The sequence below is a fragment of the Strongylocentrotus purpuratus genome, unplaced genomic scaffold, assembly GCF_000002235.5.
Source record: "Strongylocentrotus purpuratus isolate Spur 01 unplaced genomic scaffold, Spur_5.0 spur5_scaffold_6, whole genome shotgun sequence".
Classification (NCBI taxonomy): Eukaryota; Metazoa; Echinodermata; class Echinoidea; order Camarodonta; family Strongylocentrotidae; genus Strongylocentrotus; species Strongylocentrotus purpuratus.
In genome coordinates, this window is record NW_022145612.1 from 21,357,154 (window position 1) to 21,429,242 (window position 72,089).

The window sequence follows — 72,089 nt, forward strand, 5'->3', positions numbered from 1 at the left end:
TTCGGGGGAAGAGCCCCCGTGGACAAAAAATTAATTTGAGCCCTGAAACACATACAAACGTATAATTTACTAAAAAGTGAGGAAAAATTTCGGAAATTATGTCATTTCAGCATTATTTGTAATCCACCGTTGTGGAATTAGAAATAAACCACGTTTGAATTTGACTTCTCCCAAGCCCCCCCCCCTATCAGTACGCCAGTATCTCCTCTTTTCCTTTTTTTTTCTTTCCCTTTCCTTCCTTCTCTCTTATTTGTTTTGATTGGGGGGGGGGTGTTAACAGCCTGGGAGGCAAGGCCCTTTCGGCCCCCCCCCCCCCGATCTCCTTCTTCCCCCTTTTCTTTTCTTCTTCCTCTTCTTTCTTTCCCTTTTTCTCCTTTTCCCTTTCCCTTCTTTTCCTTTCTTCTCTCTTTTTTTTTTTTTTTTGCGGGGGGGGGGGGGGGGCCAAGGCACGCTCGGCCCCCCCCCTGGATCCGCGCCTGAATTCACACTAGCGTATAGCACTCGCAAGCTGTTGTTGTTGTTGTTTTAGTTTTAAGGGCGTGTGTCATTCAATTGTGGAATTTATGTTCGTTATCGAACGCATACCTTCGCGAACAGCTGCATTATGTAATCTTTTGTTATATGCATTCTCGTTATTCGAGATTCGAGCTTACACGCTCATTCTCGGTTATGCAGTCAGAGCTCTCGGTTCTTATACTTATAGGCCTTACAAGTACTTCAAGCTAACTGCCACACCCATAACGATATGGACGAAATTCCCGCCGCCTCGAACGAAGAAATCCTGTCGGCCATCCACGTCTTACAGCGCCGGGTTGACACCTGCACATCGACGGTTCAACAACCCAAACCCATCCCAACATTCAAGAGCGAAGGGAACAAACAACAGTTTGAACACTCTAAAAAGGTCGAAAGATTGATTGAGAGAGGCATCGCCCTAAACGAGCAGGGGGATTTTGACGGTTCCATGACACATGCTCCGCCGACGATTGCTCCGCCGACATTTACTCCGCAAAACGCGACAATTGCTCCGCGACATTTGCTCCGCGACATTTGCTCCGACGTCAAATGCTCCGCCGACAGGTGCTCCGCCGACAGTTGCTCCGCCGACAATTGTTCCGCCGACAGATGCTCCGCCGACAATTGCTCCTCCGACAATTGCTCCGCCGACAATTGCTCCGCCGTCAATTGCTCCGCAAAACGCGACAATTGCTCCGCCGACATTTGCTCCGCCGACATTTGCTCCGCCTGAAGCGACACTTGCTCCGCCGACATTTGCTCCGCCGACAATTGCTCCGCCGACAATTGCTCCGCCGTCAATTGCTCCGCCGACAATTGCTCCGCCTGAAGCGACAATTGCTCCGGTGACATATGCTCCTCCGACAATTGCTCCGACGACATTTGCTCCGCCGACAATTGCTCCGCCGACAATTGCTCCGTCGACAATTGCTCCGCCGACAATTGCTCCGCCTGAAGCGACAATTGCTCCGGTGACATTTGCTCCGGCGACATTTGCTCCGCCCAAAAAGTGTCCCATTAAATACAAATGCTACTAGTACTACGACAAATGCTTCGCCGACAATATTTTTTTTTCACGGGTTGTTTTTGTTTCTTTCTTTTTTTCTTCATTTTTTGAATGCATTTCATGACATTATGTAAATGAAATGAAATGAATGAATGTTGATAATGTGGGAGGAAAAAGCAGTTGCCTAAAAGTCATTTCGAATATACTGAAATAACTTTCCATCTATCACTGTACGTCCCACATAATGTACACTAAACACTCATTACATGTCATGGGAAGTTTTTTTTTTTTAAAGTAGAGCAGCAAGCCACATTCCCAAATACGCGCATACCTCCTAGTTAATTTCAAACAGCTCATCAATATGTAATACCTGAAATTACCTCAATGAAAGAAGACTAATAACATGAGAGGAAAGAAAAGAGCAAAAAAGACAACCGTTTTTTGCTATTCCCCATAATGTTTGATTTAAAAAATAAAAAATAAAACTATAGCTCCTTACGCAAGTTCTCCGGCGGAAGATAATTACTCCGCTCAAAATCTGTTTCATGTATTACTCATTAGCTGATCCAAAGCTCAAGGCTATCTCTCTCTCTCTCTCTCTCTTTCTCTCTCTCCCATGCTCCTCCTTTTCCTGTTTACACCGTTTTCTTGTCTTCTTTGCTCTTTTCTTTCCTCTCATGCTATTAGTCTTCTTTCATTTCCATCACTTCTTCTCTGCTCCCCCTCTCGAGTTCTATTTCTCTCGTGAAATTGAAACGTAAAGTAATACAATCATGTAGTACATTCTTGTTTAGAATAATATTTTCAATAATATCCAGTCCATTTTCTAAAGGTTTCTTTCCTTTAGTTAAGTGTATATGTAGCTTTAATATATATATGTTAGTGTGCAAAACACTCCGTTTCATTCGAGTACTTTGTTTTCACTAAATAATTTAAGGGACTCACGAAGCCACCGGAAGAAGAGCAATTGGCTTATCATGAAGAACTAACATCAAACTGCAACAAAATGATTTGTATAAATGTGAATAAGCAGAAAGGCTGCCATCTCATTTTCCCGTCTGAATGGGTTCTCTTCCTAACGTATATAAGTGCCCTTATTTTCTAAACTTTTTTTTAAATATTTGTGTGTTTATTAATTTTCAATCATATAAAAATTACATATTTACAAGTCATTGGTAATAATTAGACAAACAAAAAAACCAATATGTATAAGAACAACTAACAATAATGAAAGGACAAGAAAGTTATAAAAAAAAAACATTATAGTATAGGTTTTCCCGGCCAATTTCGTCAAAGCAGCGATCAATTTCACTAACGTGCATTCATGTTCGAGCAAATTTTCTCCACTCGTTGCTACCCTGTTTCATTTTTAAACTTTTTGCATTCAATTTCGTTTCGAGTCACCGAATTTTCGAAACAAGCACATTCAAATTAACGTTTGGTTCAGTCAATTTGGAAATGCGTTAGCGTCATTCAATTTCGCCAAAGTTGAGTGGGAGGACAATTCTTTGTCGAATTGCGGTTTCATTTTCGTCTATGGGCAACCTCTTTCGCAATCGGGTCATTCAAATTAAAACTAGACCTCATAATTATTGTATGAGGCTCGATGTTTATTCGGATATTCACTTTTTCATGTTCATTTGTTTATTCTTTTTCTCTACGATCTTTTCTGACATGATTTCACATTATACAATCTTCTTATTTGTCTGATATATTTATATTGCATTCAATATTTTCTCTTTCTGTCGATCTTTATTTTTGATGAAACATTTCTTTATACAGTCATGTCTTCATATCTTTCATTATAAATGAGGTTATTTTTTAAATGTTTTTTTTTTATCAATCTGGATTGAGTGGGTAATCTTTCTTTCTTTTCATTTCACACATTTTTCTTTATTCATCATTGTATTTTGTTTCCATCCTGGCCATGTCTAAAGCTCAACACTACCGCTGTCCAGGATCTGTGTATAATTATATAGCTTGTTCTTACAAGAAGAAGAGAAGTTACAAATTGTGCGCCTTCTCTGGGGACATTTACCTGTGTAATGACAGATATCTGATAACGAATACGCATAATCATTCCTACAAGTAAACTTAACATTAAATTATTCAAACAGAAGTATATTAAGTGACAAATTAACATCAAATGAAAAGCAATGCACAAATGTCACATATGAATGCCTAATCACGAAATTGAATGCTCGAATACATACCACCCTCTGTCCGGCACGAATTTGAATGCTCTTTGCATGCTTTTCTAAATTTAATGCTCGTTTTGCACGTCTCCGTGACTAGAGTATGAAATCGCATGCTACTAAATCAAATTGAACGACGCAATTAGCTTTTTGAATGTTGATCTACATAGTCATTCAATTTCGCACGAACTTGAATGAACGTAACGTTAATTCGGATGCTAAGTTTACGAAGTTGGGCGGGAAAACCTATAAAAAAAAAAATACACTGTACACATATAAATCATAGTTTGAACTCCAGTGCATAAAGGGGAGTGAGGGGGCACAGGAATAAAAGTTAAATCAACATGAGTATCATAAGTCAAATCGCCATTTCTTAAAATGCGAAACAAGCTTGTTCCTTTTTTTCGCTGAGAAATATTCAATATCTTTTTGTTTCTTTATAAAACTCTTAAAAAGATCAACACTTGATAAATCCCCCTTACTTATTTTCTAAACTTCCATGATGACCTATTACATTGTATAATGCTTTACCTAGTAAGATGCATTGATCGAGGTAATTTCAGGTATTACATATTGATGAGCTACTTGAAATTAACTAGGAGGTATGCGCGTATTGGGGAATGTGGCTTGCTGCTCTACTTTTTTTTTAAAACTTCCCACGACATGTAATGAGTGTTTAGTATACATTATATGGGACGTACAGTGATAGATGGAAAGTTATTTCAGTATATTCGAAATGACTTTTAGGTAACTCCTTTTTCCTCCCACTTCATCAACATTCATTCATTTCATTTCATCTACATTATTTCAAGAAATACATTCAGAAAATGAAGAAGAAAAAAAGAAACGAAAAAAATAGGTGTAAAGAAAATATTGTCGGCGAAGCATTTGTCGTAGTACTAGAAGCATTTGTAGTTTATGGGACACTTTTTGGGCGGAGCAAATGTCGGCGGAGCAATTGTCGCTTCAGGCGGAGCAATTGTCGGCGGAGCAAATGTCGGTGGAGCAAATGTCGGCGGAGCAAATGTCGGCGGAGCAATTGTCGCTTCAGGCGGAGCAATTGTCGGCGGAGCAATTGTCGGCGGAGCAAATGTCGGCGGAGCAATTGTCGCTTCAGGCGGAGCAAATGTCGGCGGAGCAATTGTCGCTTCAGGCGGAGCAATTGTCGGCGGAGCAATTGTCGGCGGAGCAAATGTCGGCGGAGCAAGTGTCGCTTCAGGCGGAGCAAATGTCGGCGGAGCAAATGTCGGCGGAGCAATTGTCGCGTTTTGCGGAGCAATTGACAGCGGAGCAATTGTCGGCGGAGCAATTGTCGGCGGAGCAATTGTCGGCGGAGCATCTGTCGGCGGAGCAATTGTCGGCGGAGCAACTGTCGGCGGAGCAACTGTCGGCGGAGCAACTGTCGGCGGAGCATTTGACGTCGGAGCAAATGTCGCGGAGCAAATGTCGCGGAGCAATTGTCGCGTTTTGCGGAGTAAATGTCGGCGGAGCAATCGTCGGCGGAGCATGTGTCGGGTTACCATTTTGACACGACAGCGCTAACCCTGAAGGAAGCACTCCGAGAACTTAATGACAGGCAAAAGCTGATAAGAATCGCTGACCGGTCGCCACTCGGATGGTCAACTGTAAACGAATATGTCGCCGATGAACTTGCCGACGACTCGGGCGATGAGAAGCGTCTTCGAAAGGTAATACGTAATTTTTCCATTAAATTGTCCTCGAATTCACTTACATAATTTGTTCACAATGAAATGAATGAACGATTAGAAATAACGGTTATATCATTTAATTATAACCGATTGTATATTATGCAGAAAGCAGTCTCTTATTTGCACACAGTATTAGATATCGATTATATATTATGTATCACAAAATATCCGAGCGTATTTATTAATTCATACCACCTTTCTTTGTCTAGGCGGAGAAAGCCGCTTCTGCAAAAAGAGCGGAATCTTCGGCCAAAAGGTCGACCCGGGGAAGGCCCCGCCCATATCCTCGCCCTGCTCAACGCCCTGTTGGTTCTTTTCGCCGCTTCCCGGCCACCTTCACACCAAATTTTCAGCGCCGCTACGATAACCGTGTCTGCTTCCAGTGCGGCATCGCCGGTCACGTCCGTACCAGTTGTCCAGCTATCAGAGCCAGTCGGCAGCCATTACGCCAGCAACCAGGGCCCCCAGGCGTCACCCAAGGAACCCTTTAGAGTGAAGCTACCACCAGGAGTCAAAGGTAGACTTAAACGATCTTATAATTTTTGGAAGTCTGAGCTTAAAGCCACACCATTTATTCTTGATATTATCAATGAAGGCTATAAGTTACCTTTTGACATATTTCCCCCTCAGTTTTATGCAAAGAATAACAGATCGAGTTTGAATCATTCTGAGTTTGTTGAGACGGCCATTGCCGATTTGTTGAAAAGACAGTGCGTCGTCGAAGTAAAATCACGTCCCACATGCTGCAATCCATTAACAGTCGCTGAAGGCAAAAAGTTACGATTGGTTCTGGACCTACGCCACCCAAATAAATATGTTAAGAAGTTTAAATTCAAGTATGAAGATTTACCCCACATTTCACAAGTACTCGGTCCAAACCAATTTTATTTCTCTTTCGATCTAGAATCCGGATATCATCACGTCGATATCTTCCCCCCACACCAGCAATACTTAGGCTTCTCCTGGGTTCATAATGATTCAATCGTTAGATATTACATATTCACGGTTCTACCTTTTGGCCTCAACAGCGCATGTTACTTGTTTACCAAGCTAACTAGACCATTAGTCTATTACTGGCGCGCCCGCGGCTCTATCGAGCATGACCTTAGTGCGCGACACCCTTACCCGCAGCGGGTTTGTCTCCAGCAAGACAAAATGCAAATGGGAACCCACCAATCAAATCCAATATCTAGGTCTCGTTCTAGATTCAATATTCAATTTCTTTGACACAGTCAGCACGACCAGTACCTATAAAGAATTTGGCTTCATTCGCGGGACAAATCATCTCAATGTCTCTCGCACTCGGTCCTATATGTAGGCTCAAGACACGCGCCTCGTATCGCGCAATCGAATCACGTGCGCTTTGGTCAGATTCCATAATGCTACCCGATCCCGTAATCAAAGAACTGCATTTTTGGACGAAGAATATTACAGAGTTTAATGGTTTTCCTTTTAAATTTTGTTTAGCCCCATCTGCGCTAGTTTTTTCAGACGCTAGCGATACCGGTTACGGAGGCTACGTACAGGACAACACTCACACGCGTTTCCACGGAAAGTGGACTCGCGCAGAGTCGCTCAAAAGTTCTACTTGGAGCGAACTGGCCGCCGTACTTCGAATAATTTCTGAAGGCCATTCTCTTTTCCAAAATCAAAAGCTCAAGTGGATGACAGACAATGCAAATGTCCCACGCATTATCAAGAACGGGAGATAGATAAGGAGGAAGGGGTGCATACGTGAACTGCAAGCGTATTGGGGATGATCATACTATCATTTTAGGGTGTGCAATCTGGGTCGGAATCCAGCATAATATATTCATAAAAAGAGGTTCACATAAAAGCACTCATGATAAAGCCGCGCCTGGCCCCTACAATATCATTTTGGATTGTTAGATGATGGGGCGGGTGGCAGGGGTAGGGGACAAATTTCCCCCACTTTTTCAAGTACCCCAAAGGGCCACTTTTACTTTGTAAGAAGTGCCCCTTCCCCTTTTTAGAGTTACCCCTGTTTAACTCGGAGAAGCGCATATTTTATCAACACATGTGCCCCCTTTCCTATCTAATAAGGGCTATTTAGAAAAATGAGGCCCTTCATAAATAAAAAGTGTCCCTTTTCGTTCTCATAAGTACCCCTTTTCACCTCTGGTAAATGACCTTTTTCATATACGAGAAGTTAATTCTTTTCACTTCAGTGCGCTCTTTACCTCCGATAATTGCCCCTATTCAAATCTGAGAGATGCTCGTTTTACTTTGAAAAGTACCCCCTCCCCTCCTAATAAGTACTCTTTTCATCTATGATGGGTGCCCATTTTCACCTCTGCTAACTGCCCTTTCATTTTGAATCGTGCCCCTTTTCCTTTCTAATAAGGGACCTATCCCCTTTTCATAAATGCCCCTTTTCACCTCTGATAAATCAATTTCTGATGGATGCCCCTTTTCCGTCGACAAATGCCCATTTCCCATACTCGTAAGTGCCCTCATTCGTAAGTGCATCTCATTTCTGGTGAGTGGCTCCTTTCAGGTGCAAGAAGTGCCCCGTTTGGACCTTTTCTAATATGTGTCTTTATCCCTTTCGATAAGTGTCCCCTTTACCTCTCATCATTAGTCTCGCACCTAATTTAAAGCGACTAAGAGTAATTTCCCCTAAAGTTCGCTCGCTCGCAGTTATAGATGATACTTGTCACTTAAAGGCACACTGCCATACTTGTAGCTACTTGCTCCCTCTATATAGAAAACTTCCCTAATCGGTGCCTGTTGGTCCCCCATGATCCTCTTTTTCTTATGTTAAATGAGAGCTGAGTTAATGAGATAGCCACCTGTCACAGTGACCTCGATGGCTCTCTGTGTGGTCTAATCCCTTCTGGCCCAGTAGTGCTGACGATCTTTAACAAAGGTCTTTTCAGTCTTCCGTTATGAGAATGTGCTTGTAACCCCATCATGATTTGTTTTTCCTCTTTATAAGATGTAATTTTTCACTCTGCGACCTCACAGATCTTACATTTTTTTCTCGCTCGCTTTGCTCGTTCGCAAATGAATATTCAGACAATCACACACAGCCGAAAGTGTGATGCTTAAGCAATATCTTGTATAATATATAAAGAAAAACAAATATTGAAATCGTCCCTGATAATGAAATCACAAGGAAGGGGTATATACCAATGTCTAAAAAAAATGTATATTTTCGCTTTGAGATTTCGCTTTGTAGGTGCCCTTTCTTGGTGCTTTCCACTTTGAAAATAGCTCCGCCGCCCCTGCTTACGCATTAGCGCCAGGACGCGCTTGCGCGCACAGGGGGTGTCTGCAGGGGGGGGGGGGGGGCGATGTCCTCTCTAGCTCTGAAGCTGAATTTTTTAAACTGGATTCGTCCGATTCGGTTAATACTTTTAGAGGGAGTCTGAGGGGAGATGTGCCCCCCTCTGAAGCTGACATTTTTTGGATTTTTGAAACTGGATTCGTGCGTTTTGGTTAATAATTTTTTTGGGAGTCTGATTTCATTTCAAAACACCTGCAGTTAATGCGGGATGGGGTTACAGCCTCTCTTTCCCCGAAAATTTAAAAATTACCAATATGCCTTTTTTTAATCTTATCTCGTATATAGTTTGGTGACAAATAACACTTTCACAACATACATATGCTCAAATTTTCGCTCGCTCGCCAAATTATGAAACCAGGAAATAGATATTGGGGCAAGAGGCTTCAGCCCCCACTGATGGAAATGTCAAAAAAATTGCGCGCGAGCATAACTTGAAAACGAGGAATGTTGATATCGGACAAGAGACGTAACGTGAGCATGTCCCCCTTTCCAAAATTGTGCCCGCTTGTAGGCAGTGGCGGATCCAGGGGGGGGGGGGGGCCTTGAGAAAAAAAAATCATGTCAAAACACGTGATTTTTACCTTTTTGGGGGGTTGCCCCCCCCCCTGGCGCTCAAGGGGGGGGGGGGGGGTTGCAATTTGTTTAATTTTTGAGGACCAAAAAAAAAAAAATGTGGTCACTACCCCCCCCCCCCCCCCCCCCCCGCAACTTTTTCCGCAACCAAGACTCAAGCAATACGCACTTAAAGGTAAAGACCAGTTATGGTCATGCGATTGCATTGTGAAAGAAACGTTGTGGAATCGATCAGAAAAGGTTGATCATCTAGCATCTAGCATCTGCAAGGTTCTGGAATCATCAAAATGATGAGAACTTTGGCCCATTCTTCGTAAAGTTACAAGCACTATACACAGAAAGATGTATATGGGACTACCCTATATCTCTCACAGACCATGAGAGAAACAAATTTACCAAATATATGAAATAGTAGGCGGTTTCCCGGCAAATTCGTTATCATCGTGTATTAGTCAAAACATATTCTTTCACATGATTGGTAATGAAAGCTTCCATTTCATTTTTTGAAATTGGGGCGTTTCCAATACTGGTCTTTACCTTTAACAAGCACAATGCGCACCCCCTCATCCTCCTCGCTTGGTTCCTCACGGAACGTTGAGGAGTATCCCAGAAGAAGAAGAAGAATAATGATCTGATAACAGTTGGTAATATTTTTTTATTTAGGTCTTAATCATCTGCTCGATTAATTTGATATATATTTGGTCTTATGATCTTACCTTCCGAGAATCACCAATATAACTACCTCTTCTTCGGTCATGATTCGTCCTGCTTCTTCCTTCTTTCTTCTTCCCCTTTCCCTTCTTCCTGTATCTATTTTCCTTCTCCTTGTCGTTTCGTTGTTGTATGTTGTTTTGTAATATTGTCTTGTATTTCCCAAATCTTCGTAGGCACAATTTTAAACAATTTTTTTTTCTTCTGGGGGATCCACAAACTACAAGCACTGCTTTTTACTAGATCCCCCCATTTCCTCAGAAATTGAGAATTTCTTGTAACAATTTTATTATGTGTAAAGTTTATTTGTATAGTTACCAAGAAATAACGAATTATACATTTTTTTTCATACTCTTAAGAAATCATGTAGCTCATCGAGTTTGTCCAATGAGGTATTTGAAGTGCTTTATTTCTATCTTGGAATGACACATAGACTGACATACTCTGTTTAACTTGTAGGGACTATGTGTAAAGCAGTCATTACCTATCATGAAACAAACTTCAATATGAAAGTGAATAGAATTTTACGGGCAGTACCTAAATTTGAAAAACATGTTTCCTATTGAATATAAAATTAAATACAAGTAGCTTTATACTGTTCTGTGTTCATCATGCATGCTGAATGTACATTTAACATCTGTATTATTACGTTGAAATGCATCTGAGATTGAAAGCACAGTGGATGTAATGATAAGGTACATAAATTATAGCGTTTATTTGTCTCACGTGTGATATATTAAAATATCCACAACATGCACACAATATAATTATCAACGATGCCAAATGGCAAAACAGGGATAATTTTCTACCAAATAACTACATGTATTTGGAACATGAGCGGATAAAGGAGGAGGCACAGCCGGTCCGTGCCCCCCCCCCCTCTTTTTTGGGCTGCTAAAAAATGATATTTTAAAAAAATTAAGAAAAGAGAGAAAAGGGGGGAAAATAGTTATGGGTTTGAGCAGGGCTTCTCAAAGTCAGGACCACAGGGCATGTCAATCAGGACCACCTGGGACAGAGTCTCCAATTGCCTTATTTTAAGGAAATTACAGAATTTTGATAGTGTCAAGGAAATTAAAAGGAAATTCAAAGAAGAAAAAAATCCAAAGGTATGTGAGAAATCCTAAAAAGTGAAAAATGTCACTATTTTATCATTTTATTTGTTACTTTAGAAACAGTGGCGGATCAAGGTGAGGGCCGAATCAGTAGCAGTCCCCTTTTTAGTGTGGTTTAAAATATTAAAAAAAGAAAGAGAAGAAGAAACTGAAGGGTAAAATAGAAGAAGAGGGGAAGAGGAAAAAGAGAGAAGGGGAAAAAAGAATAAATATACATATACACCTCTCTTCTCTTAATTTCTTACCACTCTCTATCCCTCCTCCCTTTTATCCCACGTTTCTTTTGTTTCCTTTTTCTCTTTTATATTCTTCTTTTTTTTCCTTTTCTCCTTTTCTAATTTCTTTTCCTTTCTTTCCTCTCCTTCATCCTTTCTTCTTTTTTTCTTTTCCGTTCCCTCTCATTTCTCCCCTCCCCCTTTTCTCATTTTCCCCAACAGCAGCGCAATTTTACCGACAATATCCTGACAGGTGGGGGTTGTCGCACCCCCCCCCCCCCCCCCCCCCACACACACACACACCATTTAGCGACGCCCCTGGTTATGCGTTCTGTCAAAGAGTACCGTACGTACCGTACCCGTTCGTAACTTGAAAGCGCGCACGTAGTATACGTTTATGGCACGCCGTTCGACCAATAATTCAGATAAACACTGTTTATCGCCGATAATTTGTTTATCGCCGAAAAACACTGTTTATCAAGAGAAACTATGTTTATCGAGTGATAACTAGTACTCTTAAAACTCAGCAAATACCTGTGCTTTCCATAGCATGTTGATAATTTGATTAATCATATGGATTTCATTTTAAAATATTCAAATTTCCAAATTTATTAAAGAGAGGCAGCCACCCCCCCCCCCCATTCATGTGTTAGTTTCCTTGTCTCGATTTAATATAATGTTATGTTGCATTTAAAAAGATCATTGTAGACAAAAATATGTTGATAAATGAGTCCATCAATGTTGATAAAAAGATTTAGTGCTGCTAAATTCGTTTCTTTTCATTTTCTTATTTTGTGAAAGATATGTGATGATGGTGGCGATTGTGATGGCACTCTGTAATCATAATGCTGTTATGACTGAGGTGTGATGGTGCTGGTGCAGTCTTATGTATGATTGAGTAATTGGTGTCCGACCTTGTCAATTTTTTAGATTTGGCAGCAGCGAGATAGATTTGATCATCTTTCCTAATGAGGGAGAAGGAAATATATTAAGAGAGTAAGCAGGGCAAAAGTTTATGCAAAAATGTTCTACAATAGAGAGGAGGGGGTGCAAAGTTTAATGAAAAATAAGTTGGTGCCAAAATGACAAGGTACACATCGCTATTCAGAATTTGAGAAAAGGGATATTATCTATAGGCCCATGGGTCATTTTTAACATGACATTATTATTTTTTTTTCCAGAAATACTTGTAAGCTAATTATCCCACCTTAAATTAAAAAAATATAAATGTTAGCTTTGAATGGATTCCCTCCCACTGTGGAATAACGGGAAATGAATGTGCGGATTTTCATGCTAATGCAGTCCTCAACAAACACATTGAAATAACAAACAGCCTTAATATCTCAGAAGTGAACAGCATTTTAGAGAGGCATTTTACCGAGCTGTGACAATTAAGATGGCAGGTTTCTCCAAATACACACTACAAAACAATCCAAAAATCGGTTTCACAAACCTTCATTTGCAAACTAGACCGAGCAAAAGAAAAGATAATACGTCGTTTACGACTTGGACACATCTTGGACACGCGGATCTAGGTCGAATGGGAATACATCCAACTGGACACTGTAACTCGTGTCGAGAAGTAGAAACCACTGAACACTTTATAGCAAAGTGCCCGAAATATTTAATTGAAAGATCCATGCTATACTCGCTGAAACAGATTGTATAAATCCAGACGATATTTTAAGGCTCTTAAATTCATCAGAAGCTAACATTCAAAACGCTTATACCGTTTCGTTGTAAGAACGAAACGTTTCAATTAACCCAAAATAATCGAGCATATTTTTTTTTTTTTTTTTTTTTTGCACCACCACTCACAAAATCCCACATTTTGTTTGTTTCCCCTAAAAAGTTTAATTATCCAATGCAATATGTATTATAAACACCACTCTATCACAAAATTGTTTTTCTTTTAATCGAAGGTTCATTAAAGTCTGCGAAGTCGCTCAAAGCAAATTTCCCCGGAAAAGTACCCTCTTGATTTTAAAATTGTTGATCAATTCATTTCTTCTTTCGAGTTTCCAGATTATTAATGTATCCCAAAGGGAGCCCCCTGTCTACACCCGAGAGACAGGACGGTGTCTGGACGGTGTCTTAGAACGGACAGGACTACGCGGTAACCTACAGGATACAAAAATCTACATTTTTTTTTTTCTTCATCTATTTTCTCTTTCATTTCATTTTAAGGGGGAAAAAAAGAAAAAGAAAAAAAAAAGAGAGAAGCCTATATTTAAATTTTATTTTTGATACTCTTATTTTAAAAAAAGAGAAAGAAAGAAATTAATATTAAAAAGAAAGGCGTTGGTGATAATAGTCGGGTCTTGACTGATTGCCATTACAAAAAAAAACAACAACAACAAGTTAAAGATGAAATTGAGTTCTGGTCATGCGATTGCATTGTGAAAGAAACGGTGTGGAATCGACCAGAAAACGTTGATCATGTAGCATATAAGAATTTGTGTGTTTTGCAAGGTTCTGGAATCATTAAAATGATAAAAAATTTGGCCAAGTCTTGGTAAAGTTACAAACACTGTACACAGAAAGATGTATATGGGACACGAACACGATGTTACATGACATATTTAGAATATGAAGGCATTTGAAGAGCCATGCTTTTCAGGGAACATGTCTTATCTGATGTTCTTCCACACTTGCATAATAAGAATGATAACGCTCACAAATTATTTTTCACCTCTTCCCAGAACTCAACCTTCTCTTTAAAGTAGATATTCATTGATTTTAAAAACTAACTTAAATTTTCATTATTGCAAAGTTGAAACTTTGATTCGACAAGGTTATCAAAATTCAATGCTTGGAAACATTCGAAGTAATGATTATTATAAATTACAAAACGCTTAAATACAGACCCGGCATAGCACCTGAAGAGCTCTCCGAACGCTGCTGAGATGTGTGAGATCACAGTATGGACATGATTTGCTCAAGCAGACGATGTCCTGTGACATCTCACACATTTTCAGTGCCTGTGTTTTCATCTTTTCTTGAGTTCTTTCTCTACTTCACTACCGTGAGGCTAAAATGTATAATACATTGCCTCACTCTATACTGCGCATGGTTTTATTTTGATGACAAATGCAGCGATACAAAAATAAAGGAATATGTCGCTTGTAAACAAAATAAGACGCCACTGTATATTCAGCTGCACACACCGCGGTATGTTCGGCATTTCAAGAGGGATCAAATGTCGTCCTTAAAGATAATACAAAGTTTTGGTATGGGGTCATGAATTTGGTTCAAATAAACATATTGGAAGCATATGCCATCCTACAATATTTAGTGATCATTGTCGCGGTTGAAATCGAGTCTGAAGTTATGAAATTGTAAATAATAAACTCTTTATGTTGTATAGCTCCCTCTCAAGGTCAAGCTATCAATTAAACCATAAAACAACGTAATTCAAATTGACCCCCAGGTCGAAAATCCCATAGAGACGAATAGAGATCATTAGAAAAATTCTATTGGTCTCTAATGGTTTCTGTTGGAGTCTATTGGTTTCTGTTGGACCCATAGAATTGAATCCAATAGAGACCATTCAAACCATCAGAAACCAATAGAAACCAATAGCACCCATAGAAACCAATATAAATAGAAACCAATAGGACCAATAGAAACCAATAGGACCAATAGAAACCCAATAGGACCAATAGGACCAATAGAAACCAATAGGACCAATAGAAACCAATAAGACCAATAGAAACCAATAGAACCGATATGACCAATATGACCAATAGGACCGATAGGACCAATAGAAAACCAATGAGACCAATAGAACCCAATGGGACCAATAGAAACCAATAGGTCCAATAGAAACCAATAGAAACCAACAGCTAAATCTATCTCATGCATATTCATGATTACTTTATACATGTTCACAGAAAATTACATTTATCATAATTTGTTAAGCAACTTATGACAATGTACATCAATTTTGTGATTTTTATTTTCTTTCGGCAACTTATGACCAATAGATTATTTTTGTAATCATGTTACAATTTCATTCACGTTTTATCAATAGATATATTGATTATAATGATTACTAACCAAGAAACAATTCATGTATGTTTATTATATAGAATAGTACAAGCCTTCTGTTAAAATAAAGGATATTCTTAAACTCACTTCAAGTGATCTATGTGATGAAGTTAATGCAATTGAGATTAGAATATACTTTTTTTGGTGGACAGTTGCTAAAATCGATTTGATTTACCATTATTGATTTACCAATAGAAGCCATTGAACTATTGGTTGCAATAGGGAATTCAGAATATAGGACCATTAGAAACCCTTAGAAAGATCTCTAATGGACCAACAGGAACCCATAGAAAATATCTAATGGACCAACAGAAACCCATCATAGAAGAAAATATCTAATGGACCAACAGAAACTAATAGAAGACATGGGTGGATGCTAGTCCAATAGAAGCTTCCTGTTGGTCCATCAGCATTTCTTTCTGTGGGTTTGTGTTGGTCCAATAGATATTTTCTAATGGTTTCTGTGGGTCCATCATTTCACTTTCCCTATTGAAACCATTAAACACCAATAGCTCTAATGGTTTCTGATGGTCCAATAGGATCGGATCCTAATGGAATTTCGACCTGGGGCCAATCGGCTATTCCCGTTTAGAAATGATCATATCACAACTACATATTCTGAGATTTTCATGGTCACAGCTACCATTGTATGGCCGCAAGCGCTATTTGAAATTTATCAACATTTACCGGGAGCACCGGTAAATTTTTATATTCAATTTTTCTCAAAAAATTTCAGGGGCTAAATTTTTAGTGGTTATAATACATCCACAGGGGCATCCAAATATATCAAAATTGTAAAGAATTAGTATCCTGCGGTGCCTATTTTCAAAATTTCCCAAAACTTTGTATTACCTTTAATATCATTCTGGGGGTTTTTCAATTTGAAATCATGGTTTCTTATAATTCCTGTGTATTTACAAGCAAAAGATTTTAGTTATCAGAATCGGGTCATATCCCCTTTTGAATGGTTTGACATGCCATTACATTTATATACACTAAACTCGTTATAATTTGAGAAATAATAGCTTTGCAATTATGTTCATTCTCTATGGGATGTCGTCTGCTTGGGCAGTGTTGGTCCATAGTGACGTCATTAAAACATCGTTATTTTTCTGGCGAATCTCTCCTATATCCCAGCTGCTATGGAGGTGGTTGTATTTGTATTTTTATAAATCATCCGATATGTATACGATATGTACCTAAAACGTGTACGATGGCCATCTGTTAGCTTACCAGTTTCTAGTGATACATTAGTTGACATATTTGTGATTTTCTTTGAATTTCACCTTTATAAGTATTGGTCAAACGGCGCGCCATATACGTGAGCTCAACATTATGAACGAAACTTGTGAACTTGAAGCTCATATCATCGATGCATGCAGTCGACAAGCATGGCTAATCTTATTCGGAAAGCGATTGGGGTCTTTATTCTGATTCCATTTGCCATCTACAGTGTTTGCAAGGGAATTTCGCTTTTGGTGTTATCTTTAATTTTCAGAGGAAGGGCATGGATGTTCCAGAAAAAGGAGCGAACTGCTCGACCATCTTGCATGAACGACCCCAATCTCGGCACTCACAAAACTGTTCGAGTGAAGGTAGGTCGTAGGGCGTACGGTATAGATTCTAGGCCCTTACCTTTTTTACCTTTAAATTTACCTTTAGTTTTTTACCCGAGATTCAGGAAGAATGATGCTGCATTCTCAGCATTCTCAGTCGGGCTTCCAGTTCAATTTCGTGTTTCTTCCTTCTCTTACTCTGCTCAGTAACCCCCCGGCCCCGCATTAGTCATATCCCTGTAGGGTATGTCTATAGCCTAGGTCTACTCCAGGAAGCTACGACGCCTTCGGCGTCGGCATCGCTCCTGTTATGTACCGGTATACTGCAGACGTAGCCTACAGGAGCTTAAAAAGGGATCCGGGCTAACTCGGACCAGGGGACAACTCGGCCCAGCTTCAAAGACGGTCATTGTTTGTCATTTTACCCTAACTCTAACCCTGGCCTAACCTAGACCGAAAGCTTCAGTCTCTATACCGTCGGTTGTTCCACTGAGACTACGTCTGGCTCCACTAGATAACCGGAGGTCTAGTGGAGCCAGACGTAGTCTCAGTGGAACAACCGACGGTATAGAGACTGAAGCTTTCGGTCTAGGCCTAACCCTAACCCTAAACCTAACCCTAAACTAAACATGCAAAAAATGACCGTTTTTGCATCCGGGCCGAGTTGTTCCCTTGAAAAGGTACATGTAGGGTCTAGGCTACAAATAATACACGCTGCCGCCCCATATCTGCTGGAGCTAGAGGCGATCGCGCAAGGACCGAAACGTGGAGAAGTTTTTCGTTGTGAAAATCGTGTGGTTCTGAAATCTCGATCTAGTGGTTCCAAAAGACCAGCAAATAATGAACCTCGACCAGTAAATCAACCGAAAGCTATAATTGGTCTAGAGATCTAGTAAAAGGAAACCTGTTGGCATTTGGCAAGGAGGCGAATATATGGCCTATGGGCTTGGACCAGAAATTTTGTATAGACCATTAGCTGCATGTTCTAACTTGTAAAGTTGCAGGGAAGTAATGCCGACTTTTAATGATAATGATGAAATAGCAAAGAATTTAGGAGTATCATGGGTACCAATTCAATGGAAATTTGTATTAAAAAAGAGCCCCCGTCAGTACTAAAAGAGCCCCTGTTAGAAGGCTCGATCACGGGGGCTCTTTTTTTATTGGAAGAGCCCCGTGGACAAAAAATTAATTTGAGCCCTGCATCCAAACAATTTACAACAAATTCAACAATCATTACAATCTCTCTAGAGTACAGCTTTGCTTTACTGAAATAAACAATTCAAACAGACGACATTTATAATTGACTGTGTACAGTATCTTTCATCTTGAAATAGTAAAAATAAAATGTGTGTCTTTATAATAGTTATATATATCACTTCGAAGTACAAAGCATTTTTACACCTATTATATTCTAAGCAAAATAAAGGAATCAAGGTTAATTCTTCCTTATTCAACATGCAAGATAAAACAAAAACAAATATCCATTATCTCATTATACACAGAAAATTGCTTTCTCTTTATGAAATGTATGAAAAAACCTTGCTTCCAGATCATTACAAATTGGGTAACAAATTAAAAAGGAATATTTCTATAACTTACAGTTGAGGGTGAGGGTTGATGAGGCTTTTATTACAGCCTGGTCCTGTAGGGAAAGTCTGCTGTTATAGCCTGTAACATTCACCTTCGTGGCCAACACCCCTCATCACTCCAAAATCAGACCAAGATCAGATAGGTCTGATCCTCTTGACTTGAGATCTCCAAAGCAACTAAACTGTACTAAATCTTCAACCCACTTTGGTTCTCTCATACCGCTTTCAAACTGGCCTGATTTTCATTGGATGCATCCGGACACATCCAATGAAACGGCCACTATGAATGGTACAGAGGAGAAAGAGCCGATAGAATAGCTGATGGAAAGAAGAGAAATAGGCGATTAAATTCTCCTGCTTAATTAAGAGCAGGAGAAATTCTCTTTCTTTCGACACACCGATGAAACAACCACTGTGAATGCGTGAAATTGTCTACTGGTATACCAAACTGTTCTATAACGATTCTCCTCATTCTTTACACACACACATACAAAGATAAACACTAGAGAACTCCAGTTAGGTGACCTAGCTAGGCCTAAGTAGTGCCTAAATTGCAGCCAAACACATCCATTCAATTAGCACATGTCTATTACATTCTATGCCTATACAACTCAACAGGGTCATGAGGGGTCATAATGAAAGAAATTCCTGTCACATTGTGACAGATGCAGAATAACAAGTCCAAGGTCAACATTAAAGGTCAATGGGTCGATGTTAAGGCATGTTTTCAGGACAACGCAATCCCTTTTCTAAACGTGTGTAAAAACGGCGGCCAAGAAGTGGAGGTCACGGCTACCTAGCCGCGTAGGCTGCCAGCGAAAAAGGATTGCATTTTGTCCTGAAGAAATGCCTAAAATCCAACCAAATGTTGACCTTGGACTAGTTATTCTGCATCAAAAAGGTATATTTGGTTCATTTTAATATTTTTTTTTTTTATTTTAGAGCATTTTTAGGATGTTCTGGGAGTTTTTACTAATCTGGCGAGAATCTGTAGGATTACCTTATGAATTATGATATTATAATAGTCCCAAGGACCCAGTCAGGGGTTTATAAAAATGATATCCTTAGTTATTTAATTTATTTGCGAGTATAAGAAAGAACTCTTTATAAAGGTATATGATGTGTAGATAAAAGTACACAGTAAGTAATGATATCCTTAGATATCTAATTTGTATGTGAGTGTAAGAAACAACTCTTTATATAAAGTTCTATGATATATACCGGTAAGCATTTTACACATACATGTACTTTGTATCAATATCATTACTCTTGATCTATCTGTATTGCATTAACATTTTGCAGGGATTGAACCTTCATGTGGTCGTGTCTGGTAATCCTCATCATCCGCTGATGCTCTTTCTCCATGGCTTCCCAGAATGCTGGTATTCCTGGAGACATCAGATCAGAGCATTCAACAAGGATTATTAGTGAGTATAATTAATGGGATAGAGCTTGTTCACACAACCTAGATGTATATGAACTGTAGTGCACATTAATCTTGATGAATAAAAATACCCGGCAAGGGTAAATTCCCCAGCTGATGAGGTGATAGACAGGGTAACGTTGTGTTTTGTCACTTGGCTACAGTACTACAGGTCTTACAAGTTTAAAAAAAAAAAAAAATGGGATGTTTGAGAGTATGAAGTAACAAATTACAGTTATACAGTGCTTCCCAGAAAAAAACGAAACCAAGAATTATCGATGTTTTATCATAACTTGATTACAGATATAATTAATAAATGACACATAAATGACGAGCAGAGAGAAGAGCACAAAGAAGAAGAAAGACTTGATGCATGGCTGATCGTCAACAAAACGTCTTATGTCAACTCTGTTTGTTGCTACGGCAGGCAGCCAGTTAAACCGAATTCGTTTAGTCAAATTATGGAAATGCAAGCATTACTTTAGACAAACAGAACTTTGTTATTCCTGGCTCATTTCTCCTGATTGAGGTGATTGATGAAAGGGCAGAAAATGAACTTTATAGAAATGTGATTTTCTCTTTGAAATTTGGATACCGCCCGCCAAATGACTTTTTGGTTTCCTACTTTCCTCTCTTCAAATTGTTTTTAATCACTCATGCGTGAAATATGCATCATATGAGTTTCATCAAATGAAAGAGGAAGATCTAAACTATACAAATATGTGTAATTTATTCATTATAATTGCGATTAAGTTATGATAAAACATCGATTATTCTCGGTTTCGTTTTGTATAATGAGGTGTATAATGAGGTGTCTACATATATCACATATTGTAGTGGTTTTTAGGAATGTGATGTTAAATCCATGATTTATTATAGTATTAATGACTGCTTTGAGAGAAATAGTTGTTTTATTACGCTCAAGGGAAGGTTAGAATTGTGCTATTCCCCGAGGCTTGCCGAGGGGAATAGCCCAATTGTAACCTTCCCGAGAGCGTATGAAAACAACTATTTCTCGAATATTAAAGCAGTCATTAATACTTTTATATGCCGAAAAAAAATAGACTAAAAAATAAAAAATAAAAAATACTATTTTTTTTGGTCGAAGATGAGATTCGAACTCTTGCGTACAAAAGGTGTTGTATGTTCAGTCAGCGCCTCAGACCTCTCGGCCATCGCGCGCTTTCAAAATGCTTGGCAGTTTTGTACGATATATACATTAAAATGGATTGAAACCGGCTTCGCGTGTGATGAATGCTTCGCAAAAGCTCCATATACGGACTCTTCTTTTACTTTTGCAATGCATATTGGCACGAACTTAGATCAAGATCTATCTGCAGATGTTGTTTTTTTGTTTTTGAGAGTTAATTTTCGTCTTCATGTCAACAATGCAAGATAAAATTGTCGGTAAGATCGATCGAGATTCAATTATATTGAAATTGCCGACCAATTTTTCGCACACGTATGGTATCCTCCATCGCTCAAACCATTTTTTAACATGTAAACCTATGGGGTAACCATGGAGACTGACCTATTTTTTTAATAACCATGGTTATTAAAAATATTGAAATGTTTTATGCATGGTTACCGGGAATTTTACAGGAACAGTTGAAGTTTATGAATGCAATTCGACCAATCAGATGGCTAGATTTCTTAAGTGAGGTATATAATATATTCTACAAAACCTTAAACCGGTTCTAGAAAAAAATGTATTTGTTTTGTTGTTGATTTTTTTAACGTAAATTGTTATTTCTTATATTTATCATTGATGAAGCTGTGTATCCTTTGATATGAGAGGAGTTGGGGAATCAGATGCTCCATTGGGTGTCAAGAATTATGGCATGGCAGAACTTGTTGGTAAGAATTAACATTGTCAACTATCCTCATAGTAGTTATTATTATTATCATTATTACTTATACCGCGCTTTTCCCATAAGGCCCAAAGTGCTTTCAGTGAATGAAAGTCAAAATTACATGATTACAAATAATAAGAAAAACAGACTTACTGTACAACTACAAACTGCAAATAAAATGTGTTTTTAAGGCCTTTATGAAGGTAATAACTGATGGAGACTGCCTAATTCTAAGTGGGAGATCATTCCAGTATTTTGAAGCAGATACAGTAAATGTCCTATCACCGGCTAATGTGCAGGTAACTGAATATGTGAGATGGAAAGGATCACTGGCTGACCTCAAAAAGTGGTCAATGCCTTGGCAGGTGTATATAAATTCAAACAGGTACTGGTATCTAAATATTGTGGAGCTTGATTATTGAGTATTTTGAATACAAACAAGTAATTTAAAAAGTATTCTTTGTTTCAAAGGAAGCCAGTACATTATCTCAAGAGTGGCTGAGATGGATGGTCCCTAGAAACCTGAAATATCAATCGGGCTGCCCAATTTTGTAGCCGTTGCACTGACACGATCTAATTTAGTAGAGGGAATGGTAGAGAGAGGCTCATTACAATAATCGATAAGGGATAGAACTAAAGAATGCACAGCTTTATGACAGGCGGACTGGTCAATAAACCTTCTGATTCTAGCAATATTCCTTAAATATAACGTAACCACACTACAGATGTGAGAAATATGGTGAGACATCCACATGCAAGAATCAAATACAACGCCAAGGTTTGTTATTGTTTTTGAAGGGCTAATGAGTGTGCCACCAACATCCAACTGAACATCTGGAAGACCTATAAGCAGATTGAAAAGAATCAGAAAGATAATTAGATTCAATGTGATGAACTAATTGCTGCTTTCTCAATGAGTTGACTTAAAAATGTTAAGTTTGACACTGGTCTATAATTTCTAAGGTCATTTTGGTTCAAAATTGGTCTTGATTATTGCTGTGTGCTCCATTGGGGAAAGTACCTGTGAAAAGGGATTGATTGACTATGTTTGTAAGCAATGGTAATAAATGATCAGGGTTCTTTTTCAGTAGCCATGTTTGGATGGGATCAAGTCGACAGGATTTAGTAGCTGATAACATAATGATTCTTGACAAATCTGATTGTGTAAGCAACTGAAAGTTTTCAAAACGAGGAATGTTTTCGTTTAATCACAAGCATCTATTTCATCTTGTATCTTTCTTATCTTACCAACAAAAATGAAGAAAACTGATTAGCCAATCTGGATGCAGAGTCATGCAAGGGGAGTTGACTTGACTTCTTATTTAAAACAGAATCTATAATCTGATATACCTTCTTGACAGTACATGAACCCAACTTATCTTTCAAAAAAATCTTCTGTAGCGATATCAATGACTTGGCATACATTCTTATTAACTTCTATAAACAATTTGCGATATGAGTCCAGTCTTGTTTTTCGTCATTTTCGTTATGCCTTACGGCGATGTTGGCGTGCCACAAGCACAGACTAATTGAACCAAGGTCTATGTAACTTCAAAGGGTTAGACTTGGTTTTCGATGGAGCGTACCTTAGTGACTCCAGAAACATACCAATCATATGAGGATTCATTATCTAATCCTGCAGGTTGAGATGACACTAAATCATGTAAAGCACTAGTGCACTCCCCAATTACCACATCATCCAGTGAATTTAACCAGGTTCAGTAATAAACATGAAATCGATATCATGTACACTGACACACTTAGTAACATGTGTATTTTTATGCCTCCGCCACCGAAGGTGGTGCCGGAGGCATCATGTTTTCGGGTTGTCCGTCCGTACGTCCGTCCGTACGTCCGTCCCGTTTGACCGTTATCACAATATCTCAAGAACCATTTAAGATTTAAACTTAAGACTCGGGAATAGTATTTATCACCATAGGAAGACGATCTGATTAGATTTTGGAGTACGTAGGTCAAAGGTCACAGGTCACAGAGGTCAACTTATGAAATTCCTTGTATTGAGTTTGTTAGCGCGATATCTCATGAACCATTTGAGATTTAAACTTCAAACTTAGTGATAGTGTGTATCACTATAGGAAAACAATCTGATTACATTTTGGAGCACGTATGTCAAAGGTCAAGGGTCATAGAGGTCAACTTATGAAATTCCATACATTGAGATCGTTATCGCGATATCTCAAGAACCACTGGAGAATTTTCACTTCAAACTTAATGATAGTATGTATCACCATATCATAATATCTCAAGAACCACTGGAGATTTAAACTTCAAACTTAATGATAGTGTGTATCACCATAGGAAGACAATCTGATTAGATTTTGGAGCACGTAGGTCAAAGGTCAAGGGTCACAGAGGTCAACTTATGAAATTCCATACATTGAGATTGTTATCATGATATCTCAAGAACCACTGGAGATTTAAACTCCAAACTTGTTTAAATTGCTCTATGGCGGAGGCATCATTTTCGACTGCGCGCAGTCAAAATTCCATCTAGTTTTTCCTGACACAACGCACATTCCATTAACAAACATTACAATTAGACTCAACAGGAGAATTATTTACGTATTGGACTGCTCTAAGAATGTCGATGTTCCTCCCTTTCTGTTTCTTGAAGTGCAGTTTCCCGTTTGTAGAATTTGTCTCCATTTTTCCCTCAAAGATGTGTCTGGATACCTAGCTCCTTGTTCCCTTTCCATACATTCTTGTGGAGCATGCCTCTGTTCCTACCTGTTTTGTGAAGTGTATTTGGTAATCCATTTGTCTTTGTCTCAAAACTCAAATGTCTCTATGCAGGGTTGCACTGCAACAGCAAATCCCTGCCGTACACTGTGCGTTTTCCGTTTCTATTGCAGGATGTAGAATGCTTGGTAGCACCATGGTCCTGACCCTGAGTACATGTTCCATTGTCGGTCCTGGATTAAGGTCGACTTCGCCGGACTTTCGTAACTGGAGCTGAAATGTTGCTGATTAATTCTTGTAGTATCGCTGGCGGTGTTTCAAGTACTTACAATGAATCATGGATACTGAAGTATTTTAATATCCTTGTTCACCTACATGTACATGATGGTGAACAGCTGTAGTATAGACTTGGAAAGCAGATACAATGTGAATGATGAGCCAAAGTCTCAATAGATCCATTGCGCCTTGAGCATTTGATTGTCAAGTGGATTTGGCGCCATACAAATCTTATGTATTATTATTATTATTATTGTACCACCAGAGCATCAATGACTTACAGAATAATAGCCCCTATAAAACTGGGCTACAGCATGTTGAAGGTGTTATGTGAAGGTGGTTATTTTACCTGACTGCTAAGAAAGCATTTAGGTCCTCTCCGAGGGACCTGGTAATGAGGATTAATGCCTTACCAAAGGACACTAGCGCATCGACTTGGTTTCGAACCCGGGTCACCGGATTATGAGACCACTGCTCTACCGACTGAGCTATCAAAGTGAAGTGCATAGGCACAGGATACATACAAAGCATATAGCCTACATGTACTAATGGCTTACAGATTCAGTGTAGCTTAAATAAAAAACATCTCACCATGTACTGCACAATACAATTCTAGATTTGGCCACATGTACATGTATGCATGCACATAACAACATTAGCATGATACAATTGAAAAACAATATACCGTACACAATATAATCATGAAAAACTACACAAATATCAGAGCAAAAAAACTACATGTCAACCGCGCAGGGCGACAGTATAATTAGTTTTCATACTTAAGTCTGTTTCTTTTAGTACTTCAAAAAGTTATCATATATTCTATTTGCAGGGAGGTTTGACATTAAAAATGTTTTAATATTGCCCAAACTTTCAGTTTAAAACAGTATTAAGTCCCATTCCCGCAGGCCATATTATTGTTGCGCATTTAATTAAATACTGTAAATCAACAGTGATGCCATAAACATGATAGAAATAATAGTTTTACTTCACTGGAATGCTGGAATCAGGGTATGCGGTTTTGTGTTTGTTATTTGAATAGATGACTTATGCCTGTGGTCAGGACATGTTTCATTTACCATAGCAATATCTGTTTTTCAAAAGGGCAACATTCCCACGTAATAATTATTTCTATTCCTCTCAAATGTATTGCAGGGGATGTGAGCGAGTTGATCAAAGTGTTGGGCTACACATCCTGTGTCATCGTAGGACACGACTGGGGTGGAGCAGTGGCTTGGCAGTTTGTTGCCCGCTACCCAGACCTGGTGGAGAAATTCATCAACATGAACGTACCCCACCCTGGCAGGTTCACTGAAGTGATGAAGAGTGGGATAGCTCAACTTCTGATGTCATGGTGAGATGTCTTTTTGCTGTCGTTACATTCCCTAGAAAGTTGTACCCGTTATTTCATGACAGGTTTTCTCTTTGTGAATTTGGGAAATTGTAGAATTGCGAATTTAACAACGCATGAAAATAAGCAGGCAGTGCAAACATGTATTGCAAATGGCCTGTGTTAATCATTACAAAACCATCTTGCAAATATGTGTGTGTCCCTGTCATGTTATTGTTAAGGTTCCCTGTGGTCTATTTATGGTAACCCGACACATGCTCCGCCGACGATTGCTCCGCCGACATTTACTCCGCAAAACGCGACAATTGCTCCGCGACATTTGCTCCGCGACATTTGCTCCGACGTCAAATGCTCCGCCGACAGTTGCTCCGCCGACAGTTGCTCCGCCGACAGTTGCTCCGCCGACAATTGCTCCGCCGACAGATGCTCCGCAGACAATTGCTCCGCCGACAATTGCTCCGCCGACAATTGCTCCGCCGTCAATTGCTCCGCAAAACGCGACAATTGCTCCGCCGACATTTGCTCCGCCGACATTTTCTCCGCCTGAAGCGACACTTGCTCCGCCGACATTTGCTCCGCCGACAATTGCTCCGCCGACAATTGCTCCGCCTGAAGCGACAATTGCTCCGCCGACATTTGCTCCGCCGACAATTGCTCCGCCGACAATTGCTCCGCCTGAAGCGACAATTGCTCCGCCGACATTTGCTCCGCCGACATTTGCTCCACCGACATTTGCTCCACCGACATTTGCTCCGCCGACAATTGCTCCGCCGACATTTGCTCCGCCCAAAAGTGTCCCATAAACTACAAATGCTACTAGTACTACGACAAATGCTTCGCCGACAATATTTTCTTTACACCTATTTTTTTTCGTTTCTTTTTTTCTTCTTCATTTTCTGAATGCATTTCTTGAAATATTGTAGATGAAATGAAATGAATGAATGTTGATGAAGTGGGAGGAAAAAAGGAGTTACCTAAAAGTCATTTCGAATATACTGAAATAACTTTCCATCTATCACTGTACGTCCCATATAATGTATACTAAACACTCATTACATGTCGTGGGAAGTTTAAAAAAAAAAGTAGAGCAGCAAGCCACATTCCCCAATACGCGCATACCTCCTAGTTAATTTCAAGTAGCTCATCAATATGTAAGACCTGAAATTACCTCGATCAATGTATCTTACTAGGTAAAGCATTATACAGTGTACTAGGTCATCATGGAAGTTTTGAAAATAAGGGCACTTATATACGTAAGGAAGAGAACCCATTCAGACGGGAAAATGAGATGGCAGCCTTTCTGCTTATTCACATTTATACAAATCATTTTGTTGCAGTTTGATGTTAGTTCTTCATGATAAGCCAATTGCTCTTCTTCCGGTGGCTTCGTGAGTCCCTTAAATTATTCAGTGAAAACAAAGTACTCGAATGAAACGGAGTGTTTTACACACTAACATATATATATTAAAGCTACATACACTTAACTAAAGGAAAGAAACCTTTAGAAAATGGACTGGATATTATTGAAAATATTATTCTAAACAAGAATGTACTACATGATTGTATTACTTTACGTTTCAATTTCACGAGAGAAATAGAACTCGAGAGGGGGAGCAGAGAAGAAGTGATGGAAATGAAAGAAGACTAATAGCATGAGAGGAAAGAAAAGAGCAAAGAAGACAAGAAAACGGTGTAAACAGGAAAAGGAGGAGCATGGGAGAGAGAGAAAGAGAGAGAGAGAGAGAGAGAGAGAGATAGCCTTGAGCTTTGGATCAGCTAATGAGTAATACATGAAACAGATTTTGAGCGGAGTAATTATCTTTCGCCGGAAAACTTGCGTAAGGAGCTATAACTTTATTTTTGTTTTTTTTAAATCAAACATTATGGGGAATAGCAAAAAATGGTTGTCTTCTTTGCTCTTTTCTTTCCTCTCATGTTATTAGTCTTCTTTCATTGAGGTAATTTCAGGTCTTACATATTGATGAGCTGTTTGAAATTAACTAGGAGGTATGCGCGTATTGGGGAATGTGGCTTGCTGCTCTACTTTAAAAAAAAAAAACTTCCCATGACATGTAATGAGTGTTTAGTGTACATTATGTGGGACGTACAGTGATAGATGGAAAGTTATTTCAGTATATTCGAAATGACTTTTAGGCAACTGCTTTTTCCTCCCACATCATCAACATTCATTCATTTCATTTCATTTACATAATTTCATGAAATGCATTCAGAAAATGAAGAAAAAAGAAAGAAACAAAAACAACCCGTGAAAAAAAAAATATTGTCGGCGAAGCATTTGTCGTAGTACTAGTAGCATTTGTATTTAATGGGACACTTTTTGGGCGGAGCAAATGTCGTCGGAGCAAATGTCACCGGAGCAAGAGTCGCTTCATGCGGAGCAAATGTCGTCGGAGCAATTGTCGGCGGAGCAAATGTCACCGGAGCAATTGTCGCTTCAGGCGGAGCAATTGTCGGCGGAGCAATTGTCGGCGGAGCAATTGTCGACGGAGCAATTGTCGGCGGAGCAATTGTCGGCGGAGCAATTGTCGGCGGAGCAATTGTCGACGGAGCAATTGTCGGCGGAGCAATTGTCGGCGGAGCAAATGTCACCGGAGCAATTGTCGCTTCAGGCGGAGCAAATGTCGGCGGAGCAAATGTCGGCGGAGCAATTGTCGCGTTTTGCGGAGCAATTGACGGCGGAGCAATTGTCGGCGGAGCAATTGTCGGCGGAGCAATTGTCGGCGGAGCATCTGTCGGCGGAGCAATTGTCGGCGGAGCAACTGTCGGCGGAGCAACTGTCGGCGGAGCACCTGTCGGCGGAGCATTTGACGTCGGAGCAAATGTCGCGGAGCAAATGTCGCGGAGCAATTGTCGCGTTTTGCGGAGTAAATGTCGGCGGAGCAATCGTCGGCGGAGCATGTGTCATGGAACCCTATTTATGCATATGGCTTTTGATAGCATAAAAGACTCCACTCAGGGGGTAAGGGGGGGGGGGGGTGGGCGGGCACGGGATAGGGTTCCTGATAGGTTACTTTCATGTTTTACTTCATTATAACAATTTTTAGGCCCTTTGTTCCGTTCCCCTTTAAGTTTTTGAGCCTCGACATTGTCATACAATCAAACCTGTCTTAGTGGCCACCTGTCTATGAAGGCCACCTGTATTTTGTTATGTACCAGGTACATATATGAGAGTCTTTTGTAAACCATTGATATCACCGTTTTTCCTGCATCACCTCTGTCATGTTAAGCTCATTTTCATTTAACATGCATTTCATGTGGGCTTAATCTCTAGTTATCTCACACTTAGTACTACTCAATAGATTAATGTATTTGTTTATTTCCTACTTCTTCCACTTCTATATAGGTATATAATGTTCTTCCAGTTACCCTATCTTCCTGAAATTTTGGTCTCGATGGGAGACTTTTCCATGATCAAATCAGCGTGTAAGAAGGGCCCCACCACAGACGAGGATGTAGAAGCCTTCAAGTACTCCATGAGCAGACCAGGTAGGAATTCTCTTCCACTTCATGACATTTCACCATCACTGCAAAGCCTCAAGGTTAAAAGAAAATTCCAAAAACCATGCATCTAGAAAGCTTTTTTTTTTTTAATGACCGCTTTATTGTGCTTTAGTTTAGTTGTGTACCTTTCTTTTCTTCTCCAGTATGATGTGATTATTGTACTGATGCTCTGTTGACACCAACAAAGTCTTTGGATTCTAACAGGCCAATGGAATTGAAGCAATATCATCACATATTTTTTATGGAAACGGAAGTACATGTACATGTATTAGAAATCACAGCTTAGAAGAGCTTACATTTGTTGAGGTATTGAAATCTTTTAGCAGTATTGAGAATTTTTTTATTGATATTCAGGGGTCATAGATAAGCAGTAATTTCACACTGAGGAAATTCGGTCAAAGAGATCAGTAAACAAGAGGCGTGGGATGGATATCGTTAGTCAGACAACAGCTCCTAGTATTGTTAGAAAATGTTGCTACATATATTAGTCTTCTAAAATAATAGCTTGGCTAGTTTTGCGGTGGTACCTCATCTTGTATCATTTAAACTATCAGTTCTCAAAAACAGTAAAATACAAATGATTTGGGCAGGCAGAATTACCTTGTTACAGCAAGATTTGTAGTAACAGCTTTCATTAAAGCAAGTTTGAAATGTGCAATCATGATTTTGAAATGATTGCAGACTAACTTCTTACCTTCTTACCCTTTTCAAGGTCGTGCAACGTCATTCCTGAATTATTACAGGGCAGCAGTCAGGTATCCACTATCAGCAAGAATAGATAAGATTGAATGCCCTACACTACTTATCTGGGGTACAGGGGACTTCGCTCTTCACACTGATAACTCGTATGGGACAGAGAAGTACTGCAATGATCTCAAGGTGGAGCGTATAGAAGGGGGTGACCATTTCATTCAACAAGAGAGACCCAATGAAGTCAATGAGATCATGAGAAAGTTTCTCTCAGAACATTAGATGTCTTTTAGACTTGATCCTAATCTGATCCACTTCATTCAAACATATTTGATGACAGGGCATTCATTTATATAGCTTGTGTGACCTCCTATTTGTGTACAGGACGTGTTTGAAATATAATTATTACGACTGAAATTAACTAATTGATTACAAGGTTCTACAAGAAGGCGGTAATAAAGGGAGAGTCTGAAATCTTTCGCTTTTACCTTTCAACTGAACAAAAAGTTCTTTTTATTAACTATTACCAAGCTAGCAAAAGACCAAATGAAACAAAGTCATGAGCATTTAAAGAAACAACAGTCATAAACAAAGCTGACTCAAGCAATCGTTAACATATATCCTACCGGTATCGACTTTCATGCTATCTGTATTCGCAATCATACTATGAGGGGGGTTTTATACAAGTCAAAGTACCTGCAATGCATGCCTATTTATTTACAAAAACAACAAACTGGTTAAGAATACAAATGTATACTGGTCATCTTGATACCCTTTCATTTGAATGGTCAGTGAAAAATTCAACTCCTCAGCAATCCATCTGAAATATTACCAAATACTCTTTACTCTCCTGTACTCCTCTCTCTTATTTATGAGTTTAAAAAAAATTTCAAAATTGCTACCAACAGATTAGACATTTCTATCATCCAGTACTCTCTAGTTGTATTTTTGTTTTCTTCCTTCATCTTTAGGATTATGCTATTATCATTGTGTTCATATATAGATTGGTTTCTACTAGTATTTCATAAAATGAAAGATGCCTCTGTCATCTAAATGTGCAAGATATAGTTTCATCTTTAAAACATGCTGTTAACTCAATCACTTACACAAAAGTGATCTTTGCTTCTGTATAGCATTCATATATTACGTACAACTATTGTTACGTCACACAAAGGATCCATCTTCAATATGTTGATGTTTTAGTGTTGCCTTACTTGTCTCTTTATTGTATTAAAAAAAATTGAAAAACAAGAGATGGAGTTTTATAAGCAGTGTATAGTGAGTGTAACAAATATTGCATTCATGTTATCATTCCATAAGCAAATGTTCACCTATACATCATTATAGGAATTGGAGATGTGATTTCTATAAACCTCTCTCCCCTCTCTCTTGTGCTCTCATCCCTCTGGTTTTCAACTGACCTCTTCTTTCAATTACTAAAAGAGAATGCTGATATTATAATACCCAAGGATACCTTAAAAACGATAGGTGCACTGTGTGTATTGTGGAATTAGCTGAAATAAGAATAATAATTTAAGAGTCAAATATTGTAGTTGTATTTACCTCGTTCATTTTTTGCAATGAAAATCAATATTGTGGAATCAGCTAAAATTTAAATATTAAAGTCAAATATTGTACAATTATATTTTCTTAGTTCAGTTTCTGCAATGAAAATAAAAATTTTACAATTAGACAAGAGTCGGGTATCTTTTAACAAGAATGTAAGGAGAAATATATGTGCTATGATATTTCATAATGAAAAAAGTAATATTTTTCATTATTTCCATTGTAATGTTAAAACACACCAGCGGCTGTCACCGGAAAAATAATGAATTTATAATTTATATATATATATATATATATATACCGTGTGAGTCAAAAAAAAGTTTACACCTAGAAAATTGCTAATTATTTTTAAAATCATTTATGAACAGTAAATTATTATACATCTGGTGAAAGAGTGTTTTATCCCAAATCATTTGGTACCATTTTTGTGTGGTATGTGTTCACGCTTGGATGAACAGGTGGAATTGTTTGCGAGAGTGCAAAAATCAACTTGCGCCAAAGTGATGCCTTCAGTATGTATTATGTTGAGAGAATGGATTGAATGTATCAAATGAAATGCATTGCATATATTTTTTGCAAAGGGCAAAGTCACACACACGCGCACAAATGTTCCTTGATATTTGATATTCGATATTTGATATGTGTGGCATAATTAATTTTGTTAGGGGTGTTATTTGGATCTGCAAAGATCGAATTAATACCCAAATCCCAATTGTTTTATTAAAATATCACAAAGGCAACTTTGGCGCAAGTCGATTTTTGCACACTCGCAACAATGCCTCCTGTTCACCCAAGCGTGAACACATACCACAAAAAATGATACTGAATGATTCGGGATAAAACACTCTTTCATAAGATGTATAATAATTAGCAATTTTCTAGGTGTAAACTTTTTTTTGACTCACTCTGTATATATATATATATATATATATATATATATATATATATATATATATATATTTTTTTTAAATGCGATATCACTACATAATAACAATATTATGATTTTAAAGAAAATTAATCATCATCTCGTTATTGAATTTAAAAAGAAGTAATAAGTCTTTGAGATATGGTCTATCAAGCTTTGTACTCTGCCATACAAATATTGATTGAAACCTAAATCACAGAACAAATACACCCAATGGTAAAAGAAAACGTGCACTTAAATTAAAATAAAATAAAATACGACGAATACCTTTAAAACAAAATAAGTTAAACACTACAATTTAATTGCCCTTCCAAAAGACATATGCGATCAATACAATCACAAACATGTTTTGACCTTCTCTTTTCCCTTCGTATCTCTTATAATGTACACCGCCTCATCAAATGCACGGTTGTCATTATTCGTTCTTGTCCACTCGCCTTTCAGGTTCTTATAGATCAAAATAGCAAGTATTGAGGCGTCGAAACGATGCTTTCCATATGCTGCTCCAACCGGTGAGATACAGCGATACCGCAGAGCACATTGTAACATGGGTTGCACGATGTTTTCTTGTATGTATGAGCCGTTCAGGAAGAGTTGACGATTTGCGGATGCATGCGGCGCCAAGTCTTCTGATTGAAAGTATTCCGTTCTATTAACACCTAGGATAGCGTAGAGTTCGGGATGAGTGAAATAGTACTGATGTGGAATTTCTTCTTTTTTCTTGGGATCGAAGCCATTAATGTGAGTCATGTATCCATGGTGTTTCAATGAAATTGGTATGAGATTCCGCAGTGAGGCCTTGAGGCGGATTGACGCATCTCCCCAGAAAATGGCGCCAAATTCCCGCAAGGTTATCTATGACAAAATGAAACAAGAAAGCATAACATGTATATATACATCAGTATATTAACTTTAGATATTGAAAAAAAGAAAGGGAATTTTATATTACGCTGAAGCATTTTATTGTGTATACATGAGGAAATTAATACATCTTATGGTATCTCTCACCAAGATGCAGCATTTAACCATCCAGGATATATGGCTTCAAGGATCTGACAAAATGGATTATCTGGAAACTTGAACATGACGAGGTAATCCCTGAAGCAGCTTTTCCAAGTTGAGCCGGGACATGATGTGCTTTAATTGACATCAAATGATGTATCATGTGCGAGTAAAATATACCCATGCCCCTTGAGTTTATAGTATTCTGAAACATACAGGAGGTATTCAAACTCTCTGATGACACGAAAGGCGACCTCCTGAAAATCAACGACTGTTTGGACTGAAGGGCATACAACTGCAGTAACTTCACGGTTTAAGGTTCAAGCTGTTATCTTGTCGCAAAGAAGTTATCAAGATGACGACATTCAGGGATAAAAGAAATAAGAAAAGACACTTTTGATCTCGTATTCTGATTATTTTCGTGTAAGGCACATTGATTGGCGCGGATGTGGGATTAATTCGTTATGTCATTTTTAAGCCGACTTCATGATGAGTCCCATAATCACCTAGTATTATGTTCTTCTCTTGTCTAAGAGACGAAGAGAATAAACTGTCTAACTGACATGTCCGTGCCGAAGTTCGCGTCAATCGGTCATTCTGAGGCCGAGATCGAGAGGGATGTCATTCCCTTTCCCTATTCAGCAAGGGGGAACTCAAATAGTCAAGTGAATTTGATTTCTTTTAAAGGGATTTATAAAGCCCCTTTCACACCGGATCTGCGTAGAGTTGCGTAGTGTGGCGTACCGAGTACGCCGACGTTAGGTTGCGTATTCATGAAAACAATGATGCTTCAGCGTAGTCCCTGCATGCGTAGGTTATGCTGGCGTACGATGGAGTATGGTTACGTACCCTGCATAGGGATCGCGCACCTACGGCGTATGCAATTGGCGTACATATGCGTATGGCAGGCGTAGGGTTGCGCTTACGCAGGACTGGCGTAGAGTTGCTTAAAGTTGCGTACGGTTGCTTACTGTGTGCGAAAGCGCCGTGTAAAAATGCAATAGACGCTCGTTTTTTATTTCAACAGCCTGAGATGTCAATATCACAATATACAAATAATACACAGCAGTGAGGGCATTAGTAAGATTTACCCACACAAGGTACCGAGTGTGGGTAATTGTACTAATGCCCGAACAAAATGATGTGTATTATTTGTTTTATAAAATTATAACGTGGATCCTTGTTATTTGATCAATCGCCCTCATCTAAAACTCAAAGGCCCGAATTCACAAAGGAGGTTTAAATCTAACCCATGGTTAAATTCGGTTTAAAATAAGCGCAAATTGAGGCGTACCTTGCCTTGCGCGCGTCTAATATTAGACCTCTGACTTGTGTCGCGCTTATTTTGCTCTAATTTTAGCTAGATGTAGTAATGACCGGTCATTACCACTGGGTACCACTGGGTAATGACCGGTCATTACCCAAATTACGCGTTAGGCAAAATAAATGCCTGGTCACGTGTACGCTTTCAACCAATCATTTGATTAGGATCTACGTCATCATCTTACAAATTGAATAAACCATATAACAAAACTAGACATGTGAGTCTGAAATACCTTGTAATAGTAAAAACAAAATTACAAGCACGAATACAAAACAAAGTCAAAGAAACAAAATCCTGCGTACGCCACTGGTGAGAACACACACATGTAACTAAAAATACAATTTCCCTTCAAAATAATTATAAATCCCTGACTGGTATTCTTGTAAATACTACAACTTTAATGCACTAATCTACAGTTTTATATAACAAGAAGAGTTACAAGCACACAAGCACACTCCTGCTGACACTCTGGATCTATAAAAAACTTTTACATGTGGTTACACAACTATAACTTATCATGAGGTAATGAATACTATAATAATAATATCAGTTTGAAAATCGTGACATTTAAAAGACTTGTACATGTTATTAGACATGAACATAACTACCGTATAACCTTTATCATGAAGTTATAATTCCAGTAATAATGACTGTCGGAAAAAACTGACATTCAAACTCCTGCTAACACTGAAATTTAAACTGTGAAGTTTAAAGCCCCACTGTCCTACTTGTAGCTACTTGCTCCCTCTATATAGAAAATCGGTGCCTGTTGGTCCCCCATGGTCCTCTTTTTCTTATGTTAGTTGAGAGCTAAGTTAATGAGATGGCCACCCCCCCCCCCCCACTCAGTGTTATTTAGGGTACGCATATATGCGTGTTCCCTCCTTTTGAAAACACCCCTTAAGTCCGGTGTGTATAAGTCAATTTTGTGGATGTACGAGCCGGACTTTGGTGCGTGAAAAGTACCCCTTTACCGGACATTTTGATAACACGCATGCGGTCATTCCGACCCCGGAGGGGGGGGGTGGGGGAGGGGGGCGGGGATAGCCACCTGTCAGTGACCTCGCTGTGTGGTCTAATCCCTTCTGGCTCAGTAGTATTGACGGTCTTTAAATGAAAATAACCTACACGAAATACATTACTTTAACCGAATCATGAAGTAATGATTACTAAAAACTGAGAATAAACACCTGCTGACACTCTGAAAATTAAATTGTGTAATTTAACAAAACCTTGACATGTTATTACACATGGACATAATCACACGATACATGTTATCGTTAATTAAAAATCGCAGGAACAATAACAGTCTTTCATCACCATAGCCTGAAACACTGATGAAAAAGTTCTTATGATTCACATGCAGTCCACAGTCATTCACCATCAGCACCGTCTTGTGTGCTGTGGTCAGACTGGCGTAGCTATAGGCTAGCGTACTGTCTGCGTAGTGTCTATACGCCGAAGGTACGCAAAAAAATTAAACATGCTTAATTTTGTGCGTCCATCTCGCGTACCCATTTGCGTCCCTCAGCGTACAGTTACGTACAGGCCGGCATAGGGTTGCGTACGCTCTGCGTAGTCGGTATGCAACACTACGCAACTTTACGCAAGGCCCAGAGTGAAAGCCCCTTTAGACAGCTATTTTTTTTTATACTTTTCATACCCATGTCTTGAATTCAACAACTAATTTGAACTTCATTTATTTGGTATACAGAGTTTTAGCACGTTATTCTACAATTTTCGTGAACATGTAATTATTCACCTAATTAGGTTTGATCTCTTAATTATGGACTTCTAAAAAATTGAATTAAATGTGAAGCAGATCGACATATGCGTTTTCATAATGAGATCTTCTAGTAATCTTGAACGATGGCGCTGTGATTTATTTTCAAATTAATATCCATAGAATTTTTTGTAAATTACAATAAAAACGAACGGCATACTCATCCGCAGTCATATTATTTGAACTTATTTGGACGTACCTTTGCACACTGAACCCATTCAACCCTCACTATTAAGAGCATATTCAAAAGACGAAGAAATACATTTTGCACATAGTTGATTGTACTTACATCAATTATGATTGGTTTCCAGGCGTACGTCTGCAGATTCTTGACATGTTCCGGATAGGAGCTGAAAGGGAATTCTCGCACCTGAACGTTACACAAGTTTTTGACCTGTAGACATAGGGGGGGGGGGGTAAAATGATGAATGTCTTGTTGATAAAAACATTGATCTACAAACTTTCCGGAACTGCTACTTTTGCTGGCGAATCAGATTTATTTCATGTATTTCATAATTGTGTGCTTTCCTATCAGGGGCGGCAGAGCATCTTTCAAAGTGGGGGCGCACCAACAAAAAGGGGCACTTTCTGGTGGGAAAGGGGGGGGGGGCGGGCGGAGCAACTACAAAGGGTAACCTCCAAGCTTTAAACAATTGATATATTGGCATATACGCGTACATTGTAATTGATACATTTTCAGGGACGATTTTCAACATTTTCTCTTTAGCAAAGAGAAAATGTTGAAACACATGCAGTTCAATGAAGAAAAATTTATCCTCATTGCACTGTGTTAACGAAGATAAATTTATCCACATTTAGCTGTTAAATGAAGATAAATTTATCCTCATCTAGCAATTAAATGAAGATAAATTTATCCTCATTGAGCTGTTAAATGAAGATAAATTTATCCTTATTAAGCTGTGATAAAGATGATGAATTTATCTTCGTAATAGTAATAGATTTGTACACAGTCGTATTTATTTGTATTCAGTGGTACATATTAAATTGTATAATACATTTGCATATCTTGTTTTCATTTGTTTCAATCATTTGTCTAGAGTGACCGCCATTCCCTTATGTTCTAATGATAATTGAACGAAGAGACTGGAGAGCGTGTGTAGAACAGAGATCGATAAGTCAGATATGTCGGTGGTATTGTGTGGAGATGTGAAAGAAAAATCAAGGAATCAGTTTGATGAAATTTTGAGGAAAAGTGAACAAAAATTCGTTCATTTTGAAAAGATATAAAGTTTTACGTGTTGGTCCTATAGATACTGCTTCAGCAGCAGCATACCTGTATCAGTGGCGGATCCAGGGGTGGGCCGAAACGGCCGCGGCCCCCCCCCCCCCCCTATTGGCGGCGCAAAAAAATTGAGATGGAAAAAAAGAGGAAGAAAAAAAGAAAGAAAAAAAGAAAGAAAAAAAAAGGGGAAAAAAAGGAGAAGATAAAAGAAAAGAGAAGAAAAAAGAAAAGAAAAGAGAGAGAGTTCAAAAAAAAGGAAAGAAAAAGAAGAGAGGAGCCGGGGAGAAAGAAAGACAACGAAATGGCACTAAAAATTAGTGACAGTAACGACGAATAAGGGAAAGACAAGGGGAAGGGGGGGGTGCGTGAAGGCGGATGCATTGAGGGGAGGGGGGAGGGGTGACTGGCCGTATTCTTATTTTTAGGTTATGCGAAACTGAGTCGGAATTATGCTTCTTTTAAAAAAAATCTTACCATGCTTGTTTATGTTAAGCCGTAGTGCATGAAAAGGTTAGAGTAGAAACACTTCTGAAAAGGCCGCGCCCGCCGGCCGGCCCCTCCAAAGAACCGCAGAATGGTAATCTATAAATTATGGGGTCATTCTTGATGGCTTGGGAGTCGTTATTAAGGAGGGGGCCAGCCCTACTCAAATGGTAGTGACGGTAACGATGGATAAGGGAATAAGGAGGAAAGGGATGCACATGCAGGCGCGTACGCAAGGGGGGGGGTCGAACCCCCCCCCCCTCAAATTTGTGTCAAGTTGTCAAGTTGGTCCTGATGTGTATAATGCGTAGACCAAGGGTTCTCAAACTTTTTCTTTGACGGTCCAGAAGCGAATTCTATGAAAGCTGTAAGGTCCGAAATGACACTTGTATACTGAAGATAATGAGGCTTGTTTTTGGTCTTTATCTGATCCAAGGAGAATTGTTACAGTTTAAAAAAAAACAGAACCGCCAGTGCTTCCACTCGTTTAAATAAAGTTTCCTGAAAAATAACACCCAATATCCTGCAATTTGAAGGAATTTTCTTAAAACTTTCAAAATGCCTCTTACGTGGATTTATTTTTTGGATGAATCGCTATGACGTTTTAATATATATTATTTATTGAGTGGGCTTATTTTGCTTTCGAATGGATCCATACAACATGGAAGAGCTTGAGGGGCCTGGCAGAGCCTTTTCAAGAGAGAAATAAAATTGTCTTTAGAAATTGTCTTTTAAATTCACACTAGCGTATAGCACTAGCGAGCTCTCCGATCCAGGCTAGACTCTTCGCGAGCGGTTTCATTGGAATTTTAAGCGGTTCCATTGGAATTAATCGAGAAATTCCCCTCGCTTGCGTGTAAATAAAAAATAGCTAGCTGACTGGCTCTCCAATCAATTAGGGCTTCTACAATCTTAATCAGGGGCGGCGATTTCTTTTCATGACCAGGGGGGGGGGGGGAACGGACGAAATGCGAGGGACGAGGGAACATAGTGAGCAAGAGGGGCCAGTGGCGTAATGAGCAGAAACGTTGGGGTGTGTGTGTGTGGGTGTAGGGGGGGGGGGCTCAAGTGTTTACGATCAGGTAGAGCAAAGCGAGCGAAGCAAAAAGCTTAAATTGGCGTGGGGTCAAGGGCGGAGCCCCATGAAGCTCAGGAGTTCTTTAGGCATTTAATTACGGTCAGATGAGCATTTTGATAAGGTTTATTTGTGATACTGGCAGGTCACTAATTTGGAGTGAGGCCTAGGGGGCGGCGCCCCCAGAATCTCAGGGTTTTAAGGCATCAAATTATGATCAGACGGATGAGCATCTAGGGGCCGCCTTAGGGCCCTCGGAAGGGTCCAGGGGGTAGAGCCCCGGGATTCCAGGGGAATATAATGCCATTTTAGCAACATTTGTAAATTGTTGGTATCAAATTAGAAATAAACCATGTTTGATTTTATTGGGGGGGGGGGACTGGTCCCCCCCCCCCATCAGTACGCCAGTGAACGGGGAGGAGGTGACGGAAGTGACTACCCCCATAGAGCCATATGATAAGTCTTATTATATAGCTCTATGCTACCCCCTCACAGGTTTGTTGTATTACAAAATTACATTCTTTAGCAAAACTATAGTATAAAAATTACAAGCAATATACTTTTTTCACACTTCAATTTTACTTTGCCGGTATCTAGTGTGCATTCCGAAGGGTTGTAAATATATATTAGGTAAATGTTAGTAAGTAGGCAGGAAGGGACTTTTTAAAAGAGCAAGCTGAATATTCATTTTTGTACCACAGATCTTATTCTATAACTCTTAATCTTGTACACATACAATGTAAACTGTGTTTACGTGATACCAACAGAATACATATTTCTACAATATTTACTCGTACATTTTGAAGGATATTGGTAAACCTCCATTTTAGGCCACAGTCCATGGGCTAGTAGTACTACCCAATTTTTCACATATCGGTCCCTTTCTGAATTGCCCACGCCCTCACCCCCCCCCCCCCAAGAAGAAATATTTTCAAATTGTTACATGTATACACAATATAATTGATGTGTCAACCTTCATAATGATTATTGACCTCCTTTAAATTTATATATGGAAGACTTTAGAAGACAACTGTTACAGTTCAACTATAGGGCATGCTTTAAAGCATCTTCTAATCTGTCCTGACTAAAATGTAAAACGTTGTTCACATTTTGTATTCTTTGTTGAAAAACTTGCTTGCTGGCAAAAGTGTATGCATGTTTAAATTTTTGTTTACATGTCTAGTCCGGTTAATAATAGCACGCAATGATGTTATTATTCGACACGTTATTCACATTATCCTATCGATAAGCGTAACGATTTGCTTTAGTATCATATAACAAATATAACAAGTGACAAGTATATACAACATTGGGCAAATATTATTGTTTCCAGACCGATGATTTAAGTGAGAAGAACTTCATTTAATATTGAAGCTGTTGCCGTTTGTATATACATAAACTGAAGTTTAATGGTGTAGATTTGTTTGAGACTATATAGCCTTTACTGAGATATATCTCCAATCAAATCAAATTTAGTGATGTTATTGAACAACTTAAACAATATCAATCTTCTATTCTCCTAAATAAATCTAAGAAACTTGAAAATTGCATTACAATGTAAATTCATCGTTAGTGAAAATGTTATACAATATACAACAATGGGCAAATAATTGTTTCCAGACCGACGATTTAAGTGAGAAGAACTTCATTTAATATTGGAGCTGTTGCCGTTTGTATATACATAAACTTGAAATAATAAGTAGCCTTGAAAGTGTCGCAATATATCATGTGTGAGTGAGCTTGAAGTTTAATAGTGTAGATTTGTTTGAGAGTATAATAGCCTTTACTGAGATATATCTCCAATCAAATCGAATTGAGTGATGTTATCGAACAACTTAACAATATCAATCTTCTATTCTCCTAAATAGACCTGGGAAACGTGAAAATTGCATTACAATGTAAATTCATCGTTAGTTAAAATGTAATACAATATGCAACAATGGGCAAATAATTGTTTCCAGACCAATGATTTAAATGGCCCATGACATCGAAATACAAGTGTATTCCTGTTGGTGTGCAGTCCTGCATACATCTCTTATTTTGATATGTAAACTTCTGAATTTGTTTCATAGATTTTTAAATATTTGTTGAAATATTTGTTTTTCAAACTTGCTAAGCTCCACCCCAAAAACCTCCAGATCTCATTCCCCTTGTGACATCATCTGTCAGTCATCAATGTGCTAACTTGAGAAAGTGGCATGTAACTTTGCCAAAGTTGACCACCTGTTACAATACCACAAACCATAGCAACATATGGCTATACAAATGTTCATTATTATTATTATTATTAATAAGTTGCTATGTCAGACATGTCAGATTAAACTAATATTTTAGAATAGACAATGGTATGTAAGCTTTGCACACGTTCATAATAGAATTGCATGCTTCTATACATAATGTACAATACATCATCATTGCCTTTGTCTTCCTGGTGATGCTACAGCATGTCTGACATAGCAACTTATATGTTGCTATTGTATTACGTATTGTAACAGGTGGTCGACGTGTGGACGGAAATTTGGGGATTGCGCGATCAGTGGAGAGACCGCGCTGTGAGTGCAGTGGGGGATAAAAAGAACGAACGGACTGTGTGGACGGAAATTTGGGGATTGCGCGATCAGTGAGAGACCGCGCTGTGAGTGCAGTGGGGGATAAAAAGAACGAACGGACTGAATCTGGACTAGCCCCCCCCCCCCCCCCCCGCCAAAAAATTAAAAAAAGAGAGAGAGAGAGAGAGAGAGAGAGAAGGGAAAGGGAAAGGGAAAGGGAAAGAGAAAAGGAATATAAAAGGAAAAAAAGAAGAATAAGAAGTAAAGAGGGAAACGGGGGCGAAGGGCTGTTGCCTCCCCCCCCCCCCCCGGCAAAAAATAAATAAGAGAGAGAGAGAGAGAGAGAGAAGGGAAAGGGAAAGGGAAAGAGAAGATAAAGGAAAGGAAAAAGAGGGAAACGGGGGCGAAGGGCTTTTGCCCCCCCCCCCCCGACAAAAAATTTAAAAAAAGAGAGAGAGAGAGAGAGAGAGAGAGAAGGGAAAGGGAAAGGGAAAGGGAAAGAGAAAAGGAATATAAAAGGAAAAAAAGAAGAAGAAGAAGGAAAGAGGGAAACGGGGGAAGGGCGAAAGGCTCTTACCCCCCCCCCCCCCCTCCCGCCAAAAAAAAAATAAGAGAGGGAGAGAGAAGGGAGAGGGAAAGAAAATATAAAAGGAAAGAAAGAAGAGGAAAAAGAATAAGAAAAGTGGGAAACGGGGGCGAAGGGCTCTTGCCTCCTCCCTCCCCTCCCCCCCCCCCCCCCCCCCCGCCAAAAAAGAGAGAGATGAAGAAAAATTAGGGAAAGAGGAGAGAAAGGAAAGAAAGAAGAAAAAGAAGATAAGAAAAGAGGTAAAAGAAGGGTTTCGGGGGTGGGGGAAAAGGCCTTGCCTTCCCTTCCAGCCCCCCTTCGCCCCCAAAAAAGAGAGGAGGAAGGGAAAGGAACAGAGGAAAGCTATAAGGGAAAAAAAGAGGACAAACAAAATGAACAGGGTAAAAAAGGAGGGGAGATCACTTGCAATTAATCCAGCCAACGACGTGTTGATCGCGGGGCTGAAAGGCCCTTGCCTCCCCTCCCCCCTCAGCAAAGAGAGATAGAGAGAGAGAGAGAGAGAGAGAGAGAGAGAGAAGGAATGTCGGGGAAGGGAAAAAGGAAAGAAAGTGAAATAAAATAAAGAGGAATAAGAAAATAAAAGCGACCCCAAGCGAGACCAAGCGCCATATACGCCACGGGACACTACTGGCGTACTCCCCCAAATAAGAATGTTGTAAAATGACATAATGTTTAGTAAATTATACTGTTTTATGAGTTTGTTGGAAAATGACGAATTCCCAAAGTTACAGTCAGGCGAGAAGTATGCTTATTTATAGGTCTACATGTCAAGGCTCGCCGCACAGCGGGGCTCGGGGGCATTGGTCCCCCCACTATTTTGAAAAAGTAGATTCAAGAGAAGTAAGGAGAAAGTAAGAAAAGTAAATTGTGACCTGCCAGTGTCACAAAATAATGAAGTCTCAAAATATGATCAACTGACCGTAATTAAATGAAATTTCGGAGGCTTCACCCTCTTGACCCCACCAAGGGCCCTAAGGAGTGCCCCTGAATGCTTATCTAACCGTTATAAAATGCCTAAAAATCCCTGAGTTTCTGGGGTATCAAAAAAAGCTCATCTGAACGTAATGAATGCCCCGATAGCCCCTGAGTTCCTGGGGCTCAGCCCCTGGACCCCACGCCAATTAGTGACCTACCCGTGTCATTAATAAGGTATCAAAATATGCTCATCTGAACGTAATGAATGCCCCTGGACCCCACGCCAATTAGTGACCTACCCGTGTCATGAATAAGGTATCAAAATATGCTCATCTGAACGTAATGAATGCCCATTGCCCCTGAGCTTCCGGAGGCTCCGCCCCTAAACTCCACACCAATTTGACGTGCAGACCTCAAAATAAGCATATTTCTCGCCTGACTGTAACTTTCGGAATTCGTCATTTTCCAACAAACTCATAAAACAGTATAATTTATTAAAAAAATTATGTCATTTTACAACATTTGTAAACCACTGAAATCGAATTAGAAATGAACCACTTAAGGAGGAGGCTGCCCCCTTCGAATTAGTACGCCAGTGGTGTCTAGTGGCGTATCTGGCGCTTGGTCTCGTTTGGGGGAGGCGAGATGAGCGCGAAACCATATCTTTTCCCCCTTTTCTTTTCCTCTTACTCTTTGTTTTCTTTCCCTTTCTCTCCTCTTTCCCATTCCCTCCCTCCCTTCTTTCTTTCTTTCTCTCTCTCTCTCTCTCTCTCTCTTTTGCTGAGGGGAGGAGGGGGAGACAAGGGCCTTTCGCCCCCGATCCACTCCTTGATGGCGGGAAAAATCGCAACTGATCACCCCTACCTTTCTTCTTCCTCTTATTTTTTCTTTCCCTTTCTCATCTCTTTCTCTTCCCCTTCCCTTCCTTCTCTCTTTTTAAAGTTTGCTGGGGGAGGCAAAGGCCTTTAACCCCCTACCCGAACCACATGTTGTTGGCTGGATTAATTGCATCTGACCCCCTCCCTTTCTTTTCACCTGTTTCTTTTCTTCTTTTCCTTTTTTGTCCCCCCCCCCCCCCCCCCCTGAGGATCAACAAATTGTTGGCGAGAAAATCGTAACTGATATCCTCCTTCATTACTTTTCTTATTCCTTTTCCCCCTTCCCTTTGACTCCTCTTCTCCTTTTTTTTTAAAAATTTCCCTTTCCTTCCTTTTCTCTCTTTGGGGGGAGGGGGAGGGGGAAACAGCCTCGGAGGCAAGGCCCTCAGTCGCCCCCCCCCCCCCCCGCCGATCTCTTTTCCCCCTCTTTTCTTTCCTCTTTCCCCTTCCCTTCTGTTCCTTCTCTCTCTAGCTCTCTCTTTTTTTGCGGGGGAGGGGGGAGACCCCTTCGGCCCTCCCCCTGGATCCGTTCCTGGCCGTGGGTGTGTCCCCCATCCAATATGTACTGACCTGAGCAGTTTTGTAATAGCGAACAGGCCCCGTACGTACTGATCGAGCTGAGCAGCTTTGTAACAGCGGACTTGATTGGTTGCCTTAAAAATCAAATTACGAGCGTTCTGCGCATCCGTCTGGCAAAGTAACAGGCGTGTGCTATCGCACCTTGCACGCGCCTGCTAAATAACAGGCGGTGATTGGTCAATTTAGCAGACGTGTGCCGCGTTCCATACGTCTGGGGCACGTGAATAAAGTCACCAACGGCTTTCCATATGAATTCGCTAGGACACATAACGCCACGACACCGGCCGGCCATACGTAAATGGCAGTGACGGTAACGATGGATTAGGAGGAAGGGGTGCATACGTGAACTGCAAGCGTATTGGGGATGATCATACTTTCATTTTAGAGTGTGCAATCTGGGTCGGAATCCAGCATAATATATTTTTTAAAAAGAGGTTCACATAAAAACACTCATGATAAAGCCGCGCCCGGCCCCTACAACATCATTTTGGATTTTCAGATGATGGGGCGGGTGGCAGGGGTAGGGGGCAAAGTTCGCCCCACTCTTCAAGTACCCCCCAAAGGGCCACTTTTACTTTGTTAAGAAGTGCCCCTTCCCCTTTTTAACTCGGATAAGCGCACATTTCATCAACACATGTGCCCCCTTTCCTATCTGATAAGGGCTATTTAGAAAAATGAGGCCCTTCATAAATAAAAAGTGTCCCTTTTCATCTCTGGTAAATGACCATTTTCATATATGAGAAGTTAATTCTTTTCACTTCAGTGCTCTCTTCACCTCCGATAATTGCCCCTATTCAAATCTGAGGGATGCTCGTTTTACTTTGAAAAGTACCCCTTCCCCTCCTGATAAGTACTCTTTTCATCTATGATGGGTGCCCATTTTCACCTTTGCTAACTGCCCTTTTATTTTGAATCGTTCCCCTTTTCCTTTCTAATAAGGGACCTATCCCCTTTTCATAAATGCCCCTTTTCACCTCTGATAAATCAATTTCCGATGGATGCCCCTTTTCCGTCGACAAATGCCCATTTCCCATACTCATAAGTGCCCTATCTCATTTCTGGTGAGTGCCTCCTTTCAGGTGTAAGAAGTGCCCCGTTTGAATCTTTGATAATTACTCTTTGTACCTTGACACATGCTCCTTTTCTTTCCTAATAAGTGTCTTTATCCCTTTCGATAAGTGTCCCCTTAACCTCTCATCATCAGGCACGTAGCCATGGGGGGCACGGGGGGGGCACGTGCCCCCCTAACTTGCTCATCATTAGTCTTGCACCTAATTTAAAGCGACTAAGAGTAATTTCCCCTAAAGCTCGCTCGCTCCCTCGCATTTATAGATGATACAATTATATGTCACTTTAAAACAAAGTTTTTTCAGTCTTCCGTGATGCTTATAACCCCATCATGATTTGTTTTTTTCCTCTTTATAAGATGTAATTTTTCACTCTGCGACCTCACAGATCTTACATTTTGTTCTCGCTCGCTTTGCTCGCTCGCAAATAAATATTCAGACAATCACACCCAGCCGAAAGTGTGATGCTTAAGCAATATCTTTTTATAAAGAAAAACAAATATTGAAATCGTCCCTGATAATGGAATCACAATGAAAGGGTATATACCAATGTCTAAAAAAATGTATATTTTCGCTTTGAGATTTCGCTTTGTAGGTGCCCTTTTTTGTTGGTGCTTTCCACTTTGGAAATAGCTCCGCCGCCCCTGCTTACGCATTAGCGCCAGCGTTAATTTCGCGCTTGCGCGCACAGGGGGTGTCTGTATGTGTGTGTGTGTGTGGCATGGGTGTCGATCTGTCACTGATACCTATTCATCAGGGGGGATGATCTATTCATTCACCCCCCCCCCCCTGATGAATAAGTATTACGTGAGGATCGACACCCATGGTGTGTGGGGAGGGGGGGGGGTTCCTCTCTAGCTCTGAAGCTGAATTTTTTTTACCTGGATTCGTGCGATTTGGTTAATACTTTTAGAGGGAGTCTGAGGGGTGATGTGCCCCCCTCTGAAGCTGACATTTTTTGGATTTTTGAAACTGGATTCGTGCGTTTTGGTTAATACTTTTTTGGGGAGTCTGATTTGATTTCAAAACACCTGCAGTTTAATGCGGGATGGGGTTGCAGCCTCTCTTTCCCCGAAAATTTAAAAAATACCAATATGCATTTGTTATATCTTATCTCGTATATTTTGGTGACGATTAACACTTTCACAACATATATACATAAGCTCAAATTTCCGCTCACTCGCTTCGCTCGCTCGCCAAATTATTAAACCAGGAAACAGATATTGGAGCAAGAGGCTTCAGCCCCCACTGATGGAAATGTCAAAAAAATTGCGCGCGAGCATAACTTGAAAACGGGGAATGTTGATATCGGACAAGAGATGTGACGTGAGCATGTCCCCTTTCCAAAATAATGGTGCCCGTTTGTAGGTACCAGTACACTATTAAAGTACAGTGCTTCTAATATGACCTTGTCAGTATTGGTAAGTTTAAATAACGGTCTGCGCGAATTTCGAATTTCCGGCCCCCCCTATTGGAAAATCCTGGATCCGCGCCTGCCTGTATGATTGTTTGATGATTCATTTAGTGCGACCGAGCGAAATTTTAAGGTTTTTGAGGTGGCATTGTGACAGATTAGACCTTAATATTTAGATGAAAATCCTGACGGGGTTTAAAGCACAATCTCATAATGAAAGAAATGATAAGACAATATATTACTAAATGAGATACTATGACGTGGCTTGCATGACATTTGGTTTTATAAATGCAGTTGATTTTGAGAACGCCTTTATTGTATGAACCTTTATATTCTTGAACAAAGCTATTGGGCAATTGATTAGCTTGTTATTCAATGAAATTCAAAAGGACATGGGTTTTTAAAAAATGGAAGAATGCCTCATTTAGCAGTTGAGTAGAATATATCGCCTCAGTTTAAAGCGAGTAAAAGGGGCACACTTTTTATACATTTAAATAATCTAGAGAAGGAAAAGTTTGATAGCGTTGAAAACGAGCACGATCATATTATGAAAGGGGCAAGATTCGTTCTAATGAAATGTGGAGCACTGTGTCCCCCTGCCCCCCCCCCCCCCCCCCCTACGGTCTATCATCGTGGTGGTAGAAATGGGGAATATAGGCCAAAATGGGCACTGATTATTAAAAGGGCAGTCATAGAAAGGAAAAGGGACACTTAAAACACTTGTCAAAAGCAACAAGTGGAACTTAACATATTTGATAGGGGCACTTATCAGAAGGGAAAAGGGCACTTATTATAAAGGAAAAGGGGCACTTCTAGCGTCTAAAAAGGGGCATTCACCAGAGATGAGAAGGGTCAACAGGGAAATGAAAAGTGCACCTATCAGACTTAAATAGGCACACTTATCAGAGGTACTAAAAGGGGGCAGTTATGAGAATGGGAAGGTGCCCTTGTTTGGAAGAAAAATGGGCACATTTCGTACGTAAAAAGGGGTACTTTTGAGGTACTAGAAAAAGTAGGGGCATGTGCCCTCTTGCCCCCAAGCCTCTGCCCACAATTAGTCATTTGTTATTAAAGTTGGTCTGCCTTACTAGCCAGCTCAAAATCATTTGATAATATATCATAAATTAGATTACGTACTTCCAATGATCAATTCAATAATATTTATAAAAACATGAAACGTGCAATATTACCTTTTGTAGAGAGATATTATTTAATCCCAAGTTGTAGAGGATGATGGTTTTCTCTGGCTCAAACTCCTGAATAGTAGCAATCCAAGGCATGACCTCTCCAAAATGGTTCTGAGAAATGGCAGTTACGATCCTAAGCCTATCGTACAGTTCATTAACAGACGGTACCCAGCGTTCAATGTCAATTTGTGCATTCTGCAGGTTGGTGAAGAAAGAGGCAAATCGTGAAACATCGTTATGAATAGTAAGTTCAAAAGTTAAAGACTTTCGATATATCAACCGGTTAAACTATTATGAATAAGGACACAGTCTTTCATTCTGCAGTGATGCTATTACTTTACATTTCTGTTGTTTTAACTCCGTGTATTTATATACTGTTGTCAGATTCGCAATGTTTATGAATGCATTGTTTAATGTTTGACACGGCCCAAGTAGAAACCAAATGTTATTGATTGGGCTTTTCACCTTATATATATGAATTTAAATAAATAAATAAATGAAGAATTTAAATTGTCTTTCACATCTGTCGAAATTAATGAGCAAAAATTACAATGCCGTACCAAGTAATACAAATATGCACCCAGCAAAAAAGAAAGTGGACACTCTTTATTGCTCAAAACTGTCAAATAAAACATTAATGAAATATGAAAAGATTTAAACAAATATATAAAATTAAAGAAAAAATTATACTTTACCAACACCAATGACAAGATAAATTTGTTTTTATAAAATTAAAGGAAAATTTATACTCTACCAACACCAATGAGAAGATAAATTTGTTTTTATAAAATTAAAGGAAAATTTATACTCTACCAACATCAAGTAAGATCTCGAACTTTCACGCTTGGGTGGGCGCATTCATTTAACTGTTAGTAGGTCCGATTAAGACATTTCAAATGTTTGTTTGTTTGTTTTATTTATTCACCATGTAAAATAATTGTTTACAAATTATAAAGTTCAGTGGTTACATTGTTCATTTTATTCATCACAAAAATTACCAAATCAAACTATTTAGCACATACCCAACACTTATTTAAAAAGTTAAAAATATTAAATATTTTTGATATAAATAAATTACAACTAGCATTGTTTATGTTTTCTCATTCTAAACAATTATTACCAAATAACTTTCATGACTATTTGAATATAATAGCAACATCAAGAAGTATAAAACAAGAAATTCCAATAAACCTTTTTATAATCTTAACTTTTCAAGAACCACGGTAAGTTTTAAAGGCCCACAGCTTTGAATTGAGTTGCCAAATGTATTAAAAGAAATGTCCACTGTTCTAGCATTCACTCATGAAAAAATATAAATATTATCTTCTTAATAGTGAGTAGTTTTATTTGATCTAATTGCCTTTTATGTAATTTGTGTAAATAGTTATGTTGTGTTTTTTGTGATTATGCTATGTTTTATTATCTGTTTGTTTGATTGTTTTTATTTTTTATATTTTTTTATAATGTTTGAAGGGTGGTAATATAGGGGATCAACCTTGACAGGCCAATGGCCTTTGTTGATACCTCGCATCCACCACCCTTCATCCTTCTTTCACAGTACCATGTCAATGAATTTTTTTTTTTATTTATATAGTTTGATTTATCCTGATTTGTTTGTATATCTGTTGATGTGTTTTTAAAGAGATGTGAAATAAAAATTGAAATTGAAATTGAAATATAATACATACAGTGCATAAACAAAAATGTTTGAAGCGCAACGTCCCTAAGATAACATAGTTGATAATCATTAGGTATAGATATGGCATAAACTAAGACATTCTGTCGTTACAAAAATAAAACAAAATACAAAATCATGCCCCTTAACGTATTTGAATAACAAGCAAAAACACAAAAATACACATTACCTCTTCTTGACATAACTAGCACTATACAAAATGTACCTCACAAATTAACAAGCATATTTTGAGAGAAATAATTCCTTCATTTTCATTTTAAATAACAAAAGGTTATTACAAGCTCGTATTTCAGGTGGCAAAGCGTTCCAAATGTTAGGACGTACATATCTCATCGATTTGTGGGCTAAGGAAGGTAGACACTATGAACATGACTGACAAAGAAAGCGAACAAAATATACAGTTCCTCAGGTAGTCAAAGGAACATCCCTTCACTGCTATTATGTAAAAATGTTTAGAACAGGTGTCACATGCATATTCACCTTTTTACATAATAGCAGTGAAGGGATGTTCCTTTGTCTACCTGAGGAACTGTATATTTTGTCCGCTTTCTTTGTTTGTCATGTTCATAGTGAGAGTAGGTAGCCATGAAAAAGTTAATAAACATGTGCATCTGTAAGATATTCTCATTTTAAATGAAAACAATGAGGATGATTGATCTCTGGATGTCAACTGCAGTCTCAGGAATGCATGGTTTTAACAAGCACGGCCTAGATGATTCTCCTTTCGTGTTTCATGTGCTTTAATTTCACTCCATACAAGATGGAAATGCAACATTTGAATGGCCATTTAGATGCTCCATTTTTGCTCTTTTTTTCTCCCAGGGACTTACTTATTATTAGATGGCTCTGCTCATTTATGCGTGAATGGTAATGATTCCATTATCATCTTAATACAATCGTCACTCGTTAGAATAGACGTCTATATGCATTATCCGCAGGTCTCATTCATCAAAAGAATATAAAGGGCAATACTCTCCCATTCACGGAAATTCATCATAATTATTATGTAGCAATAATTTTACTGACTCATATTCATGGCTCTATAAATTACGATTATATTGAACTGTAAAACGACCCTCATCCGGCTTACTCCATTAAGAACTAATTACCGTAAAGTTAACAGCTCCAGTATTCAAGTCTTTTCCCACATCACTGTCTTCGTTACCATGGAGATGATCTTCTGTGTCAGGATGGTGCAGCAGTGGACTTGATTTAATGGCAGTGGCAGAACCAGTGTACTTCAGTTCCATTGGTTTTCGTTGAGTTACTGTTAAAGTAGAAATTTAGTGGGGTAGAAAATGCTTGTAATTATGAACTATGTTTAGATATAAAGTAAAAATTGCTTATCAGCTTATAAAGAACAAAATATTTACATAATTTATGCAGATGGCGTATAATGGAGACTGACCAGTGTGATATATGTAAAGAAACAGAAACTACTTTTCATGTCTTGTTAAAATGTAACAAGGTTCGATTTTTTTGACAATTATTGAAAACTTATATTATAATTACTTTCAGAAACACTGAAATAAATATTAATGAAAAAGCATTAGTTCTAGGTTATTTTATTGAAAAAAGGAAAACTTTGTGATAAACTTCATGTTAATTTTAGGACAATACATAATATACCTAATGTATATTAAACTTCGGTGTGATGGTAAAGAGTACAATAGTAAAAGTCTGTTCATTTATTTCAAATTAAAGCTACGATATTACATAGCAAATAAACAAAGTTTTTTATGACGAAACACAAAGATATTTTTCAAGAAATGTTAAGGTTATAACTATTTACAGGCGCGGATCCAGGAATTTCTTACCGCGGGGGGGGGGGGGGGGCACACGGGGGGGGGGGGGGCACAGAGAACATATACATATATTTTTTTTAGTCCCCAAAAAATCGCAACGACTCAGCCAGCCGCTGAATAAGCGCGGGGGGGGGGGGGTAAGAGGACACATTTTTTTTTTTTTGAGTCCAAAAAAAAATCGCAACGACTCAGCCAGCCGTTGAATAAGCGGGGGGGGGGGGCACGTGCCCCTGTGCCCTCCTGGATCCGCAATTACTTTTGTCTTTTTTTTATTATGTTAAAATGTAAATTGATGTAAATATATATGAAATGTGAAATATGTGAAATAAAACAGCTCGGTAAGAGGACCAAAAAAAAAATAAAGAACAAAATATAGTAAGTGTAATTGATTGCCATGGACATTAATGTAAAGCATAAACAGCAAGGGTCATAAAAGAGGCCATTGTGGCACACAAAACGCAGCATTGTTTACAAATAAAAGGACTGAATCAAATACACTGGGGCAATCAAAACAATGCCTCGAATTCCATTTCTGTTCATTCTCCTGGCCATCATTATGGCCTTCAGAAGTTCAGGCGTTTAATTTTATCAATCACGTGAATTTCAAATACATACAAAATATCTTACATAATATCCTACGCTCACAATATCAAGTAAACACAATTTGATTACTCACTGTTTACTTCGTATTTTACTGAGATGTATAGCAGAAAGATTGTCAAGATAACCATCGGGATTAGCACCCAACAGATGTTCCGAAATCGCCTCATTGCACAGGTAGGGCGAGAATCTGAAATATAGAGGACACTTTTTTTTTTTTTTTTGTCTCGAAATTTGAAAATTTGACATTTTGCTCCGTTAAGGGGGGGGGTAAGGTCAGCTTTTTTAGGTCAGCCATGGGATTTTTTTTTTTTTTTTTTTTTTTTTAATTAAAAAAAAAAAAAAAAAAAAAAAAAAAAATCCAAAAGGGGGGGGGGGGGGGGGTTTTAGGGAAATTTAGGGGGGGGGGGGGGGGGGGGGGGGGGGGGTTTACACAAAAAAAAAAATACCAAAGGGGGGGTTAACCCCCCAAACCCCCCCCCCCCCTGTGTACGCGTCTGGGTCCACATAATGTGCTCGACTCTGTTTCATATTCAGAGCATCCGAACGAGCAAAAAGGGGACGAAACCAATTTCATTTTATCATAGCTTATAGTTCAGTGCCAAAATATTATTTAATACTTTGAACTGAAATTCGCTTGGTTTGTATCTATTGAAGTTTGAACTATTAGTTGACTTGCTTTGTATACAATATCTTGTTGGGACGTACCAAATTATTTTGTATCTTGCACAAATGTGTGCTCTTAAGAACCGGTATCAGTCGAATAAGTTTAGGAATAATGATTTTTCTCCTTTGCTTCTTCTTTAAATTCTTCATAGAACATTTCTATATTGAAATCTTTACGCTTTATGACAGCACTATATAGATACATTGAATTATAAAATAATCATTGATGTCAATATCAAATTCGTTTTTCAATGACTGGAAGGTTTTACAAAGACCTTGAGGAGTAATATTTTTATGTAGCAAGTTTATACCTTTTCTCGAATATTTTTTTTTATAATTTTTTTTTTTATCAATATTGATATAACAATTATTCCATACGATCTGTGTTCTAATAATGATAATAACAATAGTGGGATCTTGTATAGCGCTCATGTCTGTCAGACTTAACACTCCTGGCGCTAAAGGGTTGGTTTGTTAGTATTGTTATTGAAAGCCATTTCTCTATAAGTAAGAGTAATCTATAAAATGCAGGCATATTCAAAGAAATATTATTTACTTCATAATCGCAGTTAAACAGAAAGAGTCCACCATATGTCTTTACACAGCCTAGTAATTAGGGACATATAGAGCAAATGAAAAACAGATACATAAGCATAAAAGAACAATGAAAATCTACATCAGTTAACAAACATCAACATTAAAACATAAAAAGGAAAGTAATGTAGATGGGGCTACAAAAAGTGAAGCTTATCGAGTCTAGCCCCGGTAGCAATGAAGGGGAAGTACTTTATTATAATCCATTATAATCCATCAAATGTAAACAGGTACATTGCATATTTTTAATCATGGGTTTTTATGACGCCAATATGAAATTTATTTACTTGATAAAACTGAGCATTCTATGTAGCAGAGAAACACAAAACAAAACAAAGTGCTCGTTTTATGATTGATTAATCATAACAAAAATTTAAATCTCCATTTCAATACATGAACTTTAATTTCCGAAATATCAAACCTCTTTGAAATAACAACTTCTCACAGTATCTTTGGTTGCATGGTATATCCAAGTTTGTCGAATTCTTCCGATAATAAACTAGCATGGCATCATAATGACACAGGATAACAAATTCAAATGGTTTTCAAAGTGCTCCTAAAATCAGAACTACCTAAAAATTGAGAGTTCATATGCTCATGAAAAAACTACATGTAGCAGCAGATAATATATAAAACTACTTCTTTTTAAAGTTTAGCATATTCCAATCAGTTTTTTAAAGAATAATATATCATAAGTTTATAGTCCATTATAATGCTGAGAATTCCACTACAAAGTGCCATTTAAAGGAAAATTACAATGTCGTTTTCGTTGTCGAAACTCGATGAATACGACGCCTAATCCATGCTTGCCATTATTTTCGAGTTTTTCGAATATTTCGTTTATTTTCCACATTCCACTTAAATTTTTAAAAGGACAAAAAATACAAAGAAATGCATACATAGGAAGAAAAACAATTTAGTGACAAAAGTGGGAGGGATACGATGATAAACCAGTATGCAGGGGGGGGGGGCAAAAGCAAAGTTGCTTGTCAGGGTTAATCCAAAAATATATATATATATATATCACATTGTAAACATAGTATAACAAAAGGGGGAAGGGCGGTCATTGGAATACAAGTATTGCCATTACTGAGCTACGAAGAGAATTACACATTATGTAACAAAAACTGTGTGTTTGTTTTTTGCTTTTGTTTTTAAAGCTTTGGAGTGATTCATATTTTTTAATGTAATCGCTTAATCATTCCAGAGGACTTGGCCTCGGTACCTCACCCTTTTGTGTCCTTGGGTTGTTTAAAAAAATATAGAATTAAAAATATTTGAGCCTCTGGTGTTGTATTTATCAATGGAATCATTTGATATTTACCAGTCATTATACCTCAGTGGCGGATCCAAGGGGGGCCAAAACGGCCGCCCCCCCCCCCCCTATTGGCGGCGCCAAAAAAAAGAGGAAGGAAAAAAAGGAGGAAAAGAAGTAGAAAAAAAGGAAAAGAGAAGAGAAAAGAGAAGAAAAGAAAAGAAAGAGAGACAGAGAAAGAGAAAAGAGAAAGAAGAGAGCTAGAAGCCGGGTGAGAAAGGAAGAAAGACAAGGAAATGACACTTGGGGGGGGGGGGAGGAGTATGTGCGTGTGAAATGCGCGCGCATGTAGGGGGGGGGGGCTAATTTTTAGGTTGTGCAAAACTGAGTCGGAATTGAGCTTATTTTCAAAAAATTATAAGCATGCTTGTTTATTTTAAGCCGTAGTGCCTAAAAAGGTTAGTAAAAAATACTTCTGAAAAGGCCGCACCCGGCCCCTCCAAAGAGCGGCAGTATGGTGATCAGAACATTTTGGGTTATTCCAGAAGTCTTGGGAGCCTTTATTGAAGAGGGGGCCGGCCGGCCATATACGTCAACGGCAGTGACGGTAACGATAGATGAGGGAATAAGGAGGAAGGGGTGCACATAATTGAGAACTGCAAGCGTATTGGGGGTGACCATCTTATCATTTTAGGTTGTGCAATCTGGATCAGAATCCAGCATAATATATTTATTAAAAAAGGGTTCATGTAGAAGCACTCATGATATATCTTTTGTATTCATTGGATAACAAATTTCAAAGTTAAAGGTAATACAAAGTTTTGGCATTGGATCCTGAATTTGGTTCAAATGAACATATTGGAAGCATTAAGCGACCCTACAATATTCAGTGATCGTTGTCGTGGTTAAAATCTTAAGTCTAAAGTTATGAAATTGTAAATAATAAACTCTTTATGTTGTATAGCTCCCTCTCAAGGTCAAGATATTAATTAAGCTTTAAAACAATGTTTCTTGTCTAAAATCGACCAATTAGCTATTCCCGTTTGGAAATTACATATGCATATACAACTACATATACAACTACATATTCTGAAATTTTCATGGTCGCAGCTACCATTGTATGGCCGTAGGCGCAATTTGAAATTTATCAAAATTTACCGGGAGCATCGGTAAATTTTATATTCAATTTTTTTCAAAAGCAGAAGTGCTTTAGGGGCTCAATTTTCTAGTGCTTATTCTACATCCACAGGGGCATCCAAACATATTAAATTTGTAAAGAATCACTATCCACCCAATTTTCAAAATTTCCCAAAACTTTGTATTACCGGTACCTTTAAAGTGACGGTGACGTGGCGTGAGTGCCCCCTTTCCAAAGCCTGTGCCCGCTGGTAGTTACCGGTACGGTGCTTCTAATATGACCTTGTCGGTATTGGGATCTTGAATTAATTAAATAACGGTCTGTGCGATTTTCAAATTTCCGCCCCCCCCCCCCTATTGGAAAATCCTTGATACGCGCCTGGATAAATGGTTTCCTGTGCTACAATATGTCAACTACCATTACATTAAAAACAAATTTTAAGCATCATAAACAAGTTCGTATTTGGAAAATCTACCCTCTAAAAACCCTTAAATGGCCTACGCACACGGTAAAAGAATGTACATGTACTATATAGGGTACTTTCCTGAGAGATAATAGCAGCAGCCCTATACGATTCCGAACGTGGGGGGGGGGGGGGGGAGGCTCTCGCTGATATTAAATCTTGGATCTATTGCGTGTGATGTACATGTATGTATGCCTAGGCCTACAGTGTGGATTTTTTTTTGGTTAATACAACAATATTTGTATAAAAGAGAACGCTCCATCTGTTGGTTATTGAATTTTCAGTACAATTAAATTGCCACCTTACTGTCTGTTTACGATAGCACTGAACAATAGGGTACACCACTTTTCCACGCCACAGAAGTGTCAAGTTTGTTAATACTGATGCATATTTTTCCATTATAAAGTTTCTATCTAACCTACTCTAAGAGAGTTTATTAATGCTGATTAAAACAATTGAAATACAATTGAAATTAACTTTATTAGTACGTCCGCAGTTTCATAAAATAAGATGGTTCTGAATTTTGCAGGAATTTAAGGTTGAAAGATTATTTTGAAAGTACATGTTTTGAAAGCACATGTTCCTTCCTCATTGAAAATAGCTCATGTTACTCCGTTGTTGAAGAAACCTTCTCTGGACCGAAATTCCCTCCAAAATTATCGACCAGTTTCAAACTTACCTTTTTTGTTCAAAATTCTTGAAAGGGTTGTGTTTTCTCGTCTTTCGGATTATTTTCTGGACAATGATTTGTTCGACCCTTTCCAGTCAGGTTTCAGAACCCATCATAGTGTGGAAACACTGCTTGCGAATGTGTCCAACTATATCCTGCAAGGGATGGATAGGGGTAACTCAACTGCTCTCCTGCTGCTAGACTTGTCCTCCGCCTTCGACACTATCCTTTTGAACACACTTAGTTCACTTGGTGTCAAGGGTGAGGCATAAAAATGGTTGAGTCTTATCTGTCATACCACTCTCAGATCGTTTGTATTAATGGTTGCAAATCAGTTGCTTTGCCTCTATCTTGTGGAGTACCACAGGGTTCTGTGGGCGGGCCTACTCTCTTCTCAATTTATTTAATTGGATTGCGACAAGTTTTGTTACAACATGGCATAGATTATCATATTTATGCAGACGATATTCAACTTATGATTTCCTTCAATTCAGATCAAGCCGCTGCAGAACGAGCCGTTCATCGCCTTGAATCTTGCATGGCTGATGCTCATGATTGGATGCTCGCACATTCCTTGAAATTAAATTTAGACAAATGCAAATTCCTTATATTTGGTTCCAAAGTACAGCTTAGTAAAGTTAATATCAATTGCATTTCATTTTCTGGCCACATAATTCACTTGTCACAAACGTGTCGCAATCTCGGTGTTATGTTTGACTCACATATGACAATGTCTGACCAAGTTTCTAATATTTGAAGACAGGCGCGGATCCAGGGGGGGGGGGCCGAGCGGGCCTTGGCCCCCCCCCCCCCGCAAAAAAAAAAAAAAAAAAAAAAAGGAGAGAAAAAGGAAAAGAAGGGAAAGGGAAAGGGGAGAGAAAGGGAAAGAAAAAAGAGGAAGAAGAAAAGAAAAGGGGGAAGAAGGAGATCGGGGGCCGAAAGGGCCTTGCCTCCAAAGCTGTTGACCCCCCCCCCCCCCCAATCAAAAAAATAAGAGAGAAGGAAGGAAAGGGAAAGAAAAAAGGAAAAGAGGAGATACTGGCGTACTGATACTGATTGCTCATCTGACCGTGATTAATAAAACCCCAAAGCTTTCGGGGCTCTGCCCCCTGGATTCCGCCTTGGGCCCTACGCCGGGCCCTTAGATGCTCATCTGACGGTAATTTAATGCCTAAAACCCCTCTTTTGGAGGGCTCCGCCCCCTGGACCCTACGCCAAATAGTGACCTTCCAGTGTCACAAAATAATAGGTATTAAAAAAAATGCTCATCTGACCATAATTAAACGCCTAAAACCCCTGAGTTTCCGGGGCCGGCTCCGCCGCCTCGAGCCCACCAGGGGCCCTAAGGCGGGTCCCTGAATGCTTATCTGACCGTAATTTATTGCCTTAAACCCCTGAACTTGCGGGGTCGGAAAAGGTATCAAAATGTGTTTATCTGTAGCCAGGGGGCGGGGCGGTCCCCCGAAATCGGAAGAGGACGTAAGAAGCAAAAGAAGCTGACAAAGAACATCTTTGAAATTCAGACAAGGAGTAAGAGTATAGAGAACGGTACAGCGAATCGTCTTCTTTCTCTCACAATCTTATGAAACGTAAAAGCTTCCGCGCTTTGCGCGGCATGGGGGGGGAAACTAAATTCCGACGAGGATTATTTTCGAGAACGGTACAACGAATCGTCTTCTTTCTCTAATGATTTAATGAAAATTAAAAGCTTCCGCGCTTCGCGCGGGAGGGGGGAACCTGAATTCAAACGAGGATTTAGAGTCGAAAACTGTACAGCTAATCGTCTTCTTTCTCTCATAATCTTATGAAACTTAAAAGCTTCCGCGCTTCGCGTGGGAGGGGGGGGGACCTGAATTCAGACGAGGATTAAGAGTCGAGAACTGTACAGCCAATCGTCTTCTTTCTCTCATAATCTTATGAAACTTAAAAGCTTCCGCGCTTCGCGTGGGAGGGGGGGGGACCTGAATTCAGACGAGGATTAAGAGTCGAGAACTTGTACCGCCAATCGTCTTCTTTCTCTCATAATCTTATGAAACTTAAAAGCTTCCGCGCTTCGCGTGGGAGTGGGGGGGACCTAAATTCAGACGAGGATTAAAAGTCGAGAACTCTACAACGAATCGTCTTTTTTTTATTAGTTTAATGAAACGTCAAAGCTTCCGCGCTTCGCGCAGGAGGGAGAGGGGTGACTGAATTTAGACAAGGATTAAGAGTCGAGAACTTTACAACGAATCGTCTTCTTTCTCTAATAACTTAATAAGTCGTAAAATTTTCCGCGCTTCGCGCAGGAAGGGGAAAAACTGAATTCATACGAAGATTAATAGTCGAGAACGGTACAACGAATCGTCTTCTTTCTTTAATAGTTTAAGAAAAAGTCAAAGCTTCCGCGCTTTGCGCAGGAGGGGGAGGGGGGCTGAATTTAGACAAAGATTTAGAGTCGAGAACTCTACAGCCAATCGTCTTCTTTCTCTCACAATCTTATGAAACTTAAAAGCTTCCGCGCTTCGCACGGGAGGGGGGGGGGACCTGAATTCAGACAAGGATTAAGAGTCGAGAACTCTACAACGAATCGTCTTTTTTCTTTATTATTTTAATGAAACGTCAAAGCTTCCGCGCTTCGCGCAGGAGGGAGAAGGGGTGACTGAATTTAGACGAGGATTAAGAGTCGAGAACTTTACAACGAATCGTCTTCTTTCTCTCACAATCTTATGAAAATTAAAAGCTTCCGCGCTTCGCACGGGAGGGGGGGGGAACTGAATTCAGACAAGGATTAAGAGTCGAGAACTCTACAACGAATCGTCTTCTTTCTTTAATAGTTTAATGAAACGTCAAAGCTTCCGCGCTTTGCGCAGGAGGGAGAGGGGGTGACTGAATTTAGACGAGGATTAAGAGTCGAGAACTTTACAACGAATCGTCTTCTTTCTCTAATAATTTAATAAGTCGTAAAATTTTCCGCGCTTCGCGCAGGAAGGGGAAAAACTGAATTCATACGAAGATTAATAGTCGAGAACGGTACAACGAATCGTCTTCTTTCTTTAATAGTTTAAGAAAAAGTCAAAGCTTCCGCGCTTTGCGCAGGAGGGGGAGGGGGGCTGAATTTAGACAAAGATTTAGAGTCGAGAACTCTACAGCCAATCGTCTTCTTTCTCTCACAATCTTATGAAACTTAAAAGCTTCCGCGCTTCGCACGGGAGGGGGGGGGGACCTGAATTCAGACAAGGATTAAGAGTCGAGAACTCTACAACGAATCGTCTTTTTTCTTTATTATTTTAATGAAACGTCAAAGCTTCCGCGCTTCGCGCAGGAGGGAGAAGGGGTGACTGAATTTAGACGAGGATTAAGAGTCGAGAACTTTACAACGAATCGTCTTCTTTCTCTATCAATCTTATGAAAATTAAAAGCTTCCGCGCTTCGCACGGGAGGGGGGGGACCTGAATTCAGACAAGGATTAAGAGTCGAGAACTCTACAACGAATCGTCTTCTTTCTTTAATAGTTTAATGAAACGTCAAAGCTTCCGCGCTTCGCGCAGGAGGGAGAGGGGGTGACTGAATTTAGACGAGGATTAAGAGTCGAGAACTTTACAACGAATCGTCTTCTTTCTCTAATAATTTAATAAGTCCTAAAAAAAATTTCGCGCTTTGCGCGGGAGGGGAAAAACTAAATTCGGACGAAGATTAAGAGTCGAGAACGGTACAACGAGTCGTCTTCTTTCTCTAATAATTTAATGAAACGTCAAAGCTTCCGCGTTTCGCGTTTGCACCGACCCCCCCCCCCCCCCGCATTACGTCATTGTTGGTCAACATTACGTACCAATATTTGGCTCGCATAATTTGAAATTTGGCCCCCCCCCCCCCCCCTAAGAAATCCTGGATCCGCGCCTGTTTGAAGATCAGTAAGGTACCAATTGCGTAATATCGGTTTTATTCGTAAATATTTGTCCAACTAGTCTGCCACCGAAAAATTAGTACATGCTCTGATTTCCTCCCGTCTTGATTTTGGCAATGCCCTCCTAATCAATCTACCCCAGAATCTACTGTCCAAACTCCAGAAGCTTCAAAACGCTGCAGCTCGTATTTGTTTCTCTGACCACCAAGCGTACCCACATTTCCCCAGTTTTGCAGTCGCTACACTGGCTCCCAGTGAAAGATCGCATTGCTTACCTTTCATTGCGTTCACGGCTCTGCTCCTCAATACCTTATCTCTCTAATCCAAAACTACACTCCTGCAAGACCTCTACGCTCATCCACTTCCAATTTTCTTGTGACCCCCAAAATTACCAAAACGTGGGGGGAAAGATCATTTGCATACTCTAGTCCTAAATTATGGAATGGCCTTCCTGAAGACATCAAAAAATGTTTATCTTCTGATTCTTTCAAAACTCATCTCAAAACATTCCTTTTCAAGTCTTGATCGTTTTTCCTGTTTACACGCGCCTTGAGCACTCCACAGAGTGGATTTGGCGCGATATAAGTTACATTATTATTATCATTATTATTTATCAACATAGATTGGTGGGTATGAAATATCTGAGTTAGGATGAAACACCTACACTTCTTGAAAGCTTAGAAGATATTATTATTAGCAATGTGATACTTCCAGTCAAGTGACTCCCTCATGAATAAGAATGCCTAAGAAAATTAATGACCCAGTTCTCTCAATAACAGTATTTTCAATTCTCATCGGATCAGTGTTTGATGGAATTTTTCCTTTTAGAATGGAATAATGCATACTTTGCTTTCTTAAAATTAAATAATAGCATGTTACATCTGAACCAGTCGTTTAACACTTGTAATTAGGTGATCTGCCGCGTAGCGTATATAGCAGAGCCCCTATTGGCTATCTTGTCAGAATCTATCTTTTTAGGTGATCTGCAGCGTAGCATATATAGCAGAGGACCTATCGATTTCATCATAATCTATATATTTTTTACACTTTCTTTCTGTATGGAGTTTGTTCGCTTCATACCTCATTAATGACGTGGTTAATGATAATGTCAATGACATTTTCATGACATGTCCCATATGCGTGATAATGTTTCCCCTTTTCTCTTTCTTTTCCATTCTTTCTCTCTCTTTTTTTCTTTAGCCGCCAAAAGGGAGGGGGGCAAGGGCCAGCTGTGCCCCCTCCTGAATCCGCGCCTGCTCATTTAACAGTGGGGATTGATTAATGACGAATGGGATAACTTTAAAAAGGCCGGAGACATAGAAATTTTATCTTAGGTTTTAACATTAATGGGGTGATTTTCTTTCTGTATGGAGTTTGTTCGCTTCATACCTCATTTATGACGTGGTTAATGATAATAACAATGACATTTTCATGACATGTCCCATATGCGTGATAATGTTTCCCCTTTTCTCTTTCTTTTCCATTCGTTCTCTCTCTTTTTTTCTTTAGCCGCCAAAAGGGAGGGGGCAAGGGCCAGCTGTGCCCCCGCCTGAATCCGCGCCTGCTCATTTAACAGTGGGGATTGATTTATGACGAATGGGATAACTTTAAAAAGGCCGGAGACATAGAAATTTTATCTTAGGTTTTAACATTAATGGGGTGATTTTCTTTCTGTATGGAGTTTGTTCGCTTCATACCTCATTAATGACGTGGTTAATGATAATGTCAATGACATTTTCATGACATGTCCCATATGCGTGATAATGTTTCCCTTTTTCTCTTTCTTTTCCATTCTTTCTCTCTCTTTTTTTCTTAAGCCGCCAAAAGGGAGGGGGGCAAGGGCCAGCTGTGCCCCCGCCTGAATCCGCGTCTGCTCATTTAACAGTGGGGATTGATTTATAACGAATGGGATAACTTTAAACAGGCCGGAGACATAGAAATTTTATCTTAGGTTTTAACATTAATGGGGTGATTTTCATTAGATCGGAATAGTGACCTCAATATCGGCCTAATTCAACTACATTATTGTGTCATTTCATTAGGTCAGATATATTTAGGAGCATAATACTCTGAATACATACATCTTAGAATTCAATTCTTTCTTTTAAAATTTGATTCTGGAAATTTCCTATTTCACTCCAATTGAATTAGACATTAGCCATTACATAGCCATTATATTCTTATTCCAAGGGAGCAAAATGGCACACTAGTATGTCATCATATATATATTTAAAAAAATAGAAATGGAATACATGCATTAATATATAGCTGAGATACAATATGTGGTTTAATTATGCATGAGAGAGAGAGGGGACGGATGTAAGGTATAGAAAGGGAGTTAGGGGGTGCAGGGAGGAAGCTTTGACGTTTTATCAAACTATTAGAGAAAGAAGACGATTCGTTGTGCCGTTCTGGACTCTTAATCCTTGTCTTCATTCAGTCTTCCTCCATTCGCGCGAAGCGCGGAAGCACTGATGTTTCATTAGACTATAAGAGAAAGACGATTCGTTGTACCGTTCTCGACTCTTAATCCTTGTCTGAATTCAGTTTTCCTCCACCCGCGCGAAGCGCGGAAGCTTTGACATTTTATTAAACTATTAGGGAAAGAAGACGATTCGTTGTACCGTTCTCGACTCTTAATCCTTGTTTAAATTTTCAAAAAGTTTCTTTGTCTGCTCCTTTTTCTTCCTACGTCCTCCTACTTTTTCTCTTCTCTCTCTCTCTCTCTCTCTCTCTCTCTCTCTTTGGCCGGCCTTTTGTTTGGGGGGGGGGAGGGGGAGGGGTGAGCCACACAGGCGCGTAGCTTCATGACAGTGGAATATTTTCGCACGTAGACCAAAATAAATTAACATGCCATTTAGCATATGCAAACATTGCGTCTCAGTTTATGAACATTCTTTACCGTATTATAACTTCATATTTATATATGAGTGAATTAAACATGTCGACATAATCATCAGTGATGAAGCTATTTTTGTATACTTACATTTACACTAACTACCGGAATGAGTTAAAGTCTACCCAATGCCTTGATTAGTTACAAATAATCCGCAAATAATCCTCGTCCAAGATCGCGAAGGCAGGGAACTGCTTCCTGGATAAAGTACAGAACTAGTATTTTCACGACAAGACCGTTTATTATGGTGAACCTCGAGTAGCACGCACGAGAGGTTTCTGCTTCATAAAAAAACACGGGTCGATCAATAGGCCAGGTTGAGAATAGGCGAACCAATCAATCGTATATGTCTGCCTCATATTTTGTAGACCGAACATTTCTGTCTCTTTCGTTCGAGCCTCTTATTTCGGTAGGGTGGTATTATAAAGGGGGTGTAGCATGGCAAGTACTGTTTAGCGTCAGGCGCGCCGAAAGCAGTGTGGGATTTGGGGGGGGGGGGGCAAACATTCCAGGGGGCAGGCGCGGATCCAGGGGGCAGCGGGCCTTGCCCCCCCCCCGCAAAAAAAAAATAATAGCGAAGGAAGGAAAGGGAAAGAAAAAAAGGAGGAAGAAGTAAAGATCGGGGGGGCACCGGCGTACTGATAGGAGGGGGGACGGCTTGGGGAAATAAAATTCAAACGTGGTTTATTTCTTATTCCATTACGGTGGTTTACAAATAATGCTAAAATGACATAATTTTTCGAGATTTGTCCTCACTTTTTATTAAATTATACTTTTTTATGCGTTTGTTGGAAAACGACAAATTCCTAAATTTACAGTCAGGCAAGAAATATGCTTATTGAGATGCCTACATGTCAGGGCCCGCGGAACGGTTGGGATTGGGAGCCTCGAGCTCCCTCCCCCTCCTTCACTTTTTTGAAAAAGTATAATAAAGAGAAATAGAAAGAAAGAGGGCAAGTAATACAAAATAGTGAACTACCAGTGTCACAAAAAAATGAGGTATCAAATGTGCTCATCTGACCGTGATTAAATGCATAAAACCCCCGAGCTTTCGGGGTCTCTACCCCCTGGATCCCACTTAGGGCCCAAAGGTCGTTCCCTTAGATGCTCATCTGATGGTAATTTAGTGCCTAAAACCCCTGAAATTATCGGGGCTCCGCCCCCTGGACTCCAAGCCAAATAGTGTCATGTCATTGTCACAAAATAATAATGATACCAATGATAAAAGGTTATCTTCAACCAGGCGAACACGTAATCTTTGACTAAACAATTATCAGCTGAACAATGCATGATTAACATGGAAATACCATTTTGACTAAACAATTTAATTTCTTATCATACAGATAAATTCAAAACAGCAACATTATATTGTATGATTATAGGATAGTTTGAAGTACCAAATACAATTAAGATGAGAATAACTAGAGAAGTAAAAATAAAACCATTAAATGTGAACTAGTAACATTGTGTTTTGACAGAAAACATATTGTGGAAATTAAGTTATATTCATGTTTTAATAAAGGCATCAACCCCTGTAAATAGAAACATTTAAAAGAAATAAACAAACATTTCAATACAAAGATACGATATGAGAATTTATGGAACTGAAATCCAAAACTCTATAATATGTATTACTGATTTTTAAAAATGAGGTAGGTATACCTGATAAATAGCTGTTCTGAGCTAAACATTTGAATATCAAAGATTTGTGTTTGCAGGAGTTCATTACAATACTGTAACAGAAAACTGACATAGGTACGACCATTCAGTTCATTGTTTCAGAAATTATGGACAATGTTACCAGTTCACTTTAAATCAATTCATTGACTTTATAATCATTCCATTTCATTGCGATTACTGAATTCCACACACAATCAAAATTATGAGTGGAGTTTTCTATATGATATTCAAAATGTTTACAATTAAACAGTATAAAGAGAGATTGAGGTATTGAAACATTGAAGCATTGCCAACGATCAATACGATTGATTCTAGTTTCTTAAGCATGCTCTTCAACAAAAGTTCTTCAAGTTTCTTCACAAGTATGTCATCCAAGCGATAGTGGTTGAAGCAGCGAAGATTCTTGATCTAGACTGCTTGAAAGCAAAAGGAAATAAGAAAAAGAAAAATCATAATAAAAAAATTCCAAGTCAAAATCAATAGAAAATCATTATCAGAATGTCAATTATGAAAGGGAACTTTACAGTGCACTATATTTATGATTAGGTGAAATTATTTTGTGTAGTTTTGGTACCAACTTTTAGAGAGGCTCTTAAATTAGATACTTTAATTGGTATAACCTTAGTATTAGCAATTTTTGTCAAGGATTAAAAAAAAACTTAGATGCTGACCTCGATAAGACCACTCATTCCCTTAAACTAAGAGACCTAAACATTAAAAACAATTAATTAGGAATATCTCAAATTTCAACTATTTGGAAACGATCAAGAAGGGAAGAAGATACGTTTTGACTTGTTCACAAGCATAAACAGTGGCTAATCATCAGAATCGCCATCGAAGCCATCTGAACTACTTTGATGTCACCATGCCAAGTCACATCTTCAGCTCTGACTGTATTCAGTGAATTGCTTCAACAATTCCATTCCGCTCCCACTTTGAGGTCACCATGCCAAGTCACATATGCATCTCTGTGTTCAGTGAATTATCAAGGACCCATCTAACCAGCATGTCGGTCCCTGTATCCAATCTAATTTTGTAGAATAAAATAAATAATTACAGTACAAGTTATTTTCCTTCTTTTTTTTGCAAGCAGAGGTAAAAAAAAAAAATCTAATATTATCTTGTGTACATCAAATTAAGCACTAGGCATAACTGACCCCCAAACAGACGTTTTCAATTGCATCTACCAAACTACCACCCAATGCACATATGCAGTAAGTGTGCTTGGTACTTGATGATCAAGACTTGACTCTATACACTCTATTTACAACAAATATTCCAATTTTGGTTCATAGAAGTTTTAGCTGAAAATATTATATACCAATGGTCATGTACTTATATGGCCTTCGCCAAAATTAGAAACACGTTCCTGTCCAGTTTTGTACTACGTCTGCTAAGTGCATTACATATTCCATATTTATATTTCCCTGTTAATATTTAATTGCTTATGTAGCCATCATATATAATAGCAGTGTATTTCAAAGATTTTTGTCGATCGCAAGTTCGGTAGTGAGCGCAAATCAATGGATGGCATTATACAGACCGGTCATGATTAATCATAACTCTCTATATGCTGCTAATATGTGATTTTTCTTTCACAGACCATGAAAACTATTCTCACCTGGATTTGTATCTGTCCTGCGGCATTGAAAAGTAGATGTACCAGTCCTAGTGCTTCCTTCATAAGCGCAAATTGTATCTAAGTGAAAGCAAAAACATCATTATAATCATTACCACTGAAGTGTAGGTTATTCCTGTAGAATCTCCTGTGCAATGTTGTGACATGTACATCATCTGGTATGGTGCTTGCTTGGACAATTCTTTAAATTGTAAATTGTATCTAAGTGAAAGCAAAAACATCATTATAATCATTACCACTGAAGTGTAGGTTATTCCTGTAGAATCTCCTGTGCAATGTTGTACATCATCTGGTATGGTGCTTGCTTGGACAATTCTTTAAAACACGGAGTGGAGTTGGGCAACATTTGCTGGTATCAAGAACAATTGTTAAAAAGAATTATTTTATATGGTGAGGGGCCAAGAATACTAAAGTGCTGCCTTTAAAACACATCTTGAGTACAGACAATGGAAGAAAATAAGCTAAATGTGTGTGCACTGTTCCCCAACTGGTAGACTACTCATGAGATTACTTCAGTCTCCAAACAAAAGTATCCCATTTACGGATGGTGCCATTTAGTCATTTTCAGGGTAGGGCCGTAGACTATTTGATTTTCATTTTTTAAATAACTGTTCATTCATGTCCCTTTTTGCTTAAGAGGCAACTTATTCCCTTTAATTCTCAGAGTGTCAGCAGGAGTTGATTCTCAGTTTTTAGTAATCATTACTTCATGATTTGGTTAAAGTAATGTATTTTGTGTTAGTTATTTTCATTGAAACTTCACAGTTTAAATTTCACAGTGTTAGCAGGTGCTTGAATGTCAGAGTTTTTCCGACAGTCATTATTACTGGAATTATAACTTCATGATCAAGGTTATGCGGTTGTTATGTTCATGTCTAATAACATGTACAAGTCTTTTAACTATCACAATTTTCAAACTGATATTATTATTATAGTATTCATTACCTCATGATAAGTTATAGTTGTGTAACCACATGTAAAGTTTTTATAAATCCAGAGTGTCAGCAGGAGTGTGCTTGTGCTTGTGTGCTTGTAACTCTTCTTGTTATACAAAACTGTAGATTAGTGCATTAAATTTGTAGTATTTACAAGAATACCAGTCAGGGATTTATAATTATTTTGAAGGGAAATTATATTTTTGTTCACATGTGTGTGTTCTCACATTTATTCTTTTCATGAAGAAAAGGTGTTTCTTTGACTTTATCGCCCCCTATCGTCAGAGTCAGCAGCCATACATGTTAGCCTATGGACGTTTTTTTTTAAATCATTAAAAATTCAATTTTTTTTTTGTTTAAACGAAAAGGACATCCACCCCGACGTACGTTATCACTAGCTCTTTCATTAGAGCCCTCATGTCTCATTGACTTTTGAAAGTTCACCCACCGTAATTTTTCAAAATAGGTTGCAAGCTCGCCATTATACACATGTGAAACAAGTCGGACTTTGGACTCAGTCTGCCAAGTGATTGTAAGATTATAGGTCAAGCACACGAAGGGTAAGAAGCATTAATTATTAATTATCACTTCTGCTATGTTCATTATGTCCATTTCATCCAACCCCCCACCGTAATTTTTCCATTTAGTAAAAGCAAACATTTTGCCGAGTTTATGCTACGGTCACAAATGTTCATACGAACGATTCGTTCGTACGAATCTCCCTGTTCCTACGAATTTCAGAGTTCGTAGAGATTCGCAGATGGTGCATAGTTTCTTACGTCCTTCTTACGGAGTTCGTACGAACGCCGTTTAATTCGCGAGAACAACTCAAGACCTTCTTGAGAAACGAAGTGATTTTCGGTTATACAATGGCCCCAGAGTTCGTACGTTTTTCGTAAGAACGCCTTGTGTTCTTCTTACGTCAGACTTACGCCAATCTTATGAGTTTTGTTCTCGCAAGGTGTTCGTACGTTTAACTCACGGCATTCACAAGTCATTCGTAAGAAGATCTTACAAAAAAAAACCTATTTGGTCGGGTTGCAAAAAAAACGCTGCCGTATACTGTCGAAAATTCTATGACTGTTGAAAGTTTGATATTACACGATGACAGTATTACCAAGAAGACTACAACTGCAACTGCAACTCCATAAAATGTTTCTTGAACTTGCTGTTAGCATATCTGTTACTTCCTTTATTATAAAAGCAGTCATGTTAACCGAAGAAGTCAACAAGGTTTTGCTCTGTGGTGGCATCAAAGTCATAGGACTGCTTCTCCTTTCTTAGTTTCATCGCCGTCAAACTGCCGTCTTGATGGTTTTCCCTCCTCCTCGTCGTCGTCATCTTCCACCAGGCGCGGATCCAAGATTTCTTAGGGGGGGGGCCCAAATTTGAAATTATGCGAGCCAATTATTGGTACGTAATGGTGACCAGCAGTGACGTAATGCAGGGGGATGTAGGGAGGGGTGAGTTTCATTAAATTATTAAAGATATAAGACGATTCGTTGTACCGTTCTCTATACTCTTAATCCTTGTCTTAATTCAGTCCCCCCCCCCCCCTCCGCGAAGCGCGGACGCTTTGACGATTCATTAAATTATTAGAGATAGAAGACGAATCGTTGTACCGTTCTCTATACTCTTAATTCTTGTCTGAATTTCAAAGATGTTTTTTGTCTGCTACTTTTTCTCCCTACGTCCTCTTCCTTTCCTCTCCTCTCTATTTTTTCTACCCCCCCCCCCCCCCTGGCTACGCGCCTGCGGTCAGATAAACAAATTTTGATACCTTGTCCGACCCGAGAAGCTCAGGGGTTTTAGGCATTTGATTACGGTCAGATGAACATATTTTTATACCTTATTTGTGACACTGGCAGGACACTAATTGGCGTGAGGTCCAGCGGGCGAAGCCCCCAGAAAACAGGGGTTTTAGGCATTATATTTCCGTCAGATTAGCATCCAGGGGAGTCTAGGGCCCTAGGCGGGGTGCAAGGGACGGAACCCCGGAAGCTCAGGGGTTTTTAGGCGTTTAATTTCGGTCAGATGAGCAGCTAGTTAACTATTCTTTCTCTCTTTATTTCTATTTCTCTTTACTATACCTTTTCAAAAAAAAGTGGAGGGGAGGGGGGGGGGGGGGGGGAGCTCGAGGCTTGCGATTCCAGCCGATCCCCGGGCCCTAACTTTTCTCAAGAATCATATTTCTTGCCTGGCTGTAAATTTAGGAACTTGTCATTTTCCAACAAACGCATACAAAAGTATAATTTACTAAACACTGAGGAAAAATCTCGGAAAGAATTCAGCATTATTTGTAAGCCACCGTTATGGAATTAGAAATTAACCACGTTTGAATTTGAATTCCCCCAAGCCCCCCCCCCCCCCTATCAGTACGCCAGTGCCCCCCTTTTCTTTTTTCTCTTTTTTATTCTTTCCCTTTCTCTCCTCCTTAAGGTTTGCCGAGGGGGGTGGGGGGCAAGGGCCTTTCGGTCCCCACCCCGATCCACACGTTGTTGGCGGGATTAACCGGAACTGATCTCACGTTCTTTTCACCCTTTTCTTTTCTTCTTCCTCTTTTTTGTTCCCTTTTAGCTCTCCTCTTTCCCTTTTTCTTCTTTCTCTCTTTGTTATAGCGGGGGCGGGGGAGGTAAGGGCCTTTTGCCCCTCCTCGATCCACCGGGGAAAATTGCAAATGATATCCCCTTTCTTTTCTTTTCTTCTTTTTCCTTCCCTTTATCTCCTCTTACCCTTTCCCTTTCCTTCCTTTTCTCTTTTTTTTTTATTAGAGGGGGGGGGGGGTGCAACAGCCTGGGAGGCAAGGCCCTTTCGCCCCCCCCCCCCCCCCGATCTCCTTCTTCACCCGTTTCTTTTCTTCTTCCTCTTCTTTCTTCTGGCGCTACACCTCTTACAAAAACAAAATGCAAAAATATCCAAAAAGAGAGGACTGCAATGGGGAACTTTGATTTAAGCTACGCGACCATTATTCTCTCAATTCCTTTCACATTGTATCTCATAACCATGAGAATTGCCAAGCTATTGTATACGTTATTTCGTTACACGAACACACACAAACACACGCGCACGCACACACACACACACACGCACACACACACACACAAGATCATAACCTGCACGAGTCTACAAGGTGTGAGAAAACTCTGATTCAGGAAAGAATGCAAGGGTGAAAGTAAAAGCGAAAAAAGTGGACACTCTCACATGGCTTCCATGGATGCCGTCTTTGTTCTCTT

At 39.1% G+C, this 72,089-nt stretch overlaps 2 protein-coding genes and 1 long non-coding RNA gene across 5 annotated transcripts; 2 read left to right on the forward strand and 1 right to left on the reverse strand.

Annotated features, from left to right (window-relative positions):
* The first annotated feature begins 745 nt into the window (after positions 1-745).
* LOC115929848 lies at positions 746-5,938 on the forward strand. The gene is made up of 3 exons (XM_030999918.1): positions 746-973; positions 5,223-5,405; positions 5,636-5,938. Exons 1-3 carry the CDS (start codon positions 746-748, stop codon positions 5,915-5,917), a joined length of 693 nt encoding a protein of 230 aa, XP_030855778.1. The 3' UTR covers positions 5,918-5,938.
* Positions 5,650-32,116, forward strand: LOC591403 (epoxide hydrolase 1). Of its 3 annotated transcripts, XM_030971986.1 has the most exons (7): positions 5,650-5,943; positions 16,899-16,995; positions 19,848-19,972; positions 21,743-21,825; positions 25,953-26,151; positions 29,513-29,655; positions 30,383-32,116. In XM_030971986.1, the coding sequence occupies exons 2-7, from the start codon at positions 16,912-16,914 to the stop codon at positions 30,640-30,642; spliced, it is 894 nt and encodes a 297-aa protein (XP_030827846.1). In that variant the 5' UTR covers positions 5,650-5,943; positions 16,899-16,911; the 3' UTR covers positions 30,643-32,116. The 3 variants fall into 3 exon arrangements, with proteins under 3 accessions (XP_030827846.1, XP_030827847.1, XP_030827845.1); XM_030971987.1 differs by lacking the exon at positions 16,899-16,995 and having other exon boundaries at positions 5,652-5,943; XM_030971985.1 differs by lacking the exon at positions 5,650-5,943 and having other exon boundaries at positions 16,523-16,995.
* A 1,143-nt stretch (positions 32,117-33,259) lies between these two features.
* Positions 33,260-37,346, reverse strand: LOC105441382. The gene is made up of 2 exons (XR_972001.2): positions 37,250-37,346; positions 33,260-33,706 (listed from the first exon to the last, which is right to left on the reverse strand). It is a non-coding gene; the product is annotated as an uncharacterized LOC105441382 (long non-coding RNA).
* Positions 37,347-72,089: the final 34,743 nt, after the last annotated feature.

Excerpts from the sequence above, each read along its gene's own strand:
- LOC115929848 (XM_030999918.1), top strand. The coding sequence starts at position 746 with ATGGACGAAATTCCCGCCGCCTCGAACGAAGAAATCCTGTCGGCCATC. Across the intron at positions 974-5,222 it reads TTGACGGTTCCATGACACAT|CATGTGTCGGGTTACCATTT; the intron begins GCTCCGCCGACG and ends TCGTCGGCGGAG. Across the intron at positions 5,406-5,635 it reads ATGAGAAGCGTCTTCGAAAG|GCGGAGAAAGCCGCTTCTGC; the intron begins GTAATACGTAAT and ends TTCTTTGTCTAG.
- LOC591403 (XM_030971985.1), top strand. The coding sequence starts at position 16,777 with ATGCAGTCGACAAGCATGGCTAATCTTATTCGGAAAGCGATTGGGGTC. Across the intron at positions 19,973-21,742 it reads GCATTCAACAAGGATTATTA|CTGTGTATCCTTTGATATGA; the intron begins GTGAGTATAATT and ends TCATTGATGAAG. Across the intron at positions 21,826-25,952 it reads TGGCATGGCAGAACTTGTTG|GGGATGTGAGCGAGTTGATC; the intron begins GTAAGAATTAAC and ends AATGTATTGCAG.